Genomic DNA, 72,089 nt, shown 5'->3' on the forward strand with positions numbered 1-72,089 from the left:
TCTGTTCAGGAAATGAGAGATTTCGTACACTTCCTGAATTTGTCTTATTTAATTATAACCTATGTCAAAGCCTAATCTGGGAAGCTTAGGCAGGGCATCCAATTAATCAAGAAATAGGTATGTTTGTAGACGGCGGAGGAGCGTGCGTGTGTGTGTGTGAGAGAGAGGGGAGTTATTGCATGAATACGGGATCATATTTGTGTTTGTGTATCGTTTGTGCGTTTGTGTTCGTGTGCACGAGTAAAAATTGATCTGCCGCAACCCGAGGGGCTTCGCTAACAGGACTCAGGGGTACACGCTGGCACTGTGTGAGAAAGCTCAAAGCAGGACACAGGCTATGAGGCTTCACGCCTTAACAAATAAGCATCCCACTGTGATTTTAGCCAGTGTCGCTTTAGCTTGGCTTATGGTTTATGGTAATCGCAAATCTGCAAAGGATCATAGAAATCCAAACAGTCTGACATTTTTGATTATCATTCCACGTTGGACAACAAAGGCGGGAAAAGGACGAAGAAGGCACAAAACTTTCAGGCGCAGAAGCTTATCATTTGCGGATACCGAATCCGTTCATTTTGCAGAATTAGGGTTAGGAACGCATGAAATGACATCTGAAAAAACAAGACAGTTTCACTGGAACATTAAGCTGCTACTCCTAATTCACAGTTGCAGTGATCCTTTCTCACTAAGTGTGTGCCTGAAGGTTCAGATCACATAACCAGCTGCGAGTCAACTCTGTCACGAACTTGTAACACTGCATCAATTGTCCTAATATACCCTGATAAGTGAACGTCTGCGTAAGCTTGAGTGGCATGCACGTAATGTAAAGCAGCATGTTATAACTCACTCCCACGGTGTAATATGTCATCACGGAAGATGTGTTTGTTCCACGTGTTGACGATGCTGAGGTGGCTAACGAGAGGCAGATATGGTGATGGCATGCATGAAATGTGTGAGGTTCCTCATATCAAGTAGTCCTTCAGTTAAGTTTGAGCAGATTCCTCCTTTCTCTGGTTTCCACGTATCATCAGCACGAGAAGAATGAGCCTGAGTGACGGGTCAACTGCAGTTTATGTCTCACTGGCTTTGGATGATTGTCAATAAAGTGAAATTAATCACAGATGGGTGTCAACTTTGATCTCATTTTCTTCCAGGAGCCGACGGAAGCCATTTTGGATCCTCTCTAAAGCTGTGGCACAGGCGTCTTCCTCACATGTGGATTTCACATCGCCTGTCCCGAGTTATTGTGATAACCTGCCGAGTGGGCTCTTTTGTTTCGAACGTCAGTATTAATCGTCAATCACCTGCTGTTCTCTTTCTTTATCCGAGGGGATACATATTTATGAAGTCTGGTCCGTTTGTGTGAACATTTGCAACTGATTATACGCGCTCTTCTCACTCAATACTTGGAGTCCAGATGTGCAGCTATATAAGCAGAAAGTCAGTTATTATACAACTCCCAGGGTCCTTGTTCCTTGAGGAAAAGGGTGTTTGTTTGCATTGAAACACTAATCATTTGCAGTAACAGGCTTCATTCTGATCACAGAGAGATTCTTCTTTAATGAGTCCATCAATTCATGCCTCTATTCATGTCCATTTCCCATTCAGACAGAATGATTCAAGTCGGCCTCCTTTGACAGTTGGACCAATAAAAGGTTGAATGTTTTGATCAGACAGCCTCAAACAATCCTTTACTTGAAAAAAAAAAAAAAAAAAAAAAAAAGACTTACCATAATGCTATTAATCATGTGAGGGCGTCAGGGTTCAGCTGGTGTCACGGTCAGCTTCAAAAAGCCTTACTTATTAAGTTCGACTCATTCTGTGTGGAATTGTGTGTAAAATCTTTGAAGATTTGATCAGGTACAGGTGCCGGTTCTTGCTGTTCAAAGCGACGCCTCAACTCTTTCGCCTGGCCATTAAAGTTGACGCAAAGGCCAACGCCGGCCAACTTTTGCATTTCCATTAGAATCGCAGCCTGCTGAGGAATAAGCTCATTAGAGATAATTACAGATGTTCTGTCCCGCAGCCATTTCTCATTTTTAGCTCAGTTTCTGCAAAAGTTTTAACAAAAAACAAATGTGGCTTAGCGAGAAGCTCCCAGTTAATGATAAAGGTGTATCAGAAAAAAACAAGTGGACTGCTCAGACTCTTCCACTCAATTTACCGGTGTGTTAGGGGAACAGTTAAATAATTTGGGGAATAGGCTTGTTCACTTTCTTGCTGAGAGTTATTATTGATACCACTCACAAGTCTGTGCGGTAAATACATAATGTACAGCTACCGTAATTAGCTCGACTGTTAGTTTACTCAAGGGCCACTTAACTCCTGGAGTCTCTGCTGGTTACTTGAATAGAAAATCTGACACATAACCTCCATTAGCTACAGAAAAAATATCTACAGAAAGTGAAAGAATAGTAGATTTGATGTCTTATGTCTGTGTATTGTGTTGCAGAGATATCTACTGAAATTAGCGTGCTAACCAGCTAGCCCTGGCCCCTACTGGTCCAAAGCTCCTGTGCTAGCGGTGTAAACACCAACACCCCCCAGTGATTCGAACTCCCAATCTGGACTGCTAACTGCATGGCTAACTGACCTAACTAGCTAATGGCAGCTAGTTGACAGCAGTAAGCGATTACTCTGGTGATACGCTGCTCCCGATTTCTTTTGAGCATGAATTCACAGGTAGGTAATGCTTACATACTGCTCCTTTAAAACCAAAAATGACTGTTTTTTTCACTTTGGTTTTTTAAAAACTTTTCTTAACTTCATTAGCAGGCTTAAGAAGGAACCTCAGTCAGTTTGCTATCGGTAGTCATGATGCTAACGCTGCATTTGCGACAGTGGCGTCAACAGCAATAGGCTACCACAAGAAAAAGCTAGGAGGGGGGAAAGATAGCTTGTTTGTGCTAGCTTTTTCTCCATTTCCAGTCTTTATGCTAAGCTAAGCTAATGAGAAGCTAGCTCCAGCCTCATACAGAATTTCTACATATTATAGGCCTATTTATCGTAAAGATGTGACAGTGGTATCAATCACCTCATCTAACTCGCTGCAAGAATAAGCATAATTCCCACAAAATCAAACTTTTGCTTAAAAACATTTTTTTTATGTTATTGTGTTCATAAAATGTATCAAAGACTAGCAGCAAAGACTTGGGATGCTTGGATTACCGCAGTGAGTGAGCTTGCAGTGGGACAGTTTTTAGGATGTGTGTGTTTGTGTCTGTGCCGGGGGAAAGCCACAAACAGAGATGCGTGTTTGTTTGGGGCCAGCGAAAGGAGGATTAGGCTTGTCGGCAGCGTGTGCACCGACTGAGCCGGCGCTTCCCCTCGCGCAGTGCACACTCCAGCAATCAGGCAGGCTGCCAAACAAACAGATGAAGTCAACAGAGAGACGTTGCCTTGTGTCTTCTGAGATGTGACTGCAACAGATGCAACGCTGACACCGACGCTTGACACAGTGTGACAGCCTACTGTGTCTACACAGCCGGCATCCACTTTGACTTATTTTGAGGGAGGTTTCGGGGGGGAAGTGGGGGGATGACACTGTGCACATGATCACACACAAGATAATGTTTGTCAGCAGCAACAGCGATGTCACTGTGTAAGAGAGACAAAGACAGACAACAGGGGTTGATTTCACGGTGCAGTCATGTTGCATGTACAGTCCTCAAAAGATTACCATATGTTCGAGGGGGGGCCTCACAGTCAGTTTTTAGAGGTGCAGGCTTTGATTTGCTCTGTGCATGATTCAATCTCCGATGTGAACTATGGCCATTACACACTGCAAGGTCAAAATCCCATTACTTAAATGCAATTTTATCCCTGATTTTTTTTCCTATAGGCCCCATCTCTCAAATCTATCTCCACATTGCCACCCAGATAGGCAGGCTGAAAGCGCTGCATGCTGGTTAACAGAGTTCTTGGCTTTGAGCAGCTCTAGGGGATGGAGTGAGGGAGTATCTGTATCCAGGTAATTACAGTCTGAGGGGGCACAGAGGTCCTCTGTGATTACACATCAGCCCTGTAATGGATTCAACACTTATAGACGGAGAGAGAGGGAGAGAGACGCATTCCTTACCTTCCCACCGCGAAGGCAGGGGGACGGGGCGGGTGAGAGCAGGCATGGTGGGGCGGGGTAGGTAGGTATATCTGCAAGATGGATTACGTGGGGTTTGCCGAGTTCAACATTGACACAGATTCATCGTAAATCATTATGCTGGGGACCTGGAGTGATTTCTGCATTAGGAGCAGAAAATGGAGTTCAGCCAGTCAATGAGGGAGGGCATATTTCACATCAATCACCTCCACACTCTCATGTTACCAAGGCTTAAATCTCACTTATACTGTTACCAATAGGGTTCAATGGCTATGATGGCAATCAGCAAGACACTGCACTAAACAATACCCTACTGACTACACAGAGGACACAGCATGGGGCTGCGTCGCCATTTATTTAAAGTGAATTATATATGAATAGAAATAGAGTGAAAGATGATTTCGCCACTAAAGAGGTTGTTTAGATTATAACTCTGGGGTATATTTAAAGTTGTTCAAACTTTCAATCATGATGGCTAACTTTCCGGTAGTTTTGTTCCTATCCTTCATAGAGATAGGGTTGGCCAGGGGCTGAGTTTAGAGCCGAGGATGACGAGGATCCAACCACCAAAACTTCAGATAGTGGAGGTTTCACTGAGGCACAGCTCTTTGGGGAGTAAAATTAGACTTTAACCAGCTGTGTTTTGTTGAATTTGGCATTCCCTCCTTTTTGTCGGCGCTCCCACCGACGTCACAGTAAGTTGAAAAGTACTGAAGTTGCCACAAACTAGACTTGCCATTCGATGAAGGTGACAAAATATGGCAATGATTGTGAAGCATTGTTATTAGACCAAGTAAGACATGTAGAGTACGGACTCAGGATGTTTGAGGGGCTAAAGAGGAAGAGGGCACCGGCTGCATGCAGTGGGGCACCAGCAAACAGAAAGGACACCCTAGAAGACACCTCTGCACGGAAAAAACTCCTGGGTTTACTTCAAACCTACGTTAAAGCTCTTAAACATAATCTGTTACTAAACTCCAATACCAGAAATCCTAATTAACTCACTGTATTTTGGATTTGGGCGGGGTAGTGCTGCTTTAAAAGTGGCCTACATTCAACAAAATCACAGATACAGAACTTAATAAAGTCCATTGTAGGCTATTTACCCATGTTTTACAGCTATCAGAGGTAATGTGACATTCAAGATGATGGTTGATTCTTAAAATTAACAGAAGTTATGAACTGTCAAGCTGATAAAACAATGTTACACACTCTTCTTAACCACAACAGTAGGGTTATTAATCATATTACAACTTTTAAATAAATGATTTTAGGCAATAAAAGCTGATAAAAGCATGATATTTCCCTGAGTGACATTTTAAATGATCACTACTGATGTCTTTGTGTGATGTCAGTGACTTATTTCATAAAACAAAAGTGCTTCAACAGCATTTTAGCGACTGAATGAAATAAGCTGTCATATAAATTGGTAGCAATCAGGTCCTGCAACAAATACATCTCACCACAACGACCAACTTACTTGATTCAGAGGTTTTTTTCAGACATCTCAGTCTTCCTCAGTGATTATCAGGTGAATTTCATAATTAGGTCACATGATAGTAATTAAAAGTCTCCTGACAACTGACCAATTACATGCAAGGACACTGACATATGTAAGTTTGACCATTTTCATTTCATTTTTAAGTCCAAAAAACTAAAATATAATCACTGAATATGATATTTTGACAGATGTTTCAATCATTTACATTTATTTTCTTCATCTTTTCTGATCTCTACTACATTTTCACACATTATAATGGAGGATCCACCGCCACATGGCTCAGGTGCGTTTTATTTCTCACATTGTAATCATGTTTTTACTTGTTTCCTGACTTTATGTTGAAGGACAGGAGTTCAGGGAGGGTTTTGTTCGCACAGGGAGAGGAGAGCAGCTTGACTGGCTGCACTACAGGAATCCGGATATGATGAAAATGTTTGAGACTCAACTATCCTCAGAAAACTACCGCCACTGAGCGTCGGAGGCGTCGCGAGGACTATTATTGATATGTTTTTTTAATGTGTCAACACCGTCTGGACCAAAGTGGCACTGGGACTGAAACTGACAACTACAAAAAGTTACAGGAGAACTTTTTGGACTTGAAGTTTTTACTCTTTTCACCCGGTGTGTTTAGTTGTTTTCTCCCCCAGCGACTCGGGGAGGAAAGAGTTGGAGGAAGGAAGGATGGGAATAATTCAGTTTTGAGGCGAGGGAGTTGTCATGTTTGAAAGGTAAGTTATGCTACATAAACAACAATGTCCGCGTTAGCTTGTAAAACCTCTTTAGCGAGAGTCCGTCGCTTTATTTTTTGTTGAGAGAGAGAGAAAGGCAGTCACATGGAGTCTCAGCAAGAAGTTTATGTAAAAAAAAAAACCGAGAAGGGAAATTTCCACTAAGCTTTTACTGCGGCTCGACGTCACTTTCTCGGCGTGTGAATGAGCAGACGACTTTCTCGAGTTGAGTAATGACCCGCACCGTGTGACTTTGTGTCTTCTGATGGTGAGACGTTGTGTTTCACAGCGCTGAGGGCTGAGGAAAAGGGAGGAACTTCTTCTGCCTGTGTGTGTGTCCGCAAAAAGACGACTGTCTCATGTCCAAGGAGACCGTCTTTCCTCCGGATGGGCCGGCAGGGCCAGGGAAGGGCCCTCAGCAAGAGACAAGTCCCCTGCTGTCAGCCTCACAAGGTAAGGAAGGCACACAGGAGTAGCGTGGAGGTGATATAAGTTAAATTAAGGGTGACCTTTGGGGGGTTTGGGGCTCCCTGGGGGCCATGAAAGGGTCCCAGAGGACCTTCAGGAAGATGATTTGAATGTTAAGTGGGAAGTCATTTCCTTGCCAATGTCTAAATATGTCCTGCCCTGTTGTGGTTCACATCTAACAACACAATTCTGCAAGTTCATGTGGTTCACGATCTAAAAAATGTGACTGTAGATGTGACAAACATGTATGAATCCATGGCTCTTGTGTACGTGAAGTTCTCCCCACGCTGCCAGTGCACCAGCAATGAAAGTGAGCTATTAATATCACTTGACACATTTCGTCAAGCACGCATGTCGCCCGTACAGCCAAACATGGGAGAAAACAAGAGAAAAACCACATACATCAGCCATTGAATGCATATTATCAGCCCGCTCGAGACAATATCAGCCTTGTCTTTTTTAAATTACATTCGTGTGACTTTTAGGATACATCAGTATGCGCCAGTGTTAAGCCTTGATAATGTTTTTGCTTTTTTCCCCCTCAATAAAGTCTGAAGAAACGCCCTGGTGACTATTAACAGCAACCACAGCCAATTATAGTTTTTAATTAACTTTCTAGTTGCCCCTAAGATTATCACATGTAAAATAAGCTTACCCCCACACCCCCTTTTCATTTTTCTTCAAACAAGCAATGAACCGTTAACCATCCTATTTATACCAAGCATCATTATGGCACTGTCAAAAAATAGCAAAGTAGGACAAAGTAAGCAATCACTGGGGCTGCTGGATTGCGAATGGATTTTCACTGGACCTTCAAAGGCGCTTGCAGTTAAGACTGGATTTCCCCTCTCAGGGGACTGTGGATGTACTGAGAATAGACCAATTTATTTCTAACTGTGATCACTAAATACTGCGATGCATCACACAGTACTGCTGCTAACGCAACTGCCGCTACCATACATCAGCTCCTAGCTGAGATATGTGCCACATCTATCTAGGGCTGCCGGCCTGCGCCCATCCGTCCCCACTCCCGTCATCCATCACTGCTTACAAACAGAGAGTGTTGTAGCATTGGAACAAACGCATCAAGCTTTGGTAAACGTGATTGCTAGCTTTTGCTGAATCATCCTTCACTGTTTTTTTCTACTTTAGCACTGAAAGCAAATGTGTCTCAAGAAGACACAGTATGTTACTGTAAAACCTACGGGCTGTGAGAAAATCTGTGTGCTATGAGCAGGCATCTGGCATCAAACCAGTGAATAAAGTCATTGTGGAAGGTTTATTTACTGAACAAAGCAGCAGTGTGTAATGGGCAGAGTGTCAGCGAGTCTTGAAGTGAAGAAGCCAGAAGCCACACGGCTCAGAGAGAGATGAGTGGACTGTCTCTTGTGTTTTTGCACAGCTATCAGGCCTAGAAGTTTTTTGCCCACATACTTTTTCCAATTTAGATGAATGCAGCCTTTATGGCAGCGAGAAGAGGCTTGGCAGGTAGAGCACACCCGGGAACAGAAGGAGAGAAAATAAGATCCAGAGCTCTGGCAAGGCCTTTACCTGAACCGCCCCACCATGTTGTGCAACCATTTGCCAGCGGCCTGTGCTTTTTCTGGCAAAAATAGGCCAAGCGGCCTCTGCACCTCTGGCTCCTCCAGCTGTCCCTGATATTCTGTCCACTGTGGCTGACCCTGCAGTAAAAGTTTACATCTGTTTTAGGAGGAACGGCCATAATACACGTCAGTTTAGAGCAGTTGAGCTGGTAATAGGATAACATTAATGTAAACACTCGAAGCCCTCTCTGTTGGTCACTATGCAGCATAATATTTTGCTGCTTTAACTTTGTGTTCAACAGGTTTTCCTTCCTCAACCGTGTTTAACTTTCAATGCCTGTGATCCTAGATGCTTGTGACAGTGAATCATCAGGAAGACGACCATCTCCCAGGAAACCAGCCGCTGAAGGACAAAGTCACGTGACCGAGGAGAAGCCTAATTATTGCGAGCCTGTAAGAAGTAAGTTTTAACGACCTGGGAAAGCTGTGGGCGGACAGCAGGATATCTTGGTGTTATTTTTAATGATAAACAACAATGAGGCGTTTAATTGAGTGAAAATGATTCACATATTTTTTGCCTGCTTGGTCAGATGGTCGAGCTTAACTGCTGGTTAGCAGTGTTTTATTTCAAATCGTTATAATTTCATCCCTTTTTAGTGAACATGCTCCGACTGTCAAGAACAGTTGTTGTTATGACAGTTGCACATTTTACATGCATGAGGCAGGGTCAGTTGGCCTACTTAAATATTAGCTTCAGTGTTTCCAATTAAAATAATATCATGATAGCAGCGAGGCCTCTTGGCGAGTAAGTGGCAACATGCGTGCGCTCTCTCATTCCACCATAATATCCGAGACTTGGCTCACGTGTCTCCATTTTTGGCTTCTCTTTCCATCCCACAGCCCTCTGTGTTGGAAGTAGGGGAAATCCTGTTTGTGGTTCTGGCATTGACTATTTTAACGCACTGATTGCATCTTAGCCACAGTGTTTTTACCCATTACCAAACATTTACCTATTGGAGAGGACTTACGCCAGCTGCTTGAGGCGTTTTTCTGTTGAACAGTGTCATTCAGTTTTAGGCTGAGACAGCTTGACAGGAGTTTATTGTTCCTGGCAGTAATCTACCATAACAATCACATAAGTTTTAGATTTTAAAATGATGGTTTCTGCATCTGATAATCTGATTTCATAACTTGGGAAGCTTGTATTGTAACCCTGAAATAATCACATTGTATTATGCAAATGTCTTGACACAGGGAGGTTTTACGAAACAATTATTTGGCATCAAACTGCTTGAGTTATTAGCAGGTCTAATTGAGTCTAGATGCACTCTTGTTCAGTAGAAATGACTTGATACTGAGCTTTGGATCGCAGGTCACAAAAGGAAACCGGCTAAAAGCTTTGTGTGTGTGTGTGTGTTTTATTGTTCTTAAGAAGAGTGAGATGTGTCAGCAGAGGCTAATAGCAGCTGATTGCTTCCATCCATGTAAGTGCCTAGCTATAATAAGGATTGTGTTTGCATTTGACACAACAGTTCTTTTGTTTCTAGGTTGTTAACTTTTCCAGGGCGCCTTTTCCTGCCTCTTTTTTTTTCAGTATTAAGCTTAATGACTTGCCGGTGGCTTGTTTACTGAATCAGGGAGGAGGAAAAGAGATTCAGTTGCAAAAAAAAAAAGATTTTCTGTCAAGAGGTCTTTCTAGCTTGGCAGGTGTGTGGAGTGTTGCACTTCTGGAGGGAGGCATGCTTTTCTTTCATCTCAGCAGATAAGCCCCTGTGACAACAGTTTTGCGTTGTAATTGATGTCATCCCCCTCCTTCCCCAACATCCACACATACTCTCTCTCATACACACACACACACACACACACACACTCACAGTCTGGTAAGGGAATTTTAGTGGAGGATATGCTACTTCTCTTTTGAGTTACAGGAACATAAAATAGTCATGTCAAATAAAGGCAAATTTGTGCTATGATAATCTTTGTGAGAGTTAAATGTACTTGTGTCTGTTTGTGGTTAAATCAAAGTTGGAAACATTGTGGGAGGGGGCTCAAGTCAGCCTGTTTGTGTCTTTGTCTCACTGTTGTTTATTGAGGTGGCCAATCAGATTGCTCGCTGGCATGGGTAATTGAGAGCCCTCTTCACTGCAGAAACAGGAAATCAATAAGAAATCATCTCCCTGCTTACATCCTGGCCCTCGCTGTATCCCCCCCCCCACTCGATGTCTGTCTTAAAGCTCGTGTACAGTGTGTGGAGGGGACTTTTCACAACAAGAGGAAGCCTATTGTAATGTTGTAATAACAGCACATATCCTATTTGAACTAAGATAATATTGTTTTGACATGTCGACTTTTTAACCAGTGGGTCCCCCTTCAAAACAGGAAAGTAAACATAGCAGCGTTTCCACTTCATGGAGTGTATAGTGCATTAAAGACAGAGTCAGCAGTCACACAACTGATAATCAGTCTGACCTAAAAAACTAAAATTATTATTATGAAGTGTCAAAGATTCAATTGGTGGAAAAAAAGTTCCAAGGCTTGCCAACCACTGTGGTTTGTTAGACAAAAAAAGAAGTACAATCCTGCCCTTCCTGTAAGGCCGTTGTCAGTGAACGGTTCCTCTGTGGCTCCACCATCCTGGGGGATGAGGGAGGATCTTGTGGGGGCGACAGACATTCCTCAAGAGACCGTTCTGGGTTTTCAAGCAGTTGATATCTCCTGCAAACAGGACCTCGGCTCTCCAGCCCCTGCCTCAGAATAAATTGCTACCACCCCAGCAGCACCAAGTTTCGGAGTTTAATCGTCACATTATTCGCCTGATTGTCAAATACTTTTTTTTTAAATGCTTCTGTGGTTGATAAAGATGACCTTACTAGCTTCTGAGGAACAGGTCTGTTTTTTTTATCTCAGTGAAATTCTGTAGTGAGAAAGGAAGGTCAAATAACATGACTCTCTCTTTTTTTTTTTTAAAGAAAGACATTAGTCTGGCCTTTGTGTGAATCCCTGATTGGGCTCTTTAGTGGCACACCTTCAAGGTTATTACCTGTGCGCAGAATTGACCTTTTGGAAGTGAATTTGTGACCCCTAATAAATGCAGTAAAAGGGATTGTTTAAATGGAGAGTATCTCTCTTGCAAGAAAAGATTCCTTGACAGTGTAACAATTAAGATTTATACACAAAACTATAAAGCGTTATGATGCTAGACAGTTGGAGGAGTTAGACTAAGATGAAACAAAAGGGCAAGTGCCTCCTCATCATCATTTTCATCATCAGCGCTGACATATTTTTGCCACCGAAGTGTGGAATCAACATTCTCAGACTGTCACACTTTGCCTCATGTATATTCTAAAGTTATTTAAGTACTTGGAGACTTTTTAACCTCATGCCAGCTTCTCTTTTCCCTGAATGTTTTTTTCAGCTATAGGAAGTGCATGGTGATTGTTGTTATGCAAGATTCATATCTTTATCGTAATCCCGCAGAGCCCTGTCTCTGCAGAAATAATGTGTCTAAAGCGTAGACCTATTATAAACTGAACCGTAATTTTCAAGTGATTACTTACCAGTGGGTCATGGAATCAAAAACTGTATAAATAGGGTGAAATGCTAGTGTAGGGGTTGATTAAAATGGCCATTGTAATTCTACCTCTGTTGTAATTATTTTCTCATTGTCTTGGTGCAGATAGATTTCATATGGGAAATTTCAAGTGTGTTAATTAGCATATTTTACCCGAAGTGCCCGAGCCTATTCACTGTTAATTTTTTTTTTAAGGTATTCAAAATACTTGAGCCAAATGATTAGATATGCGTACCTCAATTCATGGACTGCAGTCTTTTAAGTGCTCATGTTAGATACATGCCAACATATATGGACTGTGATTGTTTTGAAAGGGTGAATTTTTGCATATTAAGAATAATCTTTCTAATTCGTTTTAACCCTGATTGACCTTCGTGTCTAAATGGATCTTGTGTAGCACGTATCTTTGTTGGTGGAAGAGAAATTCAGATCATTTACTTGAATGAAAGTGGTGATATCGCAGTTTGAAAAGTCTCAAAATGTGTCCTGCATCCAAAACTTTAGGTATATAACAGTAGAGAAAATGGAGGGAGGAGATGACAGAGATGTTCTGGCCTAAAAATGTTGTTTTCTCCAGACATGAGAAAACATGCTTGTTTGGTAAAACCACAACAAATTTCACATCATCATGATTTAAGTTTTTTTTTTCAAAAAATATCATTACCCCTTGCAGTGAATATCATAAGTGCTATATATATATCAAAATGATTGCAATATGATATCGTATCATGCAAAGTAAGTAGTAACAAAAATTAAAATTAATGGGGGTAGAAGTAACCAAGTTAAGTACAAGTACCTCAAAATGTTCTGAATAGATTATTTACTTTCCAGCATTGCCTGTCAACTTGTGCATTTGTTATTTTTCCATAATATACACAATACACAGACAGACAATAGCCTCTAGCCTCCCTTGTCTGTTTAGCACAGGTAACATAGGTGGACTGCTCGGCTCATGTTTACCGCCTCCCTAACCAATGAAGGCAAGACAGTGTCAGTGCCTTTCACAACCCACTCACAGAGAAGGAGAGAGAGAAAAAAAATCAGCCAGTTCAAATGAGAGCAGCGCAGGGGGGATTACTTGGCCTCTAACAGGGTTTTGGCTCCAACATTAAGGTTAAAACCCTTTTCTATTACTGAGATCTCTGCTGATGTTGCCCCCGCCAGCCCCGACCCCCTCGAGCTTCCAGCTCCTTGCCCCCTTCGTGTTTGCAGGTTCAGTGCGTCTCTGCTAGGTCATTCTGTCAGGCCCCCCTGATCAGCAGAGGGTGACCGGGGACCAGGGGATGGCTCCCGCCCAGACTCACAGACAGCCACAGCCGACACAGGCCCCTGCTAGTGCTATACACCCCCCACCACCTCCCTCCTCTCTTTCAGGCTAGAGCTAAAATCGATACGGGCGTCTCCGTGTTTAAAAAGCCACTCAGAGGCAGACGAGCACCTCTGTCCCAAAGGCTGATCTCTCAGCTTAAGGCCTTGATTGGCATCCCGAAGATGCGAGGCGCTGACCCACAGCTGTCCCATTAGCAGAGGGTTAATGCTGAGATTGATACTGAGCAAATAAAGGAACTAGATGTGGGGGTATTTTGATAGACTGTCTATCCCCTCTCTGACCCGGAGACAGACCTCAGCTGTATTTTGACTTTTAGGGAGTGGTAGAGCTGCTGCCAGATCCTCATCTCTGACTGCACACTGTATTTATTTGGTGTGTGTGGTTGACTCTATGTCTGCCGCTTTGCATGCCTTTTGTGTATATGTGCACAAGTTCGACTGTGCGCATGTGCACATCTGCGCGCCTGCCGTTGAATTTCAAACAAGTTTCCTGTGGAACTTCTACTTCAGCGAGGAGATTTTGAAGCCGGTGGAATATTTGAGTCATCGATGTAACTGAAACTGAAAATACCCCCATTCCCCCTCCTTCCCTCCCCCTTCTTCCCCTCCCGTTCACTCCCGCTCTGTTGCCCCGGTTTTGTTTTGAGTCGTCAGTGAGGAGAGGGTGGAGCACGTTTTTGGAGTATGGAGCCTGGCAGCTCCCTCAGGCCTGCTCTGAGTCACGTCATAATTGATCTTTCTAGAAATTGTGGTAGCTAGCCGTGTAAAGTCTAAATCCGTGCAAGATGTGCAGCTTTTTAAAGATACTGCACTCGCGCTGTCTTTTTACCACACTCTTTCTCCCCTTTTCGGATGGTGAGGAGCAGATGAGGGAGAATAAAAGGCGCTTGACAAAGCTTAATGCAGAAACAGGCTTGTACAAATTCATTTCAGAAATGAGGAGAGGAAGAGAATAAGGCACCATTTAGTGTCTTTCACAGCAGCCAGGTTGTAAGGCTTTTGAACGCTCCTTGATGTCTTGGCGTTCTGCTACATTAGTAGCACTCAAATTAGCACCATGCCAAATTCCACACAACACTGGAGAGACCAGAGACTTCTGTGGTCGGAGCTTGGGGGTGGTGGAGGAGTGGAAGGGCCGACTGTGAATGACTTCCCCTCAACGTGATTCATGTAAGAGAAAATGGCATCTCATTGGGAGTTTCAATGATTTAGATAGCAGTCAGACATATTAATCTGGGAAAATGTTCCGTTTTGAAATCAAAGGATAATTGATGACCCCCTTCTCCCCCTCCACCCCTTCCCTATGCGCACACACACATGCACACACACCTTAGCCAGCCTCACGCACTGAGTATGCTGAGAGGTTCGTGTCGTCAAATCAAGCTCTTGTCTTTCAAGTTGCCTTTGCTACTGTAAAATGTAATTAAGCAGAACAAGGTCCGAGGGGGTTATTTTTTTCCACTCAATCAGCAGCAAAATTTGAAATTAGTAAATCCCTGACGCCCTGCTTCTCTCTTTGTTGGGTGGAGGCGGCGGTGGTAAGGAGGGGGTTTGGAAATAATATTAAGCTCCGTCTTCATGTGTCACTTTCTCTTCAGCAGGTTGGAGGAGCCAAATTTGAAGGACTGTCACAGAGAATTAAAACAGGGTGGAAAATAAGTGTGTCGGCGCTGAAAATGAGCTGAGCAATATATGACCGACTGTCCTGGAATGGGATAGAAAAACAGACAAGAAATGTGATGTTTCCTGCTTAAATGAGACGCTACACAATATGATCAGCCTTGACAGGTGAAGACAGCTAATAGAGTTCCGTTGCAGGTTCCCATAACACACCCACGCACACATACAGAGCATGTCACTTTTGCTGATGAGGATCCAATATCAGAGCAGGTAATTTAGCTATCCTCAGCGGTCATCATCGCCATCCGTGCCGCTGCCATCATCATCATTTTATCTTGGATAAATACAAAACATCGTGAGGTGCGCGTATGAACTGACAGGACCAGGATTGCTGTGTGATGTCCAGAGTCACATTTTTATTCATGTCTGTTGGAACAAGTGACATTTCTGTTAGCCCGTGTCAGGTCGCCGTCCACTCTGTGCAAACGCCACTGAGGTTTGCATGGCACCCACATCTTTGCACTAACAGGAGTCTAATTTTCTAATCAAATGGTAGTTCTTGGTTGCAGGTTGACATCGCTAATTTGCTCTCATTTCACACCTCTGATATCTGCATTATATTGATGCTAATCACAGTTGGTGGGTTTTGTTGTGCTGGGACACTCGAATGATGAGTCGCTCGTCTGTTCCTTCCAATGCGTCCTTCTAGACAATAAAGAAAGTCCTTGTCCTGTAGTTTGGAAGGTCAAACGGTAAACGAGGCTTTGATACGCCCAAGGAAAATTTCAATCAGAGCCCTTTGTAATAACATTCATTGTACTATTTTCCTCTCTCTCTCTCTGTCCCTCTCACTCTCTGCAGTATAATTCCCCTGGTTTTGCGTCTATAAATATGGACAGGGAAGATGTATAATTTCTAATGAGAAAATATATCCCTTTGGATTGAAAGGCAGGGGCTGTTCCACACGCTGCTGTTTGTTAGGAGGAGAGATGATACCTCAGGCTGTTTTGGCAGAGAGAGGAGGGGGTGGTAGTGGTGGTGGCAGCGGTGGTGGTAAGAGGGAGTCTGGCTAGGTCATTGCACATTTACAAATTAGCATTTCAATCATGCAGGTACATGGCCAGCCGAGCAGAAAATATACATGTTTTTCTAATACGAGGCACAAAAAGATAAACAACACACCGGCCGTGTTAGTGGAATTAGCATTTCAGAGCTAACTGTCACTGTGTATTCTGCCCATTTCTGTTTGGGGCTAAAAATAAAGGTTCCTCTTCCGCTCTCATATTCCATTCAGTGTTAACTCATAAACTCGTTGCATTGTGTAATAATGGCTATTAGGAGATAAATACAAGATCTGGATCGTGGTGTTTATTTGGCTGACATGATGTGACGTTTGAATAACTGTATGCTCTCTATGATGGGCATTCTAATAAGCCTAGGCAAACACCTTTTCCGCTCTCTTCTCCCTCTTTCTCTCTGTCTCAGGGGCATTAATATTAAAAAGGACTGAGCTTTAGAAACACAGAGCTTGCGTTCAGTCCGCTCCCTGCCTTACCTGCGACTCTCGGCGTAGCAGTGTGCAAATGAGAATCTCCACACTGCCCTGTTTGACCTCTGAGTTATATTTTCATGTTCTTGACTATTTTAGAATTCTTGTTTATACAGCTCTGTTTCAGTTGACATGCATGCATGCATATTCCTTCCTGGTAGGTCTGAGTGTGTGTGTGTGTGTGTGTGTGTGTGTGTGTGTGTGATCCAGTAGGCTTGTGACATATATATACTCCTCCTCTTCTTTCTTCTGTCTTTTGGGTGCAATTTCCAGCTCCCTCCTGTAGGACCTATTTTCTGTGACAAAAAGGTAGGTGTTTATATACTCAGTTTTACATACAGAGCGATCCCCCCGCACAGCTCTGGCGCAGCTCCAGCGCTCTCCAGGCACTCCGGTGCTCGGTCCCTGTGTGGCGCAGCCACTGAAGACTCGGTGACAAATGGCAATTATATTTGTGTGTTCTTCATGAATCCATCAAACACTGGCCTTTTAAAAATGCTCCCCAGATATTTGAGGCTGTCAGCTACTAGAAGCTGGGACCAAATTGGGATGCTGCTTAGACAGTCAAGAAGCACTCACCCCCTAGTTTCCCCTGTGATGTGTGTGACAGCGTGTGTAGGGGAGTACCATGTTTTATTCAACTACAAATGTACACTCTCAACAGTTGTTGATGTGCTCAAAATAGGGAGGTTACAAGTCCAATTTGAAGTGTGTGTGCATGTGTGTGTCCAGCCCTTCCTCCAAAACATGGTGTTTTAATGCAACCTGTCAGGTTGTGTGCATTCAGTTATCTCGGGACACCAAGCTTGTGGCAAAACTTGTATGATTTTTTTTTTTTTTTTTTTTTTAAGAACTTGCTGGGAGTTCGTATAAAATTTTGATGCAGGTTGTGTTTTGATGCAGTGCTATAGGAGAACTGGAGTAGCAGTGCGTCTGTGTTGTTCCGTCAGGATTTATTGACAGGCTCAGCGTAAATTTGCATTTATCAGCAGAATCCTCAGAAGAAGAAGAAGAAGAAGAATTAAACTTTACGTTCCAAAATTTCATATCCGAATTATATTATTTTGAGTCCAATCTTATGTAAACCCATGGTAAAAGCTATTTAAAGTTGTTTGCAAACTTTATAAATGTCTATGATATATAATATAGTAGTCTTTTTGTGGGCTATATGCTCTAAACAACCAATTACTCTTGAGCACATAGTCAGAGCTTATGCTATACATTTTTCCTTCACTGCACTTCATGTACAGAGACTGTTTTTGATGCCCCAACCTACCAGCGTAGCGCAATTCCAGCAGGATTTACTGTATTTCTTCTTTCTTTCATTATGTCTTCATTTGTCTCATGGTGACTCTACCAAGTCTGTCACTGCCATCTCTGACAGTATCATCATTATCATGATCAATGATTATGAATATTACTCCATAGTGTCCATTCATCTTAGTCGCAGTGTTCATCAGGATAAAAATAAAGACTATGCAGGAACCTGCCACTGAGGCACACTTCTCTCCAGACTTGAACCCACTTTTTAGGGCTTTGCAGCGTGTCAGAAACCTGAGTCGCCGCTTATGTGCTCTGGGTTTTACGTGGTGGTTTCTTAATAACTATTTATGCTTTGGTAAATTGAAAGCTTGACTTCCTCAAAAGGAAAGGTAATTATGCCTCCGAGTTGGCTTTTTTTGTGCATGAACATGTGTTTATGTGTGTGTGTGAGCTCGTGTGGCTATTTCATTTAACCTAAATGGGGAAAAACGGCTGTGTTATTATGTGAGATACTCTGGGTGATTGATTTGTCAGGGAACTGTCATCCTCTCGACAGGAGTTTGCTGTGTGGTATTGACTGGACAATACTGAAGACTATGCAGCGTTAGCTGCGAGTTGTGCTATGTTTGTGTGTGGATAGGGTCTTTGCAAATGAGTTTGGACATGTTAATCATTAGCTATAGAGAGACATTTCCCCTCTCAGCCCCATTAATGCCAGCTAGTGTTTTTTGTGATTGTAGCTACATCTGTGGAATCAAATGACATGAGAAAACACCAGCAGTGTGATTGGAAGAGTTTCTGATTTTCCTTTCTGGATTCTGCCAGTGTTAAAACAAGAATTGCCAATAGTAATTCAACCTCGTTGAAGAGGAATGAAGACAAATGATTCTTGTTAATTATATTTACACAGTTTATACAGTGTGTAAGATGACTTAATTCAAATGACTCAGGGTAAGAAAAGTGCAGATTCACAAAAGCTGTGCTCAGGTACGCACATGTCAAATTTCAGCCTTGTGGATATAAAGTTGTGGTTGCGAGAGGGTGGACACTGCATGGTGGATGAATAGAAGGATAGAGCATTGAAAGAGGAACTGCTGTGTTGAATGATGCCTTCCACAAGAGTGTACGTCAGTACAGTAATGAACGGGTACGTGGCGTAAATGGTGTGTGTCTGTATGTGCATGTACATTAATCCATTTGGAACCTATGCGCCTTTTAGTAACAGGCCCCTCCCATTGCCATGCCCTCTTATAGCCAGTTGGCATAAACACACACACCTTCACACAAAGGGTGGGAACATTTTTCTACCAACTGAGAGAGCAACAGAGCGACCTATAGAGCAGCTGGTCGCAGCTACAAAAGACGTACTATTGGTCTGTGATACCTCTTCGTCAAGCTAGAGGTTTAATTTGAAACATCTTCCTGCTGAGGCAAAAATTATCCTTGGCCACCCAAGTAAGGCCCACTGTGTTGATATGTAGAAAACCCTTCTATGGTGTGTATATGTCTGTTCCCAGCTTTCTTTATGATGATGGTTAGCTAAGCATTAAAGAAAGAGACTGGTGAAAAAATGCAAGGTGCATATATTAAAACAGAGTGAATAACGTAGCGAGTTGCAGCTGTCAGGGGTAAAAGTGAAGAACAACAGCAGACGTAGCCTACTCTGTCTCCTTATTAGCAAGCCTTACTCTCTCCCCACATTGTCATGGGCAGGCTGCAAGGCTTTTGTGTTTTGGAGAGGAAAATCCATCAACCTGGCCTTAAATCACTGCATAATGAATTCTATCGTGAGCTACCAAGTTGTCTAATTCAAATTGCATGGAATCCTGATCCCTAAAGTGTATATTTGTTTATTGAAGCAGCATGCAGAAGCCTGGATGAGGAGAAGGCAAAACCCAGTGTGTGTATTTAATTGCTTTGTTTTACATCCACATTCACGTCCGGCCTCTCCCAGGGTGATGTGTTGTTAAAAAGGCGCGAGGCCCTGATTCCCACGCTCGCTCCCTCTCTTGTTAACCGTAATTGCACTTGTTGGTGAGCTGAAAGAAAATAGAGATGGAAAGAAATTACCAAGTTCTATATTAAGTTTCGCGTCCACTTCGGGGAAATTGTTGATATTTGGACCGCTGACATGCACAACACATGCCTTCTTCAGCTTGTGCTACACTGCTTTAACAATCGGTGGTGAAGGTACCATATGTTCAATGTATGTATAAAAAGTATAGAATAGGAAAAAATGAATAAGTATGGTTCACTCAGAGAGACTTAAAAGAGATGAATAATTCACAAACTCTCAAGTTAACCATGCACTGGCAGTGCGTGCACATGCACAGTGGCTCTGATGTGGAGCGAAGGTAATGTAGGAGTAACTCCCAGTAGAGCTGAATGTGCAGGTGTTCCTCTCAGTAAAGTGCCACCTCCTTTGCTCACTCACATCCTTCGCCTTCTTTCTTATCAGACAGGTCGCTGTCTCCTGACTTTCTGTGGCTGTCACACATACACTTAGAAAGACTAGTTGAGGCCATCTCTGAGCTTTCAGAGGAAAGGAGATCATTACCGTTGCAGACAGCAGCTATTTTGTATATGCACAGTATCACAGGCTCTCTTTCGCTTTTCACTGCATTAATCTCTCTTCCTCGCACACTGTCTTAACTCACCTGGGTACTGCTCCCACAAATGTGTCTGCCTGCAGCAGTGGCTTTTGTGAACCTGTCACATGTGAGGCTCCTGTATCTCTCCACTTTCTTTCTGTCATTGCGGGTTGAAATGTTTGCCATATGATCGATATTATCATGTTAGGAAAGGGTGGCAAGATTTGCTGAGAATTATTTAGCTGTGCTCAGGTTGTAAGAGCTGAACATTACAAGCTACAGCGGCTTTGTATGCGACTGAAAGGTATGAAGTGCAAGAGTGCAGATAAAGTTCTCTTCAGTGAAAATAAAGTTACAGGGTTATCAAGCGTTTAGCCCCATAAGGGTAAAAGGAATCCACAACTCTTTTCATTAGAACAGACACTACAGATACAAAGTTATTAAAGTAAACCACTTGCTCCTTTTGACGCTCTTTTGTTTACTGTCTTCAGTGTTTTGTCATTTTACATTCACATAAAAAGTATATGTTTGAATAAACAAGCAGCTTTCTGTTTTCTTTCAATTTGCTGTTTTATTTGATTTTCTTGTATTGAGAGCCTTATAATTCAGATGAAATGCTCCAGAGAAACTGTCCTTAAATACTGATTTAAGTAATTGTGCTGAGACTACACACCAATTCTTCACTGAACATGAGTGAAAATGAAATCCTCTTTTCTTTATATCTCTCTCCAGCTCAACCTCAGTCGGATTCTCAGCCAGCGCCCTCTGAGCGAGCCGAGGGAGACGCTGGCAAGGACCAAAATGGCTTTCGCCACAACAGCACTGGCACACCCACGCTGAGTAACGGCAACGGAATCCACCCTGGCATCGGCGGGGCCGGGGCCACGCGCACATGCTCCTGTGGTGCCAGCATAGGCGCGGGCGCCACGGGCGGGTCAGTCCCTGGCACAAGATCAGTGGCGACGACGACAACAGAGCAGCCGCGGAAGCAGTCGTCCATGCCTGTGTCGCAGAGGATGCAGAGGAAGTTGAGGTCCAGCTTGTCGGTCAACAGCGACAGCAGCCGACGCAGCAAAGGCAGTTCCACGGGTTCACAGAAAGCTCCTTTACCAGAGGGTGAGTATCTACACTCGAGGCGGTAATGAGAGAGGGTGGAAGAGAGCCCAAATTTACACACACACGTTGATACACACTAACTTTCCTAACACTTGATATCTTGCATGCTTCTTCTTCTGCATCCCATCTTCATTTCATTGAGGCAGGTCAGGACATTTTTGAGATTGTGCTCCAGATACATCAGCTGTCAAAAACACTGTTAAAACACTTGAAAATGTGATTTATTGTGATATATTTATAATTTTTGTTACATATTTATTAACATAAATTGGTAGATGTAAGTAGTTAAATAGGAGGCCAAAACATCATCAAAGTGAGTTTTCTGTTCACGCAGCAGGAGGCACTGCTGAATAATACCTTAGATAAGCTAAGATATTGATAATAAAATCTTACCTGTACTCACCTTTTAATGATGGGAGTGAATGACCTCTCAAATTTATCAAGCCCGTCAAGCAAATGACATCTTATTCCTCTCCCCAGTCTTTTATTTTCTTTAACAACAAGTCAGATAGTCCGTTACCCGTGCGGGGAAGCTGTCATTTTGTCAGGTGCAAGGCCGAGGTGAGTCCAGTAATGAAGGCGGTCGGCTGGTCCTCTTTCCATGGGGGAGATAGGTGTGACCGTCTAACGAGGCCAGAGAGCATGGGGTGCCTATTAAAAGATGTGACCAGCCTTCTTCGGGCCCCTCACGGCCCTCACACCTCTCTGGGCCCTTTCTGGCTCTCCCTGCATCCTGTCAGCACCACCCCGGCCCTCATTAATAGGGCCCCTTTGCATCCCTCCTCCGACTTTTATACTCTGTGGCTGTGTTTGTTGACATACATGTGTTCCACAGCATGGACAGCATGAGGGTTTTGGCATGTTTCTTCAAAGTGGAGGGGCAATTCCTCCCTGTTCATCCAACTCAAGGCCTTTGCTGTTTTGTCTTTTTATGCGGGCTTTTACTCCAAGGTAAAGGTGGAAAATAAGATGTGATATGTGTTATTGAAAGATTCACAACGGTCAGGTTGAGATATATGTTTAAATGAAGGAGAAAAGTGGGCAGTCAGATCTTTATTTGATGATGCTTCCCCTGAAATATGCATCAGATTGAGTTGCGGGCCGCGCAAAAACAAGAAGGCAGACGCATGCATCCACACAACACATTGCAAGTAAAGGTGGGATGCATCCACCAGAGATATTCCAGACACGTCATATTTTCAACATCTTAATTGGTAAAGAACAGAGGAGAGGGTGCAAAAAAATAAAACAATAGCAGCTGTCTCATTATGGCTTTTGTGTTGCTTATTTGCCGGCGCGAGAGCTCTCAGAATCAATATGTTCGCTCTCAACTATTTATTTCCCCCCGGAAAACAGCCAAGCTGTGGTGTTTGAATGTTTACACGGATTAACATAATCTGTTTGCCTGTGAAATTAGCCTCCTAAACAGCCCCCTGAACACAGGAAATAAAAGGCGTAAGCTAGCAGGAGCTAGCTCTGGGGAGTCTGCAGCTCCCTGCGTTTCTTGGCACACGCCGTTGGCACCGTAGCCAATCTGTGATAACACTGCAGCTTCTGAGGAGTCATTTACCACGCTGCTTTTGTTTAGCGGGGTGGGTTGTCTCAACTCTTGTCATCTAGTTTATGTTTTTCTTGTTAATTATGTGTAATCAGTTAAGGCCTCCAAGCTGCTTTAGCCTCATTTAGAGATTTAGGGCCAAGGCCGCCAGCTATAAACCTTAATGTGTTTGTGTGTGTTGTGTAAGCTTTCCTCCAGCTTTGACTTTTCCCTCAGTCATACATTATAAACATGCCTGCTGCTAAAGTTCATGTGGTGGACCTCCACTATCCAGCCCACGTCCGCTGCCCTCTTTACCCATGTGTGCCTTCTGTGCGTTCCCATGGCCACCAAGGCTTTCTCTGATCAATCTCTCTCTCTTCATCTTTCTCCGTCTAGCCATCTCGTTCTCTCTCTCCCTCTTTGTGAGTTTGAATGTTTTGCAACAGCTTGCCGCTCTGAGGCCCATCCGGCTTGTTTTGTGTCATGCCGCTCCCTTTTTTTTTGATGTTAGCTTTCCAGATGTCTCAGACTATTTCCTCAGAGGCGCCGGACGCTGTTTTTTTGGCCCTGCAAACTCTGGGCTTCATCGCCGCTCGCTGACATTAAACAGGAGCAGTGTCAGTTGTGTGCTGTTCTGTCTGTCTGTTGGTTGGTTTCACTCTGTGTCTCTGTCTGCCTTTCTGTCTGTCTCCCTCTGTTTTCATGGAGATGTGCCTTGCGTCCAGATCTCTTGTGTACAGTATACGACCCCCCCTCTCCTTCTCATTCCCCTCCTCCGTGCTGGCTTCTCTAAGATCCAGACTAATCGCTGGTGTTGAATTATACATCCAAGTGAATAGCTGAGATGGCCGGCCGCTGCTTAATGCCTGTGTACTGTGTTTATATCGTATTCAGAGACTACTGTTACATTCTGAACGCTGGCATGGCTATACCCTCTGGGTCCTTCAAACTTTGTTAGGCTGAACTTTGAGGTTTTCGTGCACGGAGCTGTGGCCGGGCAGCATTTATTGTTCTTATTAACATTTTGTTGCTCTGAGGTTAGAGATGCACCCATCCACTTTATTTGTTCCGATTCCAAATCAGATACTTGAATTTGATATCTACTGATACAGACTGCAGAGTTATTTTTTTCTTGAACATCATTGAAGTTATTACCATTATTATAATTACTATTATCGTTCTTATTGGTATTATTTTTAAAATTGTAGTTAACCCTAAAACACTTTTTATTAAAAGAGCAAAAAATACACCAAAATCTTTTGAATTTAAATGTATCGCAAAGAAATGAAGAAGTGTATACACATACAAACAGCTGTAGGTGAGCAGATTGCTATGGCAACTCCTCTAATGTTTTTAAAAAATGCGTGCTCAACTGCTAGTAAGTAGGTTTCTTTAAACATGAGATCAAAAGTGATGAGAGAATTTAATTGAGCGCAATGACGAATCGACAATCAATCAATCAATCAGACTATGTATCTGGATCGGTGACATCAGTCCGATATGTGCACCTGATACTGATATTGGATCAGCTCAGTCCAAACTTAATTTCTGATGGTCGTACACTAAAGTGGATGCCAGTTAAGAATGCCGTATGAGTTTTGTTTTGCCAACATGAAATAAATCCAAAATCTTCCCAACAGCAAATTACTGCGTGTCCACATCACATGTTCAGTAGTGAAGGATTTATTCTCATGCATCTTCCATCACTGCCAGTGTTATGGCCTCAGATAAGGATAATAAGATGCATTCAAACTTCAGGCACCCTCACATACACACACACGTGTACGCACACACTTGCCCGTTTCATGTTCCCTTCTCTATCTTGTTTGTATCACAGTCAGCTAGCTGCTTCTGGTCAGCTCTGCAGCCCTGAGCACCGCAAAAATAGTGAGGGAAAAAAAAAAATTCCCCCTCTACTTTGATTAATCAAACATGAGCATCCAGCGGTCCGCAGCTTGCCTTCCCATGCCGTCCTCCACACTCTCCTCCTTTCGCTTTCCCTCTAACCCAATCAGTAACAGCCCCTTCTGACAGCTCAAGATGGGCTGATGAAAGTTATGCAAATGTGCCCTGTTTGTAATGCTATTTTTCTGCATACATCCACATCATGTCTTTTTAACACTCCAAAGCAGTGGCGCTGGGCTGGCCTTGGTTCAAAAAGGAGACAGCTGCAAGGGGTGTGTGCCAGGCGCACTTACGGAATGATACGAAGTATGATTTAGTGACTTGGATACAACTACAGTAGTTGTGGTGGAGCAGCTTGATTGATGACAACATAAATTGTGTACATTTATCCATCATGCTGTGCATAAACAATCTCTGTTCTCTATTTATTCTAACATTGTGTACTAAAAACTTTTTTTCACACCTTATTGTGTCCTTAAAGACACCCACACTCAACTATTTGTAGCTTCATTTTTTTTTAAGGAGAGCATGTCAATTCTTCTTTAGGTCTTTAATATGATTAGATTTCTGTTTTTAACATCTCTTCATAGAGCTTACGTTTCATTTTATGACATTTACTGACTGAAGTCACAGAATTGAACTTACTGTGCATGTCATTACTAACAAATTGCATCAGAGGAAGTTTCTAAGTAAGAATTAAATCTGTTCTTCTCCATTATCTATGTGGCACGGAATCATTTTAATGCAACTAATTTGGCCATTCAGAAACAGATTTGTGATGGTTAATAGGTATATTGGTAATTTTATAGTGGAACTCTTTATCGCTATGAAACAACAAGCTGAAAACATGCCACCAGCTCTTTAACAAGAGTCTGTGAGGAGGTTAAATGTTAATCAGAGGTGTGAGCGTCGCCAGCATTAATCCACCTATTTACCGGGAGAGACTCTTGGACTTTGCTAATCATCTTTGTGTGATCAACCTGGCAGTTTGCATGATAATGCCACAATTATTTAATGGTCCGTTAATCAAAACTGCAGGAGAGGAATTCATTTCTTTGAATTTCTCTTATTTCCTTTAGCCCCCCTGCCTTGTTAGCCCTTGCCCTTTTGCCACATGCCTACTCTGTTCCTCTGTCAGCCTGTCCTCACTCACTCACTCTGCTCCGTTTTCATTAATGTCTGCTAATTTAGGTGAAAATCAAATTTACGCTTTAATATGTTACAAATACATATTTTTATTTTTATTTCTTTGTTACATGTCTGTTTTTTTCATTTGATTTATTGTGTTCATGTTTATTTTACTTTTCAACTCATCACCCTGGTTGGTTTGGACCCAGACTGCTGCGTCCACTGCATCTTGGCCTGCCTTTTCTGTGAGTTCCTGACACTCTGCAACATGGTGGTGGCGCAGGCCTCGTGCGGCGCGTGCACTTCAGAGGCTTGCTGCTGCTGCTGCTGCACCGACGACCTGGGCGACGACTGCAACTCCCCCTGTGACATGGACTGTGGCATCATGGATGCCTGCTGCGAGTCCTCGGATTGCCTGGAAATCTGTATGGAGTGCTGCGGCATCTGCTTCCCCACATAGGGAGGCCTGCGCTGGTGTAGACCAGGGTTCCTCTGTGAGGGGGATAACTGGACCCTGGATGGAAGAATGGAAGGAAATTGCTGCTGCTGTCACTTTGAATTCAGCAACAGACAGAGGGAATGTGCGATTGTGTGTGTGTGTGTGTGTGTGTGTGTGTGTGTGTGTGTGTGTGTGTGTGTGATGACTGTTGAGTGATTGTATAGTTGAGTAAAGCATGCTTGGAAAGACTTATTTTGACACTGGGCTTCTCCATCAAAACCAGCTCAGCAGGAGCTAAAAGTAACTCCACATATATGAACAAGTTAGTTAAATCTTCAGTGTGTAGTAAGTTGTTTCTGTATTCTCTCCTTTTACATAAGAAGTATTATCACAGACTGCCTTAAAGATTTTATTGTTACATCAGGAATGCTGTTTAATTGTATCTTTCCTCTTTGTAGTCACTCTGATGACCGACGTGTTGTAAAAAAAATTATGACATTCAGTACTTTGTTTTTCTTAAGGGATGCACGATATTATTATCAGCCCCACAATGGGAACTTTATATAATCGGCTATTAATGGTAGTGAGATTATAGCCGATAATATGAAGACAAAATTGCTTTTTTAATTAACTAAAAAGCGCAGTATCTACACACTACAATAGGCGGCAGTATGTACGTTTAAAGTTGGTTACAATCTGCCAAAAAACACGAAAAAGAAGTGGTGCAGCACGCTGTTGTCATGAGCTAGTGTTGTTTAAAGTACCCAGAAGTCATACTTGAGTAAGAGTAAAGATACAGTGTTAAAATTACTTCAGTAAAAGTGAAAGTCACTCATACGAAAAGTACTTGAGTGAAAGTCTTAAAGTATCTGATATTAAATGCAGTATCATAAGTATCACTAGTACAAGTAAAAATAAGTTATACACATATTTACATGTATGTACATGATGTATATTATGGGTCGATCGAGTAGCAGCCTGGTCAATTATCAGATCGTCGATAAAATAAGTTAAAAACTTAGTTAAGTTAGTTAAACTTTAATTAATTTGGCTCTGCTGCAGCAGGTTATCTGAAAAGTAACCAGTAACTAATGTTATTAAACTAATGTAGTGAATAAAAAGTGCGATATTTGCCTCCAAAATGTAGTGGAGTGGAAGTATAAAATAGCAGAAAATGGAAATACTCAAGTAAAGTACAAGTACCCCAAAATTGTATTTAAGTACATTACTCAAGTCAATATACTTGACGTTTTTTACAGGTCCAGAGATAGACAACATGACTGTAATTTGCAATACACATTCCAAAAGTGTTCAGAGAGGAGGGAAGAAATCTGAGCTTTACCACAACAAATCTTATTAGAGCTATGAAATATTAAATCCTCTTTGCTCACTACATCTTAGCCTTTCTTGCCCTCAGGTTTTGCATAAACTACAGGTTAGTTCTTTTTAAAATACAAAAATGTGAAATTATCAGATTCATATCGTGCATCCCTATTTTTTCTCTTTTTTGTTTTTATGCTCAAAAAGAGGTTGCAGTCTTCATACTGTACAACACTGTAAAAGGTTTATGTGACATATTTTTAGTTGGATACTGTAGTTTTGCAACACAGACTTTCATTTACACGTATCTACTGTAGCACTGTAGAGCAGTTGAAACTGATATCAAAGTATCAAAGGTGAATCAGGACATCAGAATCTGCTACTTGCTTAAAACCAAAGATAGAGAATGTGCTTGTATTTGCTGTGTTTTATTTTTATATTTCAAGCATTTTTTTTTAATCATAGTGGCCTTCTATTACAGAAAACCTGCACAAAAATTGCTGATAAGCTCATAACCGATTGTCAAATCATAAGTCCTGGAAAGTCTATGAAAATATTTTGTACCAAAGAATCATCTCTGGATTTGGCACTATTTGAAGCCTTGGGTTTACTGGAAATACAGTGTGGATACTCACATTTTTAATACAACAAAAGTGGTTTGGACCAGCTCACTGTACAGTTTCTGCAACGTTAAGATAAACAGTGTGTACAGCTTATGTCTTTATTACTACGAGAGTCCTCCTCTAATGTTAGCCATCAACGATTAGGCTTTGTCAGCTGCGTATGGTACAAGTCTTTTCTGTGATGCCATACTACATACATACTGTTTAAGTATGACTTGTTGAACTGCACTCTGTTCACGAGGGCCGTGATAAGGAATTAAAAAATGGTGACCCTGGTTGCCATATAAGCGGCTTTCCCGGTATGAGGCCCAGGGACACAATACAAAAAAGGAATCATGAACTGTCATGTTGAAATGGTAAACTAATGCAGGGTAAAGGCAGTTTTCGTCTCCTTTTTTTCTGTTGCTTAATTCTGTGTATCTCGAGATGAGTTTGTGGTGAATCACCAACGGAGTCATTTTCCTGTCGTAGAGATCCGCTTTGATGTTGTTTAAGTGATGATACTTAATGCTGGCCCTCATTAGCACTGCTTGCTACATGGTAACAAAAAATGTCCCTTCCTAACGCCAACATAGATAATGTGCTGTCATGTACAGCTCGTCTTAATGGCGCACTGTTATTGTGTATAAGGAGGTTGGATAGGCACCTCTGCAGCAGATAATGTGCAGAAAGTAAACCTCATTTTCATGTTTATGATTAACTCACGCCACAAGTTTGCTACGGGCTAAAGAGTGTCAAGAAAACACTACATAGATAATGTGAAGAATTCATCTAAAAAGATAAAGTGTATACATGTAGTTACAGTAGTTGTCCTCTTATACTATACTGTTGTATGTTTTCTTTTTTTAAAAGTCTGTGCCTCTTACACTTGATCCTGCTCAATTTCATCTCGATGCATCATTTCTCAAATTGGAGTTTGCAGCTCCTTTTAGTAGTTTTGTACATTATCTCAAAGAGAACCGTTTTTAAAAAATAAAATATTACCAAAGAAATGTATGATTGTTTTTCCATATACATTCTGTGTCCATCATTCCATCATAAGACTAGCAAACTCTTCTCAGTCCAATCAGGTAATGCCCAGTGGCAAAATGTGACCAGCGAGCCTCTCTTCTTGTTGAATATGGAGTCTTATAGTCTTATATTAAAATTCCTCAGAAAACACTGTTGTGCTAATTTGGTGGCTGAGGGGTATGAATTGTTTTACAGCAGTTGTCTGCTTTTACTTTCTCAAGTCCAAACAGATGTTATCACCCATACAGTCAACAGTAGGGAGTTCAACAACTGGAAATATTTAATCAATTACATCAAATGCAGCTCCGACAATTAGTCGTTTAATCAATCAGAATATTTTCAGCAAAAGTACCAAATATTGGCTTGTTTCAGCATTGCAAATTTGATTTGATAATACACTGAATATCTTTGAGTTTTGGACTGTTGGTCCAATAAAACAAGACATTTGAATACATCTCCTTCGGCTGTTGGAAATTACTGTATAATGGGCATTTTTCAGTATTATCAAAAGGTTTATAGACCAAATGGCTAATTGATTAATCAAGAAAATCATCGGCATGATTGGTCGATAATGAAAATAATTGCTAGTTGAAGCCCTGATATTAAATGCAATATAGTTGGGTAGACAGTTCGGTACAGGAGCTGTTGTCATTTTTCCTCCACTTGTCTTGTAAATGATAGTTCTGCTGCTGCTGTCAATTTCTTTTCCTTCCTAAGCTGTGTCTTTCATCTTCAGACTGTCTCTAGTTCTGGTTGACATCGCTCAACGTTATTGCAGCAATCTTCAATTATATCACAATGTCATGTCTCTAATATGAGACTTGTGTGTCCTGAGCACACATGTTTACGGGCAGCTGTGCAGCAGTAAGTGTGAGTTTCATGGTGGCCACATCTGTAACCTCTCCCCTCTGCCCCCCCCTCACAGCTCTGTGTGGCACATTCCTCCTCCTCTGGTCCTTTCTCTATTAGAGAGGATGCTCACCTGGCAGCAGCGTTAGCGCCAACATGGAAACATGGCCAACAACACTCAATGAGGTCATCAAGGAGCAGGGACCTCCTGGTGGCTTGAACAGCAGTCTGACCTTCAGCCGACACCACCCCCTGTTAACCCCTCAATTAACCTCCACGTCAGCACCCCTGCTGGGAGAGCAGAGAGGAAGAACCCCCTCTTCTCTTCCATTCTATCTGTATTTCCTTTTATCATTTTCTGCCTGGATACACCGCGGCCCCAGGAAATTACCATCTTATTTCACTAATGCGTTTGGGAAAATATCACTGTCCAGAAAGTCTGTAATCACACAGGAGTTGTACTTTTTCTTCCTTTCTCTCAATTTGTTCCACGTTCACAGAGGAGAGTTGGAAATATTAAAAACTCCAGGTAGAGTGTGCAATGACCTTTTCACAAAGTCGTCCACCTTTCCACTCCTCTAATCAATCCCCCTCTGATCGCTCACTGTGTGCCGGATTGTAATGTCACAATTAGGACGGCTCCATTGTTTCTGTTTGCCGTCTGGGGAGAAATTCAGCACTTCTCTGATCTCAAGGTCATTTCTCTTACAATATTAAATAAATTAGGAGTGCAGCGGCGGTGACCGCCTCCTCTGACTAGCCGTGTATTCATCCATCCATCCTTCCTGCTCAATTGGGTAGGATGCAACTCTTTCACTCAGAAAATGAAAGTCTGCTGCCCTCGGCCACAAGAACAAATTACCACCTCTGCTGTAGCTTTATATGAGGGAAAAAAGCAGATGGGTGCATTAATGGTGTTTTGTTTCCTTCATTTTCATATTGGAGGTAGACCTGAGTGTTGTATACTCGTAAGATTATAACCATATTATAATTATGCATAATATGACTAATTAGACAGGACAAGAGGAGGTGGCAGTAATGTGTGACACCTCTCTTTTATTCAACATCTGTTTTGCTCCAGATGGAACATCAGCGCTTGTTTTTGAAAACGTAACTGCGCTTGCTTTTTCTCCCCCAGTTCTCTGTCAATCCATAGGATCCATAATAGCCGTCATTACCTGGATGTTAGCATTGAGGTGATTCCTTTTGATATATTTATGATATTGTGTTGTGAGTCATTAAAGATAATGAAACAGATGCAATAACTGTCAGCGTCTGTGAGCAAGTTTTGAATCCCGAGCACATTAGGAAAATTACTGGCATTGTTGCATTGTGTTACAGCACGTGTCATTATAGGTTGTAAACATTATATTGTTTGTGATACAGAGTTGCGTTGCTAAATTGTTAAAGGGACAGGTCACCCAAAAATCTAAAGCACATGTTTTTCCTCTGACCCGTTGTGCTATTTATTTATATAGATTGTTTTGGTGTGAGTTGGGGGATATTGGCTATAGAGATGTCTGCCTTCTCTTAAAGGGCCACTCCACTAATTTTACACATTAAAGTAAGCTTCCTCTGGAGCCACAGATTTATAATACTGTATTCATATGTGTAATTGTACTCTACAAGGCCTGTAAACACACTATAATGTGTGAAACTGGTGGAGTTACCCTTTAAATATAAGTGAACTAGATAGCACTTAGCTTGTAGTGCTCAAAGCGCCAAACAATACTTTTGAAAATCTTAGCAGTAATGTCTCTTTACTCTCTGGTCACTCAATCGTGAGTAATCGGGTCATGGTTTCTGGAAAGAGACATTGCTGTTGAGTTTTCTTTGCCACTTTGTGCACCACAAGCCAAGTGCCATCTAAATCCATTAATATTCAAGAGATGGCAGACATCGCTATGGTTGATATCTCAAAAATTTGGCAACTGACACCAAAAGAATCTAGAGGGATAAATAGCAGGTTAAAAGGAAAAAATAATATTTTTGATTTCAGGTTGAACTGTCCCTTTAAATACCAAAGAACATGAAGCATGTTGGCTTAAACCTTCCGACCCCTTTTTTCTTTTGAGTAAAAAGACGTGCCCCTATTCTACCGCACCTCAGTGTCCTTTCCACCCCTTCCTGCTCCTCCTCCTCACTTGTGTCAAAGTTTGAAAGACTCAACCTCGTGTTTAGACTTGTGGCATGACATTAAAATAAGATGAGACGATCTTTCAGAGGGCTGTGTAAGAAAGAAAAAAAAGGAGGAGAGTTCAAGTAATGTCACTCTCAATTAATCTCCTCAGGTAGTGGCCCCATTAGCCTTCCCACACAAGGGCCTGGTTTACAATGCAAATAGGGTCATTACCTGAGGAGTGTAATTGACTTTGACAAGAGGCCGGAGAGGCCGTCCGTCTTGCACCACGTGTTATTTGTTTGCTTGTTATTTCTGTCCCACAAATTATTGATGTGGTTTCCCACATGAAAACTGCATAAAAATTGCATTAGCAGTGACGGAGCGCTGATAAGAAATGATTTCCTTTGTTTATTTTCAGTGCCACACGTCTGTTAAATTTTGTATACTTTTTATACAAGAAAACTCAAAATCCAACACTCAGAAATTGTCTCAGAACAGAGTCTCAGCAATGAAATGTAAATGATTTCCAAGTGAAAGATTTGTCTTCTTTGTTCCCCTCTTGTCTTAGAGTAACAATGTGTGATCGCACTCATACCTTAAATATTTAAAGACCCCCTTTTGCTCAAGCTTTGCTGCGGTGCATGGGCCTCTGACTGCTTCTAATCTCCTTGTTACCTGGAGGCGTCGCCACGGCGATGCAAAGATAACGCGGCAGTCGGCGAGATCACGAGACTGGAGCTTGAAAACCTCCTGGATGGGGCGCGGTGAGGTTCAAAGTTGCTGCCACGCGTCGTTGCCCCCGTGAAGTCTGCGCCGACAACATCTGCCGGGGAGAACGTGAGAATCAGAGAGGAATGAAAGGAGGGAAGAGATGCTGAGATGTTTTCAAATCATTTCCTTTCTTCCTCGACAGAGCTGAAAACAACCCCTCCTTCCCCTCCTCACACCCCTCCTCCTCCCCCAGTTCAGATTTCACCTTATGCTGCAAGTGGAGTATTTTTTGTTTGTGTGCTTGTCTTCAGGAAGCTTTTACGGATGCCTGCACAGGTTTCTAACAGAAGCCGAGGTCGTGAACCTGTGAATAAGACATCAGCTTAAAGTTGCGCACTTTCAACTTTTCTATTTTCCCTCCGACCCTCCGTCTGAAAGGCAATGGACCGTGGGAGAGGCAAATTGAGAGGGACGTGCGGACCAGGGATGCCTGTTTATTTGCTTGTACACGCTCCTTGAGCTATAAATTAGATGTCACCATTGTTACATGTCATTTGCTGATGTGCACGTGTTGCGGTCTCCCGAGCAGCACTTTTGATTGTTTGTTCTTAACATCACTTAAATGAACGCCGACTCCACTGGCCTCCAGTCATCTGGATCTCGCGGGTTGATTGGCAGGTTGTTTGGCAGGGGCGCTTGTTCTATAGCAGTTTATCTGAGGGTTTACAACCACATACAGAGCCGGATATGGTTATGATCAAATCAGCTGCTCGATTTATTTAAAAAAAAGCCAATTATTGATTTTTGATAGATATCTGCTTTTGAAATAAAGGTGTCTTTTGAAATTTGGGTTTCAATCAGTAGGTTTTTTGTGCACTTTTCTTGGAATCAATGGAAAAGAAGGTTAGTTGTTGTTGTTGGTCGCATAATGCTCTCTTTTTCATATGTTAGGTTGTTTATTTTCCTTTGAGATTAACTGCGACCATTTTGTACACCAAAAACCCTGTTTATTTTTCACAGCTCCCACCAAAAATGCTTCCCACTGAGCATAAACAGGAGCAACCAACGGAAAACTTCCCTCATGTAGGTTTGAGAAAAAAAAGGGATGTTTACAGAGCCGAGATGTGTGTTTGTGTGTCCATGTCTCCTCTTAACCCGAGTCTACCGAGCCACCCCGCCCTGACACACTGCAGAGAGAGAGAGAGCGTGTAGTAGCTTACCTCCCTCCATGCAGAAAGAAAACACGGATCAAGGTCTTAATAACACCAGCCATTGTGGCAAATATATAGGACTCAACTTTCCGCTTGGAGCAGCCTCTTCACATTGAGTTAACATGAGTGACAGGCAAAGCCTCTCACACACACATACACACAAGCACACACACAAATAGGCTGCCTTTAACATGCTTCATAACAACAGGCAAAAACACAAGATCAAACAAATGCGTTCACATGAGTGTTTTTCCACATTTCCCCCCCCCTTCCTTCAACAAATAAACAAGGAATTAATTGTTTGTCAGATCTGATAAATTGTTTTCCTCGTCTTGGGTTATTAGCCTTGTCTCTACAAGCTCCACCACAAACAACAACAATACAGCAGAGATAACCCCCCATAACACCAGATGCTTTGCCTCGACATGTTTTTATTTGCCTGTCAGGCGCCCCTTAATTGTTTCATCTGCTACAAATAAACACATCTCCTGTTGCATCTTTGTTTACACGCCGTTCAGCAACAAACAGCCGCGGCAACAGTTTGTTTGTGACGGTGTGTGGCGTGCAGCAAAGATTAAAGGCGAGGTAACTAGGCGTCGTCTGGGTATTTTGTACACACGCCATGGGGAATTTGATGTGCGGGGAAAGTTTGCAGGTGTGCATCTGCAACACCTGCTCGCATCCTAATCCCGTGGAGAACTTCATAAAGTGTGAATTAACGTGTGAATTCATTGATGGGATAAATGCAGCACATTTATAGGTTTGTGGTTAGTTTTTGAACCTCCTCATGTGTCCTCATGTCTTCCTTAAAACTGCTTTCATAGGGACTATTTCTTCGGTTGAAAGTAGTTCCAAGTGGAAAGACAAGTTGCTGTTAAATATTTTTTTATGAAAATGTTAAGAAAAGTAAAGTGAAAAATAAGAAAACAAAAAACAAGCTAAATTTCATTCATCTTCATAATGTACAGACAAGTGCGTGTAGAAATAGTTTTGGTGTACTGATCCTTTAAGTTTCAATTAACAGATTACTTGGCAAACAAACTGAAATACAGATGAAAAAAAGCTGTAAAAAATGCAGAGAAACATGAACACATACGGGTTTAATATGCATTACTGTTTATAGAATTATACAATTAAATACTTAAAAGGGGCACTGGGCCTTTTTGGAGAAGAAATTCAAACTCAGAATTTTGACATTTACAATACTAATGAGGTAATAATACAAACTCAGAAATATTTATTTTTTCCATAGCTGAATAAACAAGCTGTTCTCAGAGGAAAATAAGGTCCCCAGAATACTGTTTGAAGCTAGAGAGGTGGCAGGGTCCGCCATATATAAACAAAGTAAAACGGTATTAAATTGTGTTGTCCTCAATGAAGATCTTTCTCTTTCGATTAAAATGTCTTCCCCAAAACTACATAGTGTGCCTTTAGCAACAACTGTTATTGTAATGGTGGGTAGGAGTGGGTTTGCTGGATGGCAAATGTCATTTTCTCTGCATGCTTAATGGTGCATCTGGGACGAGCAAAGGTGGCTCTTAAGGTGGGAGGTGTGATCCCCCCCCCCCCCAAGATTCTGTTTTCTCAATCTTCATTGTCTGTCAGGTGATAATTGACACACTGATCTAATTGGATACTTTGTGAGATTATTGCCGTTCTGTTAATGACTATATTATCTGCCTCCCCTTGTTTCTTTTGTATCATATAACTTTAAAAACACAAACAGGTTTACGGATTCGAGTCCTTAACTCGGAGTATTCACACTTACATATTCAATCTTGTGCATTGAAGCCTGATATGAATAGTTCATCGTCGCTTATTAATACTGTATGTTTGCTCTTCTTTAACAGAAAAGTCCCGGGGAGCCATCTAAACAAGCCAGCTCGCACTATTTGAAGCCATTTGAAGGCAGACATAGGTGCCTCTTTGAGATAGAAGCAGAGAGAGAGCGAGAGAGTCAGCAAGGCGCAGAACAAGTGAGGAGGAGGAGGCTTCAGATCGGAGATGCCACATCTCATATGTTGCAAGGTGATGAAGTGCAGATATCTGCCCTTAAAGAATATGTGCCCTGCGGACATGTGTGAGATTTATGTGTCTTTCTTCCTTTTCTTTTCTCTTTTTTTCCCACCCCTGGTCTTGAAAATTCAAACATGGTGCAACAAAAGGCGGTTTGAAATATTCTCATCCCCCCATGAAAGAATATTCGAGACGATTGAGCTCGCAGGTTAAAAATGTATATGCAAATGCAGGCTACATTAGAGCATGCACAGGTTGTTAATAAATTAACACGTGGCAGAAATAATTCAGTTTAGCGTGATAATTCTTGGGTGCGAGCTGTCAGCTGTCGCATTGTTCTGGATAGAAAGTGACGCTGAGATGGCAACACGAGCAGTGAACTGTGATGTTTTAGTGTACCTTGCTCTTCAGTCTCGGCACTCTGACACAATAACTGCCTTTTGCTCGCCTAGGCTCTGCTATTTTTTGTCATTTTGGAAGAACAAAAGGTTTAATTAAGGATGCCTCTCAAAGAGAGGTTGACACCAAGCATGCACACACACATATTATCCCAGAAGGGGTTTGTGTTCGTGAGGATACATTTTCCTGCTAACACACTTCCTGTGTTCAAGCTCAAGATGCATCTCAACCCTGACTCAAATTTCTTTCTTGGCAAGTTCAATTTCCCCTTCCCCTTCAAAAACATTCATAATCGCCATCCAGAAGCGGTGTAAGAGAAGTGTGAGTTAGTAAACGTTTCCGCTCTGGTTGCTGCGGTTGCTAAGCCGCTGATTGTAGGAGGGCATCTTGACGTTCCAGGCAGGGATGCTGTATGACGAGTGCACTTCCTCTCTTCGCCTCATCCCCGAGATTTGCATAGCAGGAAGCCAGGGAGCTGACACTCTGTTTATGTAGCTCAAGGTGCAGGGGATATGTGAGGTGTCAAGTGACTCACAGTCAAGTTTTTAATAAGTGCCATTTGTTCAATCTGCTGTTTAAACACTCCCGTCGCCTCTCAATATCCTTAAAGACTGTATGCCTCGCTATCTTTTAATTAAGTCTCGGGCTAATGTGCCACTTAATTGACTAATCTGAGAGATTTTGTTTTCTCTAATTTACTTGAAAAACCATCGTCAGCTAAGCTTTTTAATATTGGCGTGATGAGGATGGATACTTAGTGGATGCCTCAGAAGTGAGTGCGAGGGGTAGAGGGAGTACTTGAAGGGGAGAGAAACAAAGTAGCGTTAACTCCTCCTAATTCCTATTAGGTTTGACAGCAGGCTGATAGCTAACTAGGCCATCATGTCGCCCTTGTTTGCGTGTGTGTGTTTTTTCTTACAGGTGTGCTTGCAGATCTCCTTAGTGAAACTTGAATTTGCATGTAGTTTCTGATTGCACAGAGTTGTTTCAAGTACTCTGGGTGAACTTGGTTCGTATTAGCAGCTCCGTGCGTTGCTGTTACAGGAGAAATGTCTTCAGTGGCAGGTTATGAGGAGGGAAACAGAGGCCTATTCTCTGCTACAGTGTAGTGAAACAAAAGGCTAATTCAACAGTAAATTTTTCCAGCTGCTTCGCCAAACGTTTGCATAGGAACATTCAGAAGTGGGCCTGAGATTCCATTCAGTTTTCCAATATGCTGTGTGTGTGTATCATTTGGCAGATGATATTCAGATAAGGGCAAAGTGACATCATTTTCTCAACTTAATCCACTTATTTCATACTTCCAAATCAGATTTCCTTTGTGTTCTTGATTATTAGGTTAGCTTAGCGGCTAATGAGGACATGGAAGGTCACAGGTTTAATCCATGGCGACAGAAAACGTCTGAATCCCCTACCTGCTGGCATGCATGTGCATTAGAAGTGACCCAGCCTAAAGCGTAGGTTTAAAAGTAAACGTTCAAGTGGCGAAAAGCTGCAGCCGGTTGCGGTCAGATTATCATGTGGACAGAAGCAGTCGGCCCCGGAGACGTCTCAGGGAGGAAACGCAAGGCCTGGCCCTGGTGTCGTGTCCCCACATGCAGGGGCTCTGATTGAATGGAAAAGTAGCGTCAGGGTGCAGGGTGATAGGACAGCAGAGTGAAAGGCCTGTAAACAATGACTCACCCTGCGAGCTAGCTAGCAAGGGGAGGGGAAGGAAGGAAGGGGAGGAAGGCAGCCAAAACTAGTCCAGAGTGTGTGTGGAGAGTCAGAGAGAGAGAGAGAGAGAGAGAGAGAACCTTGAGAGTGTGCAGCCACAGACAATCAGGCCTCTGTCAGGAAGTCCCGGCAGACGCAGGATTTAACTCTACTGCTGATAGACACTCACTGACACACATACAAACATTTACAATTACAGCAGAAGCCTGCAATTGTATGTCGAACAAACAATCCTGGACTATATTCATACACACATCATTTGCCAACAATGCATCACAAGCTCATACACACACCGAAATCCAATAAATAATTAAATCTCCAGTGGCTGCCCTCAGAACTACAGTGATACATTAATTGGGCAAAATTAGCATGAATTAAAGCAAATAAGTGTAACATGTAATTTATTACTTATCAAGCGTAGTTTAGCAGAGGAAGGCTCCGATTTCCCCCAAGATTGCTTTAACAGCTATAATGCATTTCTTAATTTACTCTGTGGAAAATCAATTTTTTTCAGAGTTCATTAGGCACCAATATGTTACAATGCCGCTCCCCTGAGCACCCAGCTACAAAAAACATTATGCAAATTCCTCTCCAATGCATCTGTATGTAAATAGCAAACCAAGGCCGCAGACAATTCTCCATGGGAAGCTTTGTTAGCGGGCCCCTTTGTTTCGAAAGCCTGAGCCTTGTTCATGATAGTCTGGAAATTAGGAAATGGCTGCGTGTGACAGGTGAAAGCAAACATCCGCTCTCTTCGCCTCTCTGACTGTACCTGACATTGATTCTTGTTTAATTTGACCAAACTTTGTTCCGCAAATGGTGCAGGTGTTGCCAGTCTCCCTTTAGACTGTATATATTTTGCTTGTTTGCAGTGGATAACATTACACTTTCCCTGTTAGCATTTGTATAATCAAATCGTGTTGTGATGGATAAAACGTCTGGCTCTGCTTCCTCTGTGGGACCGTGCCGTGCCTCCAACTACAGAACCTCCTCTTTAAAATGGGCATCTCATGTCATAAACCAGTCATGGAAGCCACAACATAATCTCTCCAAGCTCTCAGTTGATCATCGGTTTACACTCAGCTATGCAGTTTTCCATCCCCAAGGTATAATGCTTACATACCCATATGGGACTCAGAGTCTCAGTAGAGGCCATTTGGTGTACTTATCAACACAATATTGTTGCCTGAACTTCTATCCAGTCAAGCTGACAAATGGCACGATGTTATCCACTGTAATGACTTGATGGTTTTGGACATTGTGGGAGGGTTACATGTGTAAACGGGCATAAATCTCAAGATGTGTAATCACAGTGAGTTGTTAGACCCTTGGGCATTTGTGTGCACGGTACCCTGCAATTTTGTAGTTGTCGAGAGAGAGCTGAGTAGGGCTTAAATTTGCTTCTTTCATGCCTCATAAACAGTGCTCTGATTGTAGAAACAGTGTTGCTTTGCCACGCAATGCTCAAATGACAAGAAAAACAAATGTGGAAGACAACCACCAACATATCCCACAGAGGGGAAAATGGTAGCCTGCACTGTACACTACATACATCATACAGTCAGATTTAGTTGCAACCATTGAAGTTTTATTTTGAAATTTCTGCACTGGCTTAGTATCGGAATAATTTTTGACATAACAGGAAAATCACAGGTGTAATAGATAACATTAAAGTGATCCACTTCCAGGATAAATGGACTTGACTAGCGTGGCTTAAAGGCAAACTCCACCAGTGTTACACATTAAAGTGTGTCGACAGGTCTTGTGGAGTACTACACATATCTGGAAAAAGTGGTATAAAGCCTTTTGTGGCTCCAGAGGAAGCTCCATGCAATCTGATGAATTGCTTCCAGTTAAGTTGCATTGTAGGTAATGTAGGCACCAGGTTTTGAAAAGCAGTCCACTGGTCTAGCATTGCACTTTTATAACGCTCTTGAACTTATTATGGGCAGTTTTAAAAAGTCATTCCACATATTTGTCTTCCTTTTCAAAACCTGGCGCCTACATTACCCACAATGCAACTTAGCCACTGAGTGACATCACTGGAGGCAATTCATCTGATGACTTGTTGCTTCCCAGGGAGCCACAGAAGGCTTTATAAATCGTTTTCACATATATAGTAGTACTCCCCAAAACCTGTAAATACACTTTACTGTGTAAAACTGGTGGAGTTACCCTTTAATGTCCAGTTCCTCCTGGATTTCCTGCCATGATCTAAATGTCTACTGTAGAGAATGTCTGGAAATGGAAATGGAAATACGACACAAAGGTCCTGATGAAGGCCCCGTTCTCACCAGCGTTCAATGAGTGAGTCACTGTTGCTTAATTGTCTTTTACAATTAGTACAACGCAAAAACTTTGTCTCAGTAGCTGAGTCGATATGCAGCTGTCAATGAAATGAAATGCAGTCGCAGTGCTTCAGGGCTTTTGAGAAAGATTTAGCTGTTTGTTGTGGCAGGTTTTAGTCTGTAGTGTCAGCCATTTTGTTAGGTCACAAGCTGTGTTTCAGGTGACTCATGGTGCATTCCTGTGCTCCTCGGATGGTTCCCAAGTTTGTAGGTCGTTCCTTCAACTTTGCTGTGTTCATGAGCTTTTAAGTCGTAATGTGGGAACAGCATCGTTGCTACAAAGCCGATGTGTTGAATTACAAAGGGGTTTAGACAGTGCATTCCTGAAAACCACTAAAATATTGCTTTACCTGGACTTGTTTTCAGGGTTAATGCTAAATACGTTTTAAAACCAAATACCGTTTTACAAATCATGTAAGCAAAGAAATACGTACGTGAATGAATACAATGTTTTTTACCATCATACAAACATTTACTTTCACCCGCCACATTTCTGAGTATATGATGTCAAAGTCAGCAAGTCGTGCACCAAAATTTTTGCTGACTTTCCGAGTTGTTGTCCCGTCTGTTCTGAGTAGGTGCTCACACGAATTTCCCTGTTTGGAACACATTTTTCAGAGTAATCTGACACCACATGAATGCGCTATCAAAACCAAAGTTTGAGACTTGCAATTGAGTTGTCACTCTGACAAGTTAGCATCAGGCATATTAGCATGCTTTGTGTCGTGTGAAGAATATCCGTCACTGCTGTCATCTCTCCTGTTGTGGAGGTAAAATTACCCAGTCTATTAATGATTTGTATTCATCTGTTGATTTATTTTCTTGCTTTGGGCTTTGTGTTACTAGGATACTGTAGTCGGCTACATCATGTCATCTGTTTTACTTGGCTACAAGCCACACTTCACTGTGTGGCTCAGTTTTGACTTTCTGTTTTTGCGAGAGTATCTTCCTCTCTTTGACCTCATTTTTTGATCATCTCGTTGTGTAATGTGTATTTAACACTTTTTCCCCACCGCACACATTTTTGAACTTGTAGAAAGAAAAAGAAAAATGTACCCTGCGTCTCCCTCGCTGTCTATAAAGCCTGCTGCTATGCTGCAGCCAAAACACCGCTTCACCTGCTTGGCTTGGACTCTCTCCATGAAGTAATTCTCACAAAGCCCATAGGCCATGTCGACCATATGGCGCTACATAGTCTGATGGGTTGTACTACACAGCATACATTCATGGCGGTGACTCGAACAGGAACTAATTAGTACAGTCTCTGGAAACTCCATTTAATCTTTAATTTCAGTTAATTGAGTTGTGTACATTAGGACTGTTTTAAAAGGAAATTTCTCTGTAAGGGTTATACCAGGCGCTGGGTGTCTTCGGAGCAGATTAATCATTAGTAGCAGTGTTAAAAAGTAGGATATTACAATTATGTGTGATCCTGCTGCTCTGATTACTCTCATTTATTGGTTACATGCTGGTATTTTTTTAAATCTTAAGAATTTAAAATAGCTTTTTCGAACTTGTACTTGACAACAACTCTGCCTCTTTTTCGTTTTACTTTGTGAGTTTGTTTGTCTGTGGTGCGCTTGCTGCTTCAGTCATTATGTTCTCCTCAGTTGAAGTTTATTGTTTACCTTGCCTTAATAGACTTTTATTTCTGTAATTAGGTTTCACCTCAATACACACTAGGGAAGTGGTATCTAAGCAACCCCTGGCATACACACACACTCACACATATACATGTCCTGGCTCGGGTTCTCAACTGGCTGTTCCCTCAAGTCACACACTCACTTTACTAATGGCAGGAAAATGTGACAAGAACACACACGTACACACTTCTTCAAAAACACGGTGACTGCCATCGGACACGGAGCAAAACACTGAGAGTCAGCAAATATTAGTGTGCCAGCATGTGTCGCTTCCTTTTTAACCTCGTCATTTGTCCTTCCTGTGTTCCATTATGTGTCAGACGACTGCTGATTGTGAAAGAGATTCAGACTTGTGCCAGTAGTTTGGTTTAATTGGCTTTATGGTGCCTGTGTAACACTCATAAAATCCAAGGTTATGTAAATACTTTAAGTATTAAGTACTGAGTTTATGTTGCAGTTTACAAGATTATAGCATTGATTTCTTAATACATTAGCTGTGTTTCCATTGAATTCCAAAACGAATTTGAAGCCAGCTTTTGAAATGTTGCCAAAAAAAGCCAATAAACTAGGCTTTACAAAAGTGTATTTCCATCAGAAATTGGAGGTATAGGCTATGCTACCCACGGCTATTATAATCAGAGTAGAAGAGAGTTGTTTGTTGTTTGCATCTAAAATGGTTGTGATGTTTTTTTCATGGATGAGGCCAAGACATAATATGGTCTCATCAGTCCAAATGTACCTGGAGCAACCACTGTTGTCAAGGTTGCTCTGATGTCCATCTCCAGCTGTCTCACTTAGCAGAGAACCATTTGCCACTGACATACATCCCCTTACCGGGTTTTAAAGCAACTTAGTATCCGCACCACATGTCCATAACTTAGCTGTTTTCAGCCTCAGAAAACGCAAACAGTAAGAGCACGGCTGAGAGAAACACACTCACAGCAGCCGGCAGAAAAGGAACGCCGCTGTCACCAGTATAACGAAGCGTTTTGGGATGCTTTACTCGGCATGTACATTTCCTCTTCAGCATGTCACAAACAACAACTCTTGCTTCATGGCAACTATGAAGGGACACAACACTTCATTGTACTTTCTGGTGGGGCATCTTTTAAATCACGATGTTATGATGGTAAGGGCTCAGCAATCGATGACTGTCAGCCATCAGCGACGGACGATGGCGTTGTTTATTGGCCCAGATCTAGCAGAAACTTCTTCTTCTTCTTCTTCTTCTTTTTGCATGCATTACCTCTATTTTGAAAAAGGCAAAAAACACCCAAAGGGAGCATAAAACGACAGCCAACATTAAGGACGTTTTCAATTTCTTTTCCTGATGCGATACATCAAAATTTGCAAAAAAATACATTGATGAAAATACAGATATTGTACATTTAGTACATTTGTTTTCAACTTACATTTATCTTTTTCAATGTGTTTGTTTTTTCCTAATTGAAGTGCCTGCCAGGTGTGATCTTGTGGCTTGTGCATGAAGGAAATAGTAATTTCTGATTATTGTATACTTTCCAGAGAAAAGAAACTGTGCAGTGGAACAAAACATAACAAGCACTATAGTAAAACCCTATTTTTCCGACCTACTCCTCATTATTACCGCTCTTCTTCCCACATTGCTGAAGACAGCGATGAGTCGCTGTCCCACTTTGCATCCCAAAAGGCCCGCGTCTCATCATACACAACTTAGCGTGCAATGTACGCTGTGTTTGTTTTCAGTAGTGTTTGTATATCGTAACTCTTTGTTTGAATTAGAGGCATCCAACGCTGTTCCCTCTGGGGAAACATCAAGTATTAAATGCCATTCCCTGGCATGCTTGTTTGAGTAATTTACGCTCAAACGAATGTCGCAGCTCGTCTCCAGGTGGTCCTTCCTGCCACATCTCCGTGTACGAGCCGACACTGCTTTTGATGGCTCCACCTGAGAGATTTGCCCAAATGTGTCTGCTTTTTCCCCAAAGTGGTTCCCAGAGTTTCCGCTCTGGGCTTGTTTACCAGTAAATGTTTTTGTGATTCCCCAAAGCAACACAAGTGTTTCCGTTTTCTTTCCTTTTTTTTCCTTTTTGTTTCAAGGATCGCAGCATTTGTTATTTAGTTTTTTCCCTTCTTGCTCTCCAAAATGGCTGGATAGTCTGTCAGTAAACAAAGTCTAGTTCTCATTAACCTCTGTTTCCCTCTGAGAAATCCACAAACAAGTCGAGTGCCGAACGACCTCAAACAAACTGTACATGCGCACACACACACATGCACTCATGTCCTGAAGAACAATATGGAAATATTCGTCCTTCCTCCCTTCCCATGCTTAGCCCTGGTGCTCTAGCCGTCTGTTTTGCCTAATTGCTTTAACACTAGCCTGGCATGCTAATTGCACTGGGCCCCCTGTCACCACATCATTTACATGGCCTGCTTGATTTGAAATTTAATCTGCTTGAAGGGTTTGTGTTTCATGCTCACTTTAAATCCTAATGCTCTGTGGGATTGAAAGCAGTTTGCATTATTGAGACTGTAAAACAAATCCTTGTGTATTTGTTTGGCACCACATTTTTTTTAATAACAGACTTTTCTTTGTTATTTTTGATCATAAATTGGAGTTTCTGGTTCTGAGATAGGTTCAGTCGCAACCAAAAAAGGTACTCTGCTCCAAAATAAAACTTTGTAATGCCACTTTAGTTTCACCTGGTGATTAAATCAAAGAGGAAAATTGATGAGACGGTGGGCAGTGCCGTGTCTGGATGCTGGGCAGAGGAAACTTGTGGATGAGATGGGGAGCGCGTGGTGTGTTGGCTGGCCTTTTTACTGCAGATGGCCTTTTTGATGTGAAGCTGAAAGAGAGTTAGACAGACAGAGACACAGAGAGGGCTTATACAGTGTAGTGAGCTCACATAGCGCAATTCAATCAAAGGCCAAAAAAGCTATTTCAATTTCTTAGAGGTTGGGCCCATCCCAGTTCTCCACTGGCGCAATGTTTCCTGCACTTGTCCTCCGCCCAACCATAGCTTCTCCTCTGGAACCGGACTGTGTGATGACACCTTGAAACTCTTCATTTTCAGTGGTTTCTTTGTCATCTTCAGTGGAACATTTTCTTTTTGATTTGTGAAATCAAAGTTGCAAAAACAAGCAGAAAGTCTGAAAATGTTCAGTCTGTTTGCATTGATGTAGGCTCATGAAAATAACTTTTTACATTTTGTACGAATATGAAAATATTAAACATTAAAGGCCCAGTATGTAGGATTAAGTGGCATATGGCGGTGAGGTTGCCTTGTCTCACCCTCTAGAAACAATAGGCAATGCAACATGGTTGACTCTTTGAAAGCGAACCCACTCCCTGTCTAGATATGAAAGGCTCATTCTAAGGTAACAAAAACACAACCATTTTTAGTTTCAGGTGAATATTATATTCCATTTCTGCCAATACAGCCTCCTAAGTCCTACATACTGTTCCTTTAAATGGCTAATTAGGACTAAATAGATACCTAAATTATTATACTTAATAATTATTTAAAAGTCTAGCCCACACTGTCTTTTTAGAACAATTCTGGCTCGTGGTCAAATGGAGTTGATGACCTCTGAGTTACAGCTTCAAATTCAAAGTCTACTGCTGTCTGGAAAACGTGCCGTCATCAGGATTATAGAGCAACACAAGAGGATAGGAGGCTACTTACAGCCGCACACTGATGCTGAAATGCTCTGCGGTTTAGTTCATTGGGTACAAGATGTCTATGACGGGCAAGCTCTGCCCCTTGCTACACCACTCTAAATATTTGCCCTTTCTCCAGACTGGGCTCCCGTCCCAGCCATGATTGGGCCTCGCTCGTTGTGCTTTTATTGGTGTAATTTCTGGAGATCCGGCCCATGTTTCCGACTGTCACCTTTTATAAGGCGAGCGCGACTTCACAGCGTGTGCGCTGACCTCTCTGAGACCAGCCAAAAACTCTCAAGGAGACCTGACAACTCCAGAAAAATTCAAAGCAACGCTCATTATCCTCAGTGAAGAAAACAGGCTACTGAACATTCACGCACACACTATGGGGTGCACTGGGAGGGTAATTTATGTGAAGACGGCACTACAGATGAACTGGATTGTGGTATCGTGCTTTTTTGAGAAATTAAAGCTTTTTTTTTTTTTTGCGCGCCTTATTTTTTTCCTTTCCCCACACAAGTTCAACCAAACAGAGAGAATACAGTCAATATTAAGTCAATTATAAATATTTATAATCTACACATTTTAAAAATCCTGTCAATCACAAAGATGTGGGGGATAAGCTCACAGCAGCTGGTTGGTCCGGATGTGATTTGCATGCCACACACAAAGCCTCAGCTTGCCATCCCCGTTTTGTTTTTGACTTTGCATGCCTGCTTGTTCTCAGCGCAGATTAAATATAGAAGTTTTGTTCTCGTTGAGGATAGATGTTTTTTCTTTTCCCCTCCACTCACTCGCACACACACACAGACACACACACACACGCATGCTGGCGGGAACAACACACAGAGGCAGTATTGACGCCCGATGCTGATGGCGATTCATTATTGAAAAGGAAATCGTCTCAATATGACTGGAGTTTGTTATGGGGGGCTTTGTTCTCGTCATCTATATTGCAGGGCATCTTTGTCAGTCAGCACTGTGAGATCTGTTTCTTCTCTCTGTGTTTGTGTGTGTGTGTCTGTGTGTGTAGTAGAGAAAGAGTTTTTCCACTCTCTGTAGTGTTTGTCAGTGTTACTGTCCTAATAACTAACTGCCTTATTTTTCAGTTGATAGAAAACTGAGATACAGTACTATTCAGTTTAGCCCGGCAGTTGGTCTCTGATAACATATGCTCTATATGTCTCTGCTCGGCTGCTTGTCTGAAAACACAATGCTAGTCCTCTTGAGTCACAACTCCTCAAAGGAGATTATTTTTCGGCTCTTCTTTCTTTTTTTTCTTGTCCAGCACAGACTGACAACTTAGAGTGTCTGGCTGTGGTGTGTGAACCTGTAACCTAATACATCCAGTCACAAAACCTTGTCAGGTGGATACAGACGTGACCTGGTTGGCATTCCTGATCACATTTCAGTTATGTGTCATTGTTGACATACACAAATGGTACACAAGATATGGAGGAAAAACACTTGGAGACACTCAAGCTGCGCCTGAAATGACTTTATCACTCATTCATTATTCTCTACATGATTAACATTTTAAAATGTAGGGCTCTCTACAATGAGCAGCAGTTTAAGATTTTGGACAGTTATGACTCTGTTATTTTTGCTCCATCGTTTTTGATAGCACATACTGCATTTATACTTGTAGGAAATGACAATTTTGAACTTGAGTGTCCGTCACAGCGGGTCTGAACTCCTCTTCCAAGACAAAAAACCTAAAAAAACAAAACAAACAAACCTGCAAAGCCTTATGAAAACACAAACTTCAGTGCCGAAGTTGTAATATTGTGCTGGACGGATAAACCTGATCACAGATCTTAAACCAAGGTTCCCATGAAAGTAAAGTTTGGATACATGGGCATTGTTACCTTTGTGTTTGGACCTCATGGGTCGGAAAATAGCTTTGAAAGAGCAATTTAAACCCTGGCCTCAGTCTGTCAGACTGCAGTCTAACTTACGTAAAATCACACAAAAGTCATACTTGAGTGAAAGTAAAGATATTGTGTTAATATAATACTTTGGTAAAATAGAAAGTCAGCCATGCAATTTGTTCTTCAGTAAAAGTTTCAAAGTATCTCATATTAAATATAACTAAATCTCAAAAGCAGGGGTGGAAGGAACTATTTACAAGTACTCAAATTACTGTATTTATTCTTTATGTTTCTGAATCAGATCCCAAAAAGTAATTTAAAGATGTGCTGCTGTTGCTCTGATGCAGCATGCAATCTGGAATGTATCTAGTAACTGAATTTATCAAATAAATGTAGTGAGTAAAATTTACAATATTTACCTCCAAAATGAAGTGTAGTGAAAGTATAAAGTAGCAGAAAATGGAAATATTATGGTAAAGTACAAGTTCCTCAAAATTAAGTACATTACTTGAGTAAATATACTTAGTTACATTCCGTCACTGATGTGTGGTGACATGCTGCCAGTTGAATAGTAGCTTTATTGTCCTCGTTGTGGGAAATTATTTATGGTTTATGGCTTCACCGCACAGCTTTAAAAGCAATACTGGACAATTGAAACTACAAGACAAAGTAGAGGAAAAATGGTGCAGACACAATATTAACATTCAGCATGATTTAAAATACATAAATACAGCTGATATATAATAAATGTAGCACAGCTACTCTCTGCTGACTGTATAATGTGTATTCATGTTGACTGAAGAGGCCAGGCCACAACATTTTTCATAATATAGAAATGCACTAGCTGCATTTTAATGCACACGATAATGTAATGTGATTGATTCTTCTCATGTGAATTTTTGTAGCTCATTTCCTTTTGAGATGTGCAGCAAAACTACCTCGGCAGTCCTCTCGGGACGTTTTCTCTCTCTGTTGCAAAATGTTACAGCAAACATCTGGATACGGTAACCAGTTAATGTGATCAAAATACTTTGCATCATCGTTGTGTCAAAGAAAAAACAAAGTCTAAAAATATCAAACAGTGACTAATTTCATGACGTTTGTAAAACCATCTCCCAAAGTCACATTCGTGCTCTCATCAACAAGCCTCTGATTGTCACTTTAGTTTAGCATCCACTTGATTTCATAATTTATTCAGAAGTTAGGACGTGTCCCTGCACGCGTGTCGGTGTTTGCGTGCTCGTATGGGTGGGCGAACCGGCAAAGTGTCCCCTCATAAGAGTGCTTGTTGTGTGGCATTCTCTCTTGATTTCATGCTTTGCTGATGGAAAATTAGGCGCTGGCGTATCTCTGCATGAAGAGGAGGTGTAGGAGGAGGAGGAGGAGGAGGAGGTGGTGGTGGAGGAGTGCTGATGGTTGCTGTTATTGCCTCAGGACACTCTCCCCGACAACAAGAAAACTAGAGCGATGAGGAGGGAGGGAGGCTGTGTCACTGGCTGCTAATGCACTCTAAACAAGATGATGAGACACATGGAATCCCCAACGCGACGCCAAGGAGCCTCAGAAAAGAACGTATCTCTCTCTCTCCGTCTATCACTTCCCCCATCTTTTCATTTCTCTGCATTGTTGTAAAGTGCAGTTATGAGTCTGGCATTCTAAAATATTTTTAAATGTACTCTGTTGTGGTTTTGAATGGCATCTAGAAGCGTTGAAGAGTTCATTTGCATTTTTTGTCTTGTTTTTTTTTTTTTTTGCCTGTCTGTTGCCCAATGAAGCTCTGAGGATAAAGTGCTTAAAGGACTGCAGGCACTTCACTTGAGTTGTTTGGTTGTTCAAAGATACGCCACAGTACACCGCTAGTTGAAATGCAGCTCAGCCCACTGTCAGACGTGTGAGGAGCATTTTGAGGCAAAAAAAAAAAAAAATGAAAATGTTCTAATCCCACTCTGTTATGTAAGCGGAATAAGAGCCTTGTAAATTGTCGGGTGCCTGTGTTCATCATGCCACAAAGATCAAACGATTGCAAAACTTGTTTTTTGATATGCTGTAAATTCAGAAGAGTTGATTTTTCAGTGACACCCTCTATTGTTATGTGCCATTTCAAAAGGAAAGTTCACCCCAAAATCAAAATTGCATATTTTTCCTCTTACCTGTGCTGCTATTTATCCATCTAGATTGTTTTGTTGTGAGTTACAGAGTTCATGATGTCTGCTGAATACAATGGAACTAGATGACACTGGACTTGAATACATACAATACATTTTACTCATGATAATCCACGGACCTTGGATTGAGCAGTTTCATGTGGGATCTATTTTCTTTCAACCAACCTACACCCGCCAACATTACTCATGGACAAGAGTCCTGTTCTTGTGACAGTGTAGAATGTAACCATTAATGGCGTCCTCCATTGCTGAGCTCTAATCGTGGATTTTAAATTGAATTCAAACAAGAATCACTCACTTGGCGCACATGCCAAAAAAAGTTTTCTAGCTTCAAGCTTTGCTTCCTGTTTTATGCGCCCCACTGAATATGCACAGTAAAGTTTCTCCCGCTTCGAATCACTTTTCTTTTCTCGAGGACAGTAAAATCTCTGTTGGTTAAAAAATTCATAATACAAACAGTCAATAATTTACCTTGTATGCAGTTCGAGGTATCCTATCAACAGTTTTACAGACGTCTCCTTTATAGTGGCAGTCTATGGAGCAAATGCTTTTTAGGTTACGTGAAATTTTTGTGCTGCAATACTGCGAGTGGCCACTGGGAAAAATTGGAAGCAAGACTGAATGTCTCTGTCACATGCAGGTCTATAATACATTCATGGCTGCAATGTGAGGTTAGCTGGTTAGCTTTTTGTTAGCTAGCCTCTTGTCCATGAGTAGATGCTTTCCTCTATGCAGGGATTCGGTTGGAAGGAGTAGTTTGGTCAAAAAAAAAGTTCCTTATAGATAAGAGAAGAAATATACCTTTGTTTTTGGGGTGTACTGGCGTGTCCCTTTAAACTATTTTAAAAGGGAAAATAACAATAGTCTGTTCTATGTAATATTCTTTCCATATCAGTTTTATTTATGTTCATACAGTACTAAACTGTGTTTTAATTTGTGAATTTTCAATCACTGGTACAAATGAGCAGATTCCAAAAGCCTTTACTTAGCTTTTACTTCCTAGTTAAGTAGAAAAATGTGTCTGTTGATTAACATCCTTCATTTCTTTAGGCAGCCTTTCTTTTTTTTCATTGACTACCATAGAAGAAAGACAGACTAATGCAGAGGCCCAGTTTCATTAAAGTTCCTTCTTCTGCATCATCTGGCCCTCTTTGTTTGCCCTGTGGGAACAGTAACTTCCCACTCACTGTGATCACTGTGGTCACGGAAAAATCCACTATACATGGACTGCATTCCCGTCCATGTACGTACGAGTGTGTGCCTGTCTGCATTGATGTGCATGTGTCCTGGAAAGTAGTAAAAACTACATGGCCTATAGTGTAGCTTCACCAGCCAGTGGCCCCTAGGCTCGGCCTCTGGTGTTATGTAACAATGTGGGTTTTTCCGAACATGTGATCCATCCTGGAAAAACTATATGAATCCTCGACTGCGGTATTTAATTTGTTCTGTAAACCCGTATGTCTTCTGTGGTTCTATGGTTTTTGTCACACTGTCTCATATACTGAATTGTGGATACAATATCAGTGTTTCCTGCAGGTTGTCATCCTCGTTTATCTCTGATGTTATTGAAGACGTGTTATTGATGTCTTACTTATTGACTCTAAAACTTTTTTCTCTGGGAATTCGAGCCTCTCAAATAGGATACTTGCATTCTTTATTGTTCATTGTACATCCATCTCATTATTTAGGCTATGTTGCAGATCGTCTTTCCAGTCTGTAAAGATGCACAAATGTGCTCTATCACTGAGGCAATGACCTCTAACTATTGTATAGGTCAGTAAGATGCTCTCAGAATTCGGAAGAATCAAATCAGGATTGTTTGAAAGCTGCATCAGCAAGAACACCCAGCATCGTGTTGCCAGAAATGCTGAATTTGAACTCTGATAATGAGCATTTTCAGGAGCACAACAAGCACTCTACAGTCATAATGACATACAGTAGAAGTCAGCACTTGACTCAGCTGAGTAAAAACTTTAGCTTTAAGAGGAATTTTTGGGGTTCCACACTGAGATTGGTGGTCAACGAGGTCTTGCCCAGGTTAAAGGGGAAAAACAGTTTACTCATCCATGCAACAAGAAAGGAAAAGAGCAGAGGGAGTGCAAAAGGGAGCACGATAAAGTCTAGATTGTCCATAACACCTGGGGCCACTCAGCGCACTGACGCACACAAAGGAACTCTGGCTGTGGGGACTGGCAAACAGCTGCCACATCTGGGCCAGTTTGCCATCACAAACAGACCCGATTGAGCGCAAGTCTCTCACTGGATTGGATTTGATGTCGCGTATAACTTTTGTACAGCTCGACCTGCACTGGACTACAAGTTGAGAAACAAGGATATGAGAGGCAGCAAAAGAAAGGAAAGAGAGAGATGACATAGATATACTGTACATTTAACAATAGGTCATCCCTGTTCTTTTCTTCCTCACTCCAGAATCCTGTAATTGAAGTTAGGGCAAGTTCAGGATCTGAGATTAGCAAGCTTAAGTGTTCGGTCGAGCACTGCGCTTTCCATCTGCAGCAATCACTGAAACTCTAATATTCTATTTCCACAAAGTAATCACTGAGGAAGTTAGGGGAATCGAACTCATTCCAGCCCATCTGAGTCCACAGATAAATCAATATTCACAGACAGAGCCTAATATTTGGCGTGGGATAAGACTTTTTTTTTGTATGATCTCATAAGCAAATGGCGCTGGAAAGGACTTTTGAGGATGGTGGGGAAAGACATTTGAACCTCAAAGGCACGGTCCGCCACTGTGAGCCGAGACTTAATTACAATGACCTTACAACAGGGCAGTAGCCTAAAGCCACGCATTTAGGCTAACCAAGTGCCCCCCACCAGCGCACAATGCACCCCCTGCTGCCATCAGACCTGATAAATGAGTTCTTTTCCTTGATTGCTGCATCAGGGCCGAGAGCGGGAAATGGGCAGAGAGGAAACGGAGAAGGGAGGGAGTGAAAGTGTGTGAAAGAGAGGAAGGAAGCAGAACTGGGGAGAAAGTGAACAAGTGCAGTAGTGATAGAGGTTGGTGCCTCTGAGGCCTATTCGTCTTTACAATTTGATTAGTTCTGTTTTCTTTCTACTTTTTCTGCACAAACTTGTATAATAACCTGAAAATGGACGTAGTAAGTATCTAGGGTCAGTGTATTATTACTTTTATATTATTATAGATATTTTTATTATTATCATAATACTGTTTGAAACCACTGTTTCTGTCATCATGACTTGCTGGAAGTAAATCATTATATCATCAGGTTCCTTGTTAGCAAACAAAATTTATGTTTATGTTCTAACCAGAGTGCCTTAAGTGTAGTTGTTCTGTTTAACTGTCTTTGTGTGCGCATTGCAGTGTTACTTTTGGTAGCTGCTTATCAGATTTACTCACATTTTATTAATTTTTATCCGTCATAATTTCAGTCTAGTATTACTAAAGTTTTAGTCAACAAAAAGTCAAAATGTTTTCTCTCTTTAAACTCACTTGATTCGACTAATAAGCCTCTGCATAATCAGCATTCATGTTTTTCAAACACGCCAGACAGTTTGATTGCCTCGTCTTAATCATGAAACAAAGGTCTTTGACAAACATGTGGAAATTAACACTCGTGCATTGCTACATGTGTTAGTGTGTTACTGCCAGCCATTGTCGACCAACAGAATAGTGTGAGCTGAATCCTGAATGTGAATCGTGTTGGCAGCACGCTCGTGTGTACGTACTTGCAAACGTTGCTCAACAGCTCTCCTAGTGGTCAAAAACTCCACAGGGTACCTTTAAAAAACATCACTCATCTTTATAGAAACATTTTCTGACCACTGCTACTGCAGCTGCTACTTATCTGAACATACAACATACATTTATGATTCACCATACCTTCAGGCTGCACACAGAGACATAAACAAGCCATGCGTCAGTTTATCAAACTCTAGATAAGCAGGGAAAAACCAAATCCCTCACACACTGCTTTAAACCTAAAGATGAAATTGTGTATGGCTTGGTGATGCATGTCCTGTTGAAAACATCTTGCATCCCATCAGTTAGCCTGAAAAATACATTAACTTATTTTGATGCACATTTTGGTTGGTTAGGTAGTTTTTGAAAAAGGAGTCAACGCACCTAATGAGAGATTGTTGTAACGTAGCGAACATTTAACTCACATGATTGATCAGCTGTTTCTGTTCCGAGAGAAGAAAAGAAGCTGTGTCAGCTGACGGTGTCATCCCACATATACCTAATTCCTCATTTCATCGTAGATTGCTAAAGCCACAGTAAATGTATAATATTCATGAAGCTGACTGGTTTTGTTTCTTCTTTTTCTTCTTTTCTCTCTCTCTTTTTCCTCTACTACTTCTTCTCTGTGTATTAGCCTGTAGCACCAACTTGTTACAGAACTACACTTTGCATAACTTTAGTTTATTATCCGGTCCAAACCAGTCGATGGAAACACCCTTAATTTGCATTGACGTTTTTTTAAACAACTCAAAAGTTTGCTTCAAAGTCGCCTGACAGTTATAACAGCGAACAGCTATGTAAAGCTACACAAGTTCATATTACTCCCTGAAAAGTTGCAATAGATACATGAGTTTGACTTGACGAGAATAATAAGTATATTCAGACTATTGTCACTGACGTGAGGTATCCTATGGGCCAGTGGAAGGTCTGTAAGCTGATCCGCAAAGTGCCCAACTGATGCTCAGCCACACACACTGTAACTTATTTGGTTTTCACCAGGGGCTGTACAGCATACTGTACACACACATGCACACACACACGTTGACAGACTCCCAACATTTTGCAATTTGCATTCCGTACTCTATCCATTACTCTCTATTTCTAAGAGTCACTGGCTGCCATGAGTTGAACTTGGTTTTTGATTAAGTGTTTGTAGGTAGCGCCTCGGGCCCCGTCTCTCATAGATAAGAAGCCGTAATCCTGGTGTGTGTGTGTGTGTGTGTGTGTGTTATTGTGTGTTTTCCGGAGGATTTTGTGGCTGTCTGCTATGGGACTGAGAAACAGTTTAAAATTCACGAATTTAATTTTGCCGTATTTTCCCCCGCTGAAAATGAAGCGTCATTAACTTCCTGTCCCCCGCTTTTTATTTTCTGAATGAGGTTTTAAATGAGCCCCCTTTTCTCTTAAGTCGATTACATGTCAGATTTCTAATGACAAAACAAATCAGGAAATTTAACGCAAGCACTTAATCTCATTCATCATCTCTATTTAAGATCAAAACATCTGATGAGTAGATTATTTCTCCCTTTTTTCCCTGAAGAGGATCTCTTTTTCCAAAAAAACCCCTTTTAGGAAGTGTTCCCATGTTTGACAGCATGCCAGTCTTAACAAAGGGGAAATGCTGAGTTCCCTTTAATAGATGTATATTCATTTTCAAATGAGTTGATTAGCCAGCACAATGTCATTGGATTCAGGGGCCCATTACACATTTATGATGGTAAATTACTGAACATTTACAATCCAAATGAAATTTCATGAGGAGGGGATATTGAAAAAATGGAGGGAGAGAGACGCTTTGCGTTCATCCCTGTAGCCTTGCCTCATTGCATCTCTCTTCCTCTCCCTCCCTCTCTGTCTCTCTCTCCCTTCCCCTGTCTCCCCCACTCTCTTTCCTCTGTCTGTCTCTCTCTCTCCAGTCTTGTCTGTTTCTCTCTCACATATCACATCAGTGCCCCCTGTGGTCCAACTGGGCATCACATAAAGGCTTTGTGGCTGTGTGAGTGAACACAGCTCTGTCGCTGACATTTTAGGGAAGTGTGTTTTCATGCTGCCATTCGAATAATACCGGCGATCTACAGGTAAGCTTGCAGGTAAACATACAGCATTGGTGGTTTTCTCTGTGACAGTGTGGAGATGCAGACGGAGTGCGGTGAAAGGATGGATGTCTGGAGCTGAGGGGGCTTGTTCCCCCTTCTGTCTTCGGTGTAGTGTTACATGTAGGTTCAAACACCCTATAGATCCCTGAGCAAACACCTCTCCTCTCCAATCAGCGCTCAGCACTGCACACCCTGTCACTGCGTCCACATCAATATTTTATTTTGGCAAATTTGCGGTGACACGCATTAGTACAATTAGGGGCAAGTTTTTACTCAGATTCCCATCTTCTACATGGAGAGAAAGTGATAAAGGGAGGCTGAACTCCCTCCCTCTCTCTCTCTGGTTTCCTCACTCTCTCTCTATGCCTCTCTCCCTCTCTCTCTCCAGCATGGCTGGTTCGTTCCTCAGCCCTCCACCTCTAAATAATTCATCATCCAATCAATCATTTTCTCTTTGTTTTGGGCCCCAGTGCCTGAGATGAAACGGCCCGCTGCCAAAGCTGCTTTGCCTCATCTGAGGCCTGGAAAACATGATCTGCTGCTGAGATTACAACACACACACACGCACACACACACACATACACACACACACCAAAACGCATCTGTAGTGTTGGTAGCACATATTCACTGTTGGGAGTCATACACATTCATACAGATAAAATAGACACATGCTGTGAAGAGTTGAAAGATTTTTTTACATTTTACTCAAAATGACAGCAGATGATTTGACCGGAAATTAAGCCTTTGTGACCAGAAATCTCATAATTTCAGTACATTTAAAAAATTAAAAGAAAATAAATTAAAAAAACAAAATGAGCGGCTCAGTTTCCGATCATTTTCTTTGCATGTTTTACAGGTAGATTGTCAGCTATCACTCAGCTTAATATGAGTCATAAACTGCAAGAACTGCAATTATCTTTCTGTTCTCTGTTCTTCTGGTTGTGTCAAACAGTTAAACTGGGTGATAATTCCTGCAAAATATTATGTTTTTCATTTTTTTGCTCTTTGCCTTGACAGAAAATAGGTGATTTTACACATTTAGGTGTGTTAAGCGCTCAACCTTTTTTTTTTCTAATGGCATGCCATTGTAAGGGAGTTCTGTAAAAGAACACAGGCTGTGTGTCTGATCTCCCAGCTGTAACACTCGGGTTTGGTTAGCTTATCTAAAGGGCCTGTCTCCGCCTTAAAGCCTGTGTGGAGGCAGCCTTAATAGGGGGAAATGTCTTGGACAAGTGATTTGAAGATATTTTGCTTCATCCCTTTGGAGCGCTCTGCAGGTGATGCCGCGAATGTCTCCTCCGTTTGATCTCGAACAACACAGATCCGCTATTGAGTGATAGCTTCAAATGCATTAAGAGTGAGACCCTACGTGCTTGCTCCCCCTACTCGAGCTACATCAGAGGAAACTGACATCTATTATGGTAAAGAAAAGACAAGTGTTTGAAAAATTCAAGTACGCACATTGCAGAAGTGTCAGGATTTTTACAGAGTGCAATTCTTTTTTTTTTTGTTCACTCGCTTTTTTGTTAACAAGGTGGTTTTAAGCCAACCATGTCTATATGAACTCTGTGGGATAGAGCATGAAAGCATGCTGCTAGCCTATCATGGTAATATTTTAGCCCCCTAAAGAAGTCACCGCAAGTCCCTTGTGTCCTTCTAACAAGAGGAGATTAAACCCTGAGACTATGTGCTCAAAATTGAGCAATTTTATCAGCTCACGCTCCGTCCAACTTTTTGTCACCAAGGCTCCAACAGTTTCTGTATCTGATCGTATTGTCTGCTCTCAGTTGATTCACAATGAAACATAACAAAAATAATGTTTTAATGGGTTTATTTTCTTAAACACAAGTTGGGGAATTCTGCAGTTATCAGATGTATTATTCTGCGGGACATTTGTGTAGCTGATGAATTTGAATTTTGAAAGACAATCTAATCCTACCATAATCTATTTCTTCAAATACAACAAAATGTTCACAACTACAGCTGCAACCATTATGTGATTAGTTGATTGAAGGAAATTCAGTTGCCAGCGTCATCAAAACAGCTGGTTCCATCTTCTTAAATGTGAGGATTTGTTGCTTTTCTTTGTCATGTATGAGGGTAAATGAAGAGTCTTTGGGTTTTGGACTGTTGGTTGGACAAAAGGAGCAATCTGAAGACATCACTTTAGGCTCTTATCGCGATAAGATTTTTGATCAGACATGATAATAGTTGGCAGATTAATTGATAATGAAAATAATCATTAGTTGCAACCGTATTCACAAAACAGATCGCCTACTGTGTGTTTATCTATAAGATGTATGAAATTTGGGTGCACGTGTGACCAAAATAGTTGCATTTGCCAGCCAGACTAAGTAGTAAACTACTTTCTGAACACTGGTTATGTTTCCTGTTTCCTTCAGTTGATCTTTAGTCGAACCAGCAACAACAACTAGTTGATGGCAGCAACCAAGAGTTGGCTCTCTTGCTCAAGAGCATCAGATCTGATGATCCAGCATTCACATTTAGCAGTGATACAAAAGTGTGATGTGGAACTGCTTGTGATGCTTCCTTTTGCAACATTGATCCGTGACGATGTTAAGTTATCAGGGTTTTAATTTAACGCAAAGGTGCATTATACCTCCTATCTATTTTGTTACCAGCGTTGCTATCTGATCACTCCTTGCGGTGACATTAGTTTGAACAGAACTTGTGTTTTTGTCTCATAAAGCACATGGTCGACCATCAACATGGATAGCCACTTCAATTGATATTAGAGATGCTAATTTTACTGTTTAAAAGAAAAAATTTAATCGCATACCCCTGAAGCCTGAAATGTAGATACCACTTTTTCCTCGGCACATGAAATCTAATAGCCTTGTTGAAATGTGCCGCAGGGGACTCACATACACAGTAAACGCATGTCTGAAGTCTGATAAATAGCAGAGGTGGACGTAGAGACATTAACTGCAGGTGTCCTGGGCACTGTAAAAAGACAAACAGCTTTATTTATCAGACTGGCAGAAACGCATTATCAAGACAGACGCGAGTCTAGAGGAGTAAATAAAACACTGTGAGAACATTAAAAAAAACTTACAGAGAGAGGGAGTTAAAGAAAGAAGCTGCAAAGAGATGGATGAGGAGAGAGGAACGAACGGAGGTGGGATGCGAGGAGAGCGAGGGGAAGGGGACAGGCAGCAAGTGTCAGACGGAGAGCTGAAGGATCACCCAGGGCCTAGTAATCATGCCCCGTAGGGCTCAACGTCAAGCAGCTCTAGTGTGAATGAGCGATCACACCTACCTGCCCCCTGTTTGTCCCTCTCTCTCGCTCTCCCTTTCTCTGTCTCTCTCTAATACACACACACACACACACACACACACACACACTCAATAACGCCATGTGCAGCAAGTGCAATATCTGCCCCTCTTCATGAAATAAATTGGCCACCTACCAAAGACAGCAAGAGTCAGATTACCTCCGGTGAGAAGTCAGCTCTCGCAATTATTGTTACAGAATGTGTCGAGAATCTGTTCAAATATGTCATTCCAAAACACGGCCTCAGCACCGCGCGGCCCCTGAATTGTAAGATATTTATTAACAATTACGAATTAATTGAAGAAAATATTTGGTTCATATATGTCAGTGTAATTTAGGCGGCAAAATGTGATGAGTTCTTGGTTTTTATTAGAATATCATTAACCCTCTTGTAATTAACCTCGTTCAAAAATTAACCACGTTATTATCAAACCAAGCAAATAATTGAAGCAGCAGCTTAATTTATAATTTGACAATTTGCTACCCCTTTTTTTCCTCCCGCTTTCATGTATGCCTTTAATAAAGAAAAAAAAAAAAGAGGAAATGGAGAGAAACATTTAACAGCAGTGACTTTAATGAACGTGTGGCGCGGTGAAAAGGAGAGGCAGAATTATCTTGCATTAATGGCATCTGTGATCCGTCCTCTTAAACTGGACCGTGTTCCCCCAGAGGAAGCCCACCCCCCTGCACACACACACACACACACACTCAGGGAAGGAGTGCATGAAACTCGGCCTCCTACTTTCTCTAAATAACAGACAGAGGCCACAAGGGAATGGAATGGAGATTCGGCCCTGGTGGGTAACACAACCAATCCTATGTATAGGTTACGCAGACCGAGGTCTGGGTGTCAAGGCTCAGCTACAGGGAAGAGAGTAAAGGAGGTGTAGAGGATGTGAGTGGAGAGAGGGTGGATGTTAGATGGAAATTTTTGTCCATTGAGACAATATTGTTGTCCACTTGGAGATGTCAAATGTGTTGTGGCAGCTCATGTGGAGCCTTACCCCTCAGAGTCTGTATGCATGCAATTGCCCTTCCAAGCTGTCATTCCAATGCATATCTAACAAAATGTGCAGGTTCTGTATTATATATAACCTAAGTACTGCCCTCTTTCATATGAAAAACTTAACTGTTTGGATGAACTTGACTTTACAAAAAGTAAAAGCACGAGGCGCACAATGCTCGAGACAGCACTCCATTAAAAATGGACCTCTCTTACGTTGCAACTTTACGTCTGTTGAGGTTGATTTTTTGATTTCTCCCTTGTCACAACACTGTGCTTACGCTCTGGTTAGGTTTAGGCACAAAAAACACTTGGTTAGGTTTAGGAAAACAACATAGTTTGGCTTGAAATACATGTCTTGTAATAACACCACCACCGTCCCCCTGACCTCCGGATGTGAAAGTCAGCTAATAAGCATTTTATGTGAACTTGAAACATGTAAACTTGATTTTGAGGTGAACTGTCACTATAATGTTGCAGCTGGTAAAGGCAGGGCTTTTAACTTTTTTGAATGGCTTTATATAGGTTACTGCTGGTTATCTTACGAATAATAAGACAGCATATTGTATTTATTGATTATGTTATTATTGTGAATCTGCAAAGTAACTTCTTACCCAAGTTATCAAATACCTTTTGTGGAGTGAAAAGTGTAATATATGTCTCTGAATTGTAGTGGGGTAGAAGTAAAAGTAGAAGAAAATGTAAAATACTCAAATAGAGGTAACTCAAGTACAGTATTTGACTAAATGTCCGTTTTATATCTGGAGGCACATTCAGACAGTGATGTAGACTTGACCCCGACTTGCCCCCACCTCAGTTGCCAGACATGAAGGAACCCCAATCCCTCAGAGAGTGGGAGTGGCTGCCCGCCAAATCTGCCTCATCATTGACCTCGATGGACCGCCACCGCGAGTCTTCAGGACAGACGTTTAACTGCCATACAAAACTCCACGGCTCACTGCCTATTCAATCACTCATGTGACAGTTAACGGCCCACGGTGGCTAATGATTTTCTGTCATGTTCGGGCCACGCTGCGGAACCGGAGGATTAAATATCGGCCGACGATGGACACATCAACCACTACAATGGCCCCTGTTCATCAGCCGAGCCTCACCCTCTCCTGTTACACCCCTGAAGGGGAAGTGAAGTATGGGGCCACCTTGCGATGCTCACGGAGGGCTGGTCCGTCATCATCCTTCTGCCTAATACTGTACGCTTCATAGCCTTTGGGAGATTTTAGCCAAGTTCTAAAGAATCTTTACATTAGGTGGGGAAATGGCAAGTAACTTTCTGTCAAGACTTCTTTTGGTGTGGAGAGAAAAAGTTGGGAAAACATCATGCATCAGGTGGCTCAATTATAAGCCAAGTTCTGCTCTATACTACACAACTGTGAACTACCTTCAAGATTCAGTGGCTCGGTCACTCTTGCATTGTTTCTTTCATTAGGAATATTCCCTTTCTACAATATCTCTTCAAATTTCCCAGGAAAAATCAACTCAACTTTATTTTTTGCTTGTGTTGCAGTTGTAGCACCTTCTGCAGGGATGTCAGTCGTCTGTGTATGTACACAGGGATTTTGAAGTTCCAGGCCACTCGCTCTCTTGCTCTGCAGGCCCAACTCGCTTCCCTGTGTTGTGTCTGAACAAGTATCTTGTATTCATCCGGGCTACCTTCCATGGCTCTTCTCCTCTACACATCAACATTGTTTGCTGGACGGGCATCTCTGGCCAGAGTCGTGTGGAAACTTGGGAGTATTTATTATTCAAAGGCCTTGTTCCCTATGCTGTTTTAGCAAGGGGGAGGGGGGAGCAAAGGTGTGTGTTTTTTGGTAGAGGGAGATGCCGGGCTGACACAGTGTCACTGACAGGGAGAGCTTCAAAATCCCACAGTCAACTTCCCCCCCATTATTTGTTCCAGTCCGGGAAGGCACAGGCAAGATCACACGGGGAACAGTGCTGTGTGTGTGTGTTTGTGTGCGCTCGAGTGTGTGTCCTTACTTGGCATTTGTACTGTGTCTGTGTGTGGGAACGTGATGTGCTCTTTGCATGAGCTGGCACACGTTTGTTGGTGGTGGTGTTTGTGTGTGTATCTATAGGTAGGTGAGGGGCCAAATGATTGCAGGTTGATTTGATGGTGTAGATTGTGTGCGCGGCGAGGCTTTCACTCACCTGTCATATCGCAGTTTGTTATTACTGGCCTTGGCAGGTTAGGCTCGAGAAGGCGGCTTTTATTGAGCCGGACTGAAAGTTTATTCACAAAAAATCAATCCCATTGATCTGTTCAACTCATTTGTGGTTTACACCTATCTGTATTTACCCAAAACATCGTATTAAATCAATGAAATTAATCACTCTCTCATGTTGTCTCTGCACAGACACACACACACACTCTTTCCCTTTGCAAACAGTCATAATGAACAGCACCAAATGTCTACAGCCTTCAGTCCTCCCTCTATCCCACCAGGCAAGCCAACTTTGCACACTTTACATACAATATTCATGCCATGTCTGAGGATGAGGATTCACGGTCTGGTCATCTGAACAAACCCTGGCAATCACTGATTGTCTCTTGTCCTTATGAAAGGGAATAATTCTTTAACATGCGCCAAGACTGTTCAAAAACAGCCTTTTTTGATGAGTGACACTTCCCGTCCCCCGGATGCTTTTTATGTGTCGAACTCATTAATAAAGCAGCACCCCGGAGAGCGAGACAGGGGACACATGAAGTGTGTGCGCGAGTGTGTGTGTGTGCATAACTTTTGGTGTTTGAATTGTCAGGTGCGATTTGGGGACTCTGATCTTCACACAACAAGGTTCAATCACGCTAGTTGTAGTGCTATTTATCGTTTTTCTTCTCTGACAATCTACCGGTTTTCTTCCTTTTTTCTTTTTTTTTCTTTTCTTTTCGTCAAACACTGAATATTAAAAGAGTCAAAAGCAAGAAGTGGAATTCCCTGCAGTGAGGTGTGTTACCCGCAAAAGAATGAGGGGGAGTGAGAGTTCAAAATTACTGTAGATGTGCTCTATTAAAATATAATTCTGTTATATATTTTTTTTTCCTCCCTGAAATGTCATGTGCAGCTCACTGTATCCGTTAGCATCTTTTGTTCTGTATTTTTCTGTCAAATAGTCAAACCGCAGCTTGCACTGTGGCTCATTCTATCGCAAACACAAAAGAACATCATTGCAAATTTGCTTATCAATGTGTTCTTTCAACATCTGTCCCATTGCTTTGTTATAATTTCCAAGAATCAAGTGCGTGTGGTTATATTAAAGCATTTAAATGGTAATCTTCGGCTGCCTTTTGTGTCCACGTTGCTGCTGTGTGCGTGCCTGCGCGGTCGACTCAGCTGTTCGCCTGTGTTTAGGCTTCTCCGGCGTCTGTATTAAAGCTTAATGCACTTCCATTCTAATAAGACATGGGGGTTTTGATGAATGCAATGAGTGCATGTTTTGAAGTTGTACAATATGCACAGCAGCATCTTATCTATGTAATGCAAGAGTGTTTATGAAGCCTTGAGGTACGAGAATGTTTTCTAAGTGAGCTCCTCTCTGCAGAATGCATTTTAAGTGCCCCGACATACACAATGCAACACACACACACAAACACATGCACTCAAGCAGACAGTCACACACAGTAATTTAGAACTGTAGGCTTTTAATCAGCATATTAAATGTGTCAACTCATAAAGTAAAATCGTGTAAATGCGTTCAATATTTATGTTTTCGTATTTGTCAACCCACATTTCATAACAAATTCATGAAAAAAGCCTCTCAAACTGCATGCTGGGACAGGGCTTTGTGCAGTGCATACATTTTTGAAAAGACACCATCCATTTAGAGCTCATCATCATCAGAGATTTGCATCCCAAGCCTTTGAAAAAAAAAAGATAAATATTTTGTATCATGCATTTTTTAAACACCACACCAATAAAACATAATTCATAAGATTGGGCTTATGCTCGAAGTGATTTCTTGTTTTGTGGAAGAGCTTTGCTAATGGACTTTTATGTCACTTTGTTTAGTGAATAATTAACACTTATACAATATGTACAATCAAAGAATTGTATTATTGATCATTACAGTTGTTTTTCAAATCCTTCCTCAGCAGCTCGCTGTGAATAAGTAAGAGGCTGCCTCAGCGGGCGACTGCATGCAGTGGCTCTGTGGTTTAGCAAGCGCTTTTAGAGACGTCTTCACGCACAAGAGGCGACTTTGAGGCCGAGCTGAATATTTGCTTGATTCAACAAAAAGCCAAATACCTGCTGTATTATTCCCTTGTCAGACTGATTATAAAGTGTCTACAAAACATGGCAGTGACCTTGGAGGTACTGGTGATGTCTTCACAGAGTGTCTTCCTGTTCATATTTTTAAATAAATGCATTTCCTCAAATGTTTGGCACTGTGCGAATAAATTCTAACACTTTTCTACAAAGAATTAACAAGTTTTGCAGTGACACAAATACAGCATGGGGTGTGAGGACAAGTCATATAAAACTGAGGCCAGAAGCTGCTCGGATAGAGAACGTGTTTGACCGAGGTCACGATTTTTACAGGTGTCTTGAAAATGAAAAAAAAAATATATATATATCACTGCTACTTTATCTTTTTGTCTTATTAAAGGATAAGTTCATCCAAAAATTTAAATTGAGTCATTATCCACTCACCCCCATGCCGATGGAAAGTCAGGTAAAGTTTCGTACTCCACAAAACATTTCTGGAGCTTCACAGCAGATCAGCATTGCAGCATTTTCCTAAACAACCAAAGTAGATAGGGACTTGTTTTAAAATGTCAAAAATCGATCAATTGATCTGAAAATTCATTACTTACACCCTTTTATTTCTTAAAAGAAATCTTCACTGTAGCTGCTAAGCTGTCTGTCTGAAGTGAATGCAGGAGCTTGACTGCACATCGAGAGTGCAAATAATGTCTTTCTATCCAAGTCCCCATCTACTCTAGTTGTTTAGGAGAATTGCTGCTACGTTGTTTTGCAGTGAAGCTCCAGAAATGTTTTGTGGACTACAAAAACTTTCCACTGGCTTGAGGCTGATAAATATAGAAGTTTCATTTTTTGGGTGATCCTTTAAAGACTGCAATCTTTGCTCTGTTGGTCTGTAGCTCAATGAATGATCTTTTTAATGGAGTGCAACAGCGGCAGCCATAATCTCAAAAGTGCTTTCACTAAGTGATGATAAACAATTTAGGAGTAATTAAAGTATTTATGAGAGTGGTGATAAACAGCAGAAAATCAAAACATGTCTCCCTCAGCTTTATGTGGACATATTGTGACAGTGATAGCACTGTAATTTAATCAAAAACATTACTGAAGCTTCTTCAATAGCAGAAAGCTTTGGTTTTTGGCATATGGTCAGCCGCTCTAACTGAAGTCGACCTCTCTACGTCACTTCTCCTGCCTGACCTCATTACCCATTACTCCATCTTTTTCCGTCTATCAGCTGCGCCCACCTGTGTCTAATTCCCAACATTCTCCTGGTTTTTATTGGGAAAAGGGTTCACGGCGAGCGCATAACCCAACAGTTGGAAGTGCAACCTCTATCCCAATAAAAACACATTCACAAGCATGTCTAATGGGCACATGGCCCGCAATGCGGAAAACAGTCTTCTTGTAATCCAAAAAAAGAGTTAACACCCACATTTCTGGAGGTCATTTGGTTCAGGAAAGAGCAGCAAAGCAGGTGTTTTCTTTTTTAGGGGTCTAACAGTGTTTCTGTCACTTATAAACCATCACATGCAGGAATCTCCAGCATGGCTTTGTGGCCAATGCCCAATGGGTATTTACATTATCAATTAATAGAATATTTAAGCGTCTGCATGAGGATGAGTCCACATGGAATAGCCATGAACACCTCACAGCATGGAGCCACAATTAATTGCATTTGGAGAGGAAGCAGGAGAGGCCTCTCTTTAGAACAAACCATGCCCTTCACATCCCATTACTGCAAAGTGAGTCAGATCACATCAGCTTGAAATGACATTTGAAGTCTTATTGAAATCATTCTGTTTATGTGAGACTGGTTGAGACGACTAATAGGCTGCAGCTTTGGAAGTTTTCCTTTTTTTACTTTTCCAGCCAGTCTTTACAATCCTAGACAGCCATTTAAAGCCCCTGTGCTAATATTCAGGTTCATACTTTTATTTAGGGTGTCCACTAGAAAATGTTGACATGCTTCAAAGTTCAAAAAACACTGTATTTTGCTCCTGTGTCCATTGCTGCAGCGCCTCTATTCACCCTCTGTCTGAACGCTCTGTGTCAGTGCCTGTCTCTTTGAGGCCGCTCTTTTGGAAAAGCCCAGTATGCTGTGCTTGGTCAGCTTTCACAGGCCTGAGCAGGGACCGCCCACTGTGTTTCCACAACAGCTCTGCCAGCTCTGTTTTTGCAACCAAGGCCATGATGGGGCATGGCTGAGGGCTTCAGCTGTATAATTGTGACATCACAAGCTTACTGATGTCCTGTCGGCTCATTTAAAGGTGCACTATGTAGTTTTGGGGAAGAAATTGTAAACAGAAGAGAAAGATCTTTATTTACTGATTTCTTATGTCTTAACAAAATGAATAAAACCTCCCGTTTCATGACTGAATAAACTGAATAAACAAACTGACCTTAAAGGACAACACAATATGATACTGTTTATATTTTGTTTACATTTGGCAGACACTGCCAACTTTCTAGCTTCAAACAGTGTTGTTAATTCAGTTATGGATAAAAACAATATTTCTGAGTTTGTATAATTACCTGTATGTGAAGAAATAACACTTTTGACGCTATGTCCAAAACGTGCATGCATTGTGTTGCAGAGATATTTTCTGAAGTTAGCATGCTAACTAGCTAGCCCCTAGACATTTTGCTGCGATAGTAAGCAACAGCAACGCTCCCCACATGCTCTGAGCTCCCTGTCCAGGCAGAGACAGCTATCTGCACTGCTAACCAAGCTAACTAGCTATCGGCAGCTACAGCTAGGATATGAATTTGACAGATGGCCATTTTTTCTACATATAGCACCTTTAAAGGCATAATTTCTGATTATGGACTGTGTGCACTTGTTTGTGGATTGAGCAGTGTCATTATATAGCACCTTGACCTGCTTTATAACAAAAAAACTTTCTACAATATGGGTCCTTTAAAACACACAGTACATACAGTATCTACTGCAAAACACGAGGCAATGACGCACCCATTGAACACTGATCTCGATCGCTGAACAATACTGTAAGTAACTTCTATATGTGCATTTGTCCCGTCTCCTCTTTCAGACTGACAGTCGGCTGTGCCTCCGTGAACACTGAAGTCACGCCAGCAATACTGTGGGCCACATAATACCGCTGCTCTCTCCATTTCATCGTGCATTCATCTGTGAAGTGGATAGAGTTGCCATTAGGAGGAAGACAATGCAGTTGCAGAAACACATATCACTTTGCCTCGATAAGAGGGAGACAAATAGGGGGAATTGTTTGTCGGCAGCCATCCTCGGGGCCGGCACAGAGAGACTCCGAGGTTCTATTTCTTCTGCGCGGTTAACCTTTTTCATTAAACCACATTGCATAATTACGGCGAGTCAGCGGCATCCTCCATTGTTGTTTAATTAGCCAGCTAATGTTGTTACTCGGTGCTGCAAACCCTTCATTTGTCTTGCTTAAGGAGCCTCTCTCTTTCCATTACCATAGGGAAATTGAGTTTATTTATTGTAAGAGGAGAAATGCAGCAGTTATGTACGTAGGCTATTAAATCTTAATAAGCTCCAATTTCTGCTGTTAGACTGTGTTTACGCCTTGCACAGACATTGTCTTCATTCCAAAGTGTTACAGTCGTATACAGTAAGGGAGCTGCAGCATGTCACATTTGTGTTTGTTTTAAATAGGTCTGTCAAACAGAAGCTACAAAGTCCCATAAGCCTCCTGTGGCATTTCATATGTGACTTGAGTCAGCGTTGAGCAGCAGCAGGAGTAGGCAGTGATGGTGGACCATACGTGAAGTTGCAGACAATTATTGATCCTGGCGATATTCTCCAGCACTTAACCTTTACACTAGCCGGACGCGATATGAAGTCCCTTATTGAATGTGTACTTTTATGTTCTTCTCTGGTGACAAGCCTGATCAATAGTCCCCCCTCCTCGCTCTCATTAGGGGCGAGAGCTTTCCAAGACTATCTTTAGCCTGAAAGTGCCTCGATAGCCGTTGGACCACTTTGAATCAGAAATGCACTGCAGAGGATTTTTCTGATACGCTCAGATTGTTTTTTGGTCAGATGCCACAAAATAACTACCGATAAGGAGAACATTTGAGCCGAAGTTTTCCCAATTTTCTTTGAAGCCGAGGGAGGCACTTTTTTAACGCCCATGCAGTCAGGAAGCCACTAAAAAGACCCAGACTTTTACTCTCCTCATCTTCTTTTTCCTCTTATGTAGGCAAGATGTTTTCAGATAAGCACTATTAATCATACCCCTGCATCTGTTCATTCTTGTACACTTTCACCTGAAAAGTCTTTGCACTCGGAAAATAACGCTTCTCCCCGCAATTGCCTGACACATTATCTCATTAAAATGTACAAAGAAAACTCCTTCTCTTTATCTCTGATAATCTAATTAGCATCAGCCAGATGGTTTAATAAGGGATATCGGCGCCGTTTAGCCTCCCAAACGGCCCGCTGGAGGAGAACAGTGGAGGAGGCTCCTCTCCACTCTCCTCTTCACTCTGAATAGCTCTCCAGGGTTCACATTATTGCTTCCTCTGCCTGAGGCGAACCACTCCAACTCAGGAGTTTAGGGAGGATGAATGCGTCCAGGAGAGAGACATGCTCAAAGTGAATCAAATAGGCAGAGATGTTGGATACTGCTGGGAATGTTTTAAACCAAATAATGGCAGATAACTGGCTTCACCTTTAGTTCCCCCAAGGAGGTAAAAACATTCCAGATTAGGCTTTAAATCTTTCTGAGATATATCAGACTGTTCGGTATGTGTGTTTAATTGTTGCCACGGTAACACTGTACCTTGTCTGCGCTTAGATTATGTGAATTTTTACACCATAAAAGCACAAAAGACTTGCATAGTAAAGCAGTGTTGGCTAAGTTCTGTCTTCCAGGGAGCTCCGTGGTCCTGTAACTTCAAGCTGTTAGGCCTGACAGGGCACCAGTTCAAATAAAGTCAGGCTATCATATCATTAAGGAGGAAAAAGTTCTATGTCCAGATTACATTAGAGGAGTCTTAGCCGTCTGGTTTCTCCGGTTCTGACACTTCTCTCTCTGTAATGAGCGGATGCTGCCGCAGCCGAGACATGAATGCTCAAGTGAAGTCCGGTGGACAAGACATCCTCGGCCAGGCCCCTGCATTGGCAATCTAGGCAAATACGTCGAGCAGAAAGAGGCTAGCCAGCAAGCCAAGCAGCCAGACAGTGGAGCCAGTCGCTACAGCCCTCAGAGCCAGCAGTGAGAGAGACATGCTCAATTAACTCTCCAACTTCAGCAGGGCTTTTCCTGCTGGCCAGTGGAGAGGAACAATAATGACTGGATTTAGAATAAAAAGATGTGCACATCTACAAAGAAGGGGGTGTGAGCGGGGGAGAAGATGAGATAAGGGGCTCCCATTTAGATTGACGGTTGGAAATTGTGGAAGGTCAGTGCGGTCTGTGAAGCGTCACCCAGGCAACTGCTGTGGCAAAAAAAAAAACACAGTCCAGCCGAGCCTGATCGGGGTGTGAGGCTTCGCTGCTTAGCTCTTTCTGTTTCGCTCCTCTCTTGCTTCACTTTTCACTGTATTTCTTCTTGAGGCCTCACAAATGGGGCCTCTAACATATGTCACAGGACGATGGTAGAAGCCTCTTGGTGAGGAGAAAATAATGGGATATTTTTTTGCCCGTAGAATATCATGAGAGTCAGTGCTTCACTGTGTCTGATCACACTTGAGACTAAAGTTGCACGCTCAACTTTGAGGTGGTCTTGTAGTATTGCGAGGACACTGGGAAGACGTTAATCCTGGCCTCGCTGACAGTAATGATCTTCATTAATCTCGAAGCTGTTTGATATCCATCTCTTCCCAAAAACCCTGCCTGTTTTTTATGCAACAGACAAGTGCACCAGGTAATCAGGGAATGCTAATGAAGTGGCTTATTATTGAGTTAACCAGGTTTCCAAACTCCGAAGGCGCACTGCTTAACAACAGGAAAATGGATTATTTCTCCATCAACAACATTTAGAGGATCATTAGGAGGAGTTCTGCACAAGTGGCCTTAGGTAAGAGATTTTAACAAGCGCCCACATCTCTGCCTAATCTGCGCCGTCGCTGGCATATGCGGGCCGCCACGTGCTAATTGCACTCAGCTGCAACTGAAACAATATCTAATTGTCAGCTGGATTAATTAGGCACACATGAGGCTGTGCATCCCTAAACAAGAGCCCACATAAATAACACCAGGTAGAGAGCAATAGATGGGAATACACAAGCTTCCTGTAACTGAAATGGCTTTCTTTTCACAGAAAAAACACACAAAAAGCATATATTTTTAGCCTAAAATGCTGCCTTATTTGATTTTCATATGTCTGTCACTTAGGATTTAAAGGTGCCATATGTAGTTTTTGGGAAAAAGATTAATCAGAAGAGAAAAATATTCATACTAAATAAACAAACTGACCTTAAAGGGGCAATATGCAGTTTTGGAACAGAATTTTAAGAGTGTGTTTATTTAATTTGTTTAGACATAAAAAAAAATCAGCCAATGAATGAATCTCCTAAACTACATTGCGCACCTTTAAAGGACAACACAACTTCATACTGTTTTACTTTGTTTATATGTGGCGGACCCTGCCACCTTTCTAACTTCAAACAGTGTTCTGGGGACCTTATTTTCCTCTGAGAACAGCTTGTTAATTCAGTTATGGAAAAAAGTTTGTGTTTATTCCATCATTAATATTGTAAATATTAAAAATTCTGAGTTTGGATTTCTTCTCCAAAACTACATAGCGCCCCTTTAATGCCATCCTGCAAGTATATAGCTTCTATACTGAACATGCAACCGCAGAAATTAACATCTCACGCAGTAGCATTTTCCGCTCTATTTCGACTCTGCTTTTGGTATTTTCAGCGGCGGCACTCCGGTGTTTACATACAGGGTTCGACAGTTTAAAGGAATTTGTAGAGTCAAATCCCTCCTCACATCATAACAGTAATTACATCCCTTAGCACTCGACACAACCTTGCAGCCTTTTTTTGCACTTCAAGCACTTTTTAAACTGTTTTACAATCAATTAGACCCCGCAGCCCCCTCTGCACTGCCGCACTCTAGTGCTGATCAGTAGCTTCAAAGACATTCATAACATCCACGTACACTCCACAATTTCACAATGTGCATGTATGTGTGTGTCGGTGTTTGTATGCTGTGTGTGCGTGTGCATTCGCTCGCGCTTGTGTATTGAACTTTGCTGGTGCCAGGTGCTGAGCGCAGATCACACACAGAGGTGTCTTATTAAACTTTGTGCAGACCTCACTCAAAACTTTGACACACAGAGCGCTGTGTGAGTTTGCATTAGGAATATTAATGCCCATATTAATTTCGTGTTGACCTTTTGCCATCCACGGGCTCCGTACTGCAGTCCAAACAGACAGAAGCTGTTTTTAATTCCCTGGTCTGGGTGGGTGGGGGGACGAGAAACACATACACTTGCTTGCACACATTAATAAAAAAAAAATCTGGAGGTCTAAGCTTCCTGGTTGCGCAACACAGCCCTAACTTTATCACTGACATTGATCATTAAGACTGACGTAAGCTCTCACTTCATCTAGCATGTGATACATATATATATATATATACACACACACACATATATATATATATATATATATATATATATATGTATATATATATTCATATTAAAATGTTGATGGGGACAAAAAGTATAGTACACTAAGTGTTAGCGGCTAAT

At 41.8% G+C, this 72,089-nt stretch overlaps 1 protein-coding gene across 2 annotated transcripts; it reads left to right on the forward strand.

Moving 5' to 3' along the window:
• The first annotated feature begins 5,791 nt into the window (after positions 1 to 5,791).
• On the forward strand, positions 5,792 to 29,324 carry mdfic (MyoD family inhibitor domain containing). Of its 2 annotated transcripts, none has more exons than XM_073481193.1 (5): positions 5,792 to 5,877; positions 6,612 to 6,775; positions 8,684 to 8,794; positions 20,990 to 21,373; positions 26,156 to 29,324. In XM_073481193.1, the coding sequence occupies exons 2-5, from the start codon at positions 6,682 to 6,684 to the stop codon at positions 26,404 to 26,406; spliced, it is 840 nt and encodes a 279-aa protein (XP_073337294.1). In that variant the 5' UTR covers positions 5,792 to 5,877; positions 6,612 to 6,681; the 3' UTR covers positions 26,407 to 29,324. The 2 variants fall into 2 exon arrangements, with proteins under 2 accessions (XP_073337294.1, XP_073337293.1); XM_073481192.1 differs by lacking the exon at positions 5,792 to 5,877 and adding an exon at positions 6,018 to 6,322.
• Positions 29,325 to 72,089: the final 42,765 nt, after the last annotated feature.

Source organism: Pagrus major, chromosome 14 (assembly GCF_040436345.1).
Source record: "Pagrus major chromosome 14, Pma_NU_1.0".
NCBI classification, from domain to species: domain Eukaryota; kingdom Metazoa; phylum Chordata; class Actinopteri; order Spariformes; family Sparidae; genus Pagrus; species Pagrus major.

Coding starts and splice junctions, on each gene's coding strand:
- mdfic (XM_073481193.1), top strand. CDS start 6,682: ATGTCCAAGGAGACCGTCTTTCCTCCGGATGGGCCGGCAGGGCCAGGG. Junction 6,776..8,683: donor CCTGCTGTCAGCCTCACAAG/GTAAGGAAGGCA, acceptor CTGTGATCCTAG/ATGCTTGTGACAGTGAATCA. Junction 8,795..20,989: donor TTATTGCGAGCCTGTAAGAA/GTAAGTTTTAAC, acceptor ATCTCTCTCCAG/CTCAACCTCAGTCGGATTCT.